At 37.6% G+C, this 72089-nt stretch overlaps 1 pseudogene; it reads right to left on the reverse strand.

Moving 5' to 3' along the window:
• Positions 1-29421: 29421 nt before the first annotated feature.
• LOC119255107 (transformer-2 protein homolog beta-like) lies at positions 29422-50012 on the reverse strand (annotated as a pseudogene).
• Positions 50013-72089: the final 22077 nt, after the last annotated feature.

A 72089-nucleotide genomic window follows, 5' to 3' on the forward strand; every position in this document is an offset into this window, starting at 1 on the left:
CTGAAAACACAATTAAGGAGTACCTACAATGAGCATGACTGAATTCTAGGTGCTGGAGACCTAGCAATAAGCAAAACAAACATCTACTCTCATAGAGTTTACATTTTGCATTTTAGTGGTGAGAGATGGTAATGGGGACAAAGCAGGAACTGAATTTGGAAGGCTGTGGGCAGTTATGAGATTTGTGTTATGGTGCCTGTGGAGTGTCACACCAAGATAGCAACTGAAAAAATATCAAAGGATGTGAGGGATCAAGTCTAGTAATTATCTGGAGAGAGAACATTCCATTTGGCAAGTGATAGGCTAGTGCTTGGAATGTTTGAAGAATCCTAAAAGGATCATAATGGCTAGAGGAAGTGAAATAAGAATCAAAGAGCAGGGCCTCCCTAGTGGTGCAGCAGGTTGACCGCAGCGCTGTGAAGCTGGCCGCAGCCTCTGCAGTGTGGAGTCAATCCCAGCGAGCCTGGGAGATAACCACATGGCACGGTAGACCTCTCCTGTCTTGCCTGCTGCGCCTCTCAGCAGTGCATTTCAGTCAGTCTGCCTGTTCTGTTCCCTGCTCTGTCTCTGGTGAATCCTCTCACCCTCCTGCACATCTGGCCTGTACCCTGGTTCTTGTATAAATAAAATAAAAAAATCTTAAAAAACAAAAAGAAAAAACCAAAAAGATGACGCCTAAGGATCAACATCTCCAACAGAGAATAAAGGTTTTATTTTTGGATACTTTCCCCTAAATCTTAAGATAACAGTGCCTCATAATTCCTTATGATATGTGCTATGTTAAGGTAATATGAGAACTAATCTGAAGGGGCCTGTGAATGATGTGGAAATATGTTTTGGGTATGTTACCTTTTGTGATGGTGACCGCCTGTGAACTGGGCTTGATATGCAGTCTGACTTGCTCCTGTGATATCAGGGTGCATGGGGAAGTTAAAAGTTATGCTGGTCTCCCTCCATTACATCCTCGGTGGGAACCTAGGATTTCTCCTACATGCAGGCAAATGGGTAAGAATGGTGTCAGTTATTTGGCAAATCAGGATTCAATGTTTAATTTGAAATTTTCCCCGAACATTTTTGCAGTCTGCAGTTCTAATTTGTAATACATTTCTAGATTTCTGATATAAATTTAATTTTGAAGCAATACTTTCTATTACTCAGTGAATAATGAGCAACAAAATTAAACACATTGAGTATATTTTGGGTTTCCCATGACTTTTTCTACTCCACTATTCCCAAATACATCTATGAAAATATGGATACAGGGAGAATTGAAATATGTCATTTTGTGTACTGGTTAGTATTTCTATATCTTTTTAAAATCTTCTACATGTTGAGCCATGCCTACATTATCCATGTTACAGTGTAAATTCCATCTAATCAGAATGAGACTCTGCTGTCTAAATCTTTCTGTAGCAGCATTAGTTAGTGATCATAGTTATCAAAAGTTATCTCTGTGTGTACAGAAAACCATGTCATTTCATCAGTTCAGTAGACCACAGAGCTTTCCACAAATAGCTTTGAGCCCCAAGGCCAGTCTCACTATTGGTTAATGCAAATAAGCATAGCAAATGTTTCTGCTCTGCCTCAGTAACCACAATCTCATTTGAAACAGAGTTATGTATTATGGCATTGCCAGGCAGACCCTTTCAAGCAAGGCAGGATCTGCGTGCAGTTATAGAATGTTCAAATTGGTTTCTCTTTAAATAGAGGCAGGTTTGGGTTTGTTGATCAAATCAATTAGAGTAGGTTTTTTTCCCCCAGTTCACTGTCAGAATAGGAAATTACCTTTCCAAAACATTGGAAAATAACAAGGACTCCATACAAAAGAACCAATGAGTTGAACTGTGCACATCTGGAAACCAACCTGGGGACTATTAATGGGAAGAATATTTATATCTACTTGTGACTCTCTCTCTCTCAACCTGCCATGCCATTATTTTTAATCACTTTATGAAGTATAATTTACGTACAATAAAAATACTTATATTGTCATAGCTTAGTGACAATTGTCGTAGCTTAGTGTCGTAGCTAGTGATGATTTTTGACAAACGTTACCAGCAACAAAAACCTAATATTCCACTATCCCAAAATGTCCCTTCTACTCTTTTTGCAGGCAATTCACATTTTGTTGTTTTGAGCCTACCTGATTTCTATCACCATAGCTTAATTTTGACTCTTCTACATCTTTACAAAAATTAATCATACCGTATGTATTCGTGTGTTAAACTTTATTTATTCTACATAAGGCTTTTGAGATATAGCCTTGCTGTTACGTGTATTGATAGGTTAGTTTCTCTTTATTACTGGTAACTTTTGTTTTGCCATTCACCATCTGACGGGCATTTAGGTTGCTCCCAGTTTAGAGCTGTTAGAAAAGAAGCGGCTTTGAACATTCATGTACAAGTCTGTGTGTGAAATGCACTTTCATTTCTCTGGAATAAATTCCTAGTGGTTCCATCATGTTGGAAATGTATGTTTAACTTTCTAAGAAAATGAATAACTGTTTCCCAAAGGGTTTGTACCATTTTACTTTTTTTTTTTTTTTAAAGATTTATTTATTTATTATTTATACAAGCACTGGGTACAGTCAGAAGCGCGGGAGGGTGAGAGAATTCACCAGAGCCAGAGCAGGGAGCAGAGCAGGTAGAAGGACCGAAGTACACTGCTGAGGGGAGCAGCGGGCGGCAGGAGAAGTCTGCGCGCCATGTGGGACCCTCCTCTGGTGGTCGGGGAGCAGCTGGGGATTGAACCAGCGCTGCAGAGGCTGCGGGCAGCTTCGCAACCCAGCACTCAACCGCTGCGCCACCGGGGAGGCCCCATTTTACATATTTAACAGAAACATGTAAGCATTCTAGTTAGTTCACATCTGCTCCAGCACTTCATATCGCCAGTCTTAAAATTTCAGTCATTTTAGTATGTATGTAGTTTTTTGCCATTGTTGTTTAAATTTGCATAACCCCAAGATTAATGAGTTTGAACGTCTTTTAATAGGTTTATTGGCTATTACAATATTTTTATGCAGTATCTCTTCAAATCTTTTGCTCATTTTTTAATGGGTTGCTCATTTTTCACTGTTGAATTATAGGAGGTCTTTAAAAAATGTATTTTGGATACAAGTTTTTTGTCATACATATGTAATGAGAATTTTTTATCCCAAACTGCAGTTTGCCTTTTTAAGAGCAAAAATTTTAAATTTTGATGTATATTTTATCAATTTAGTTGATTTTTGTCTTAAGAAATCTTTGTAATTTCATAGCAAAGATAAATTCCAGTGTTTTCTTTTAGTTGCTTTATGTTATTAAGTTTCCATATTTAGATCTTTGTTCCATTTGGAATTTATGTATATGTGTTTGGTGTATAGAGTGAGGTAAGGGCATTTTTTTGTATAGGAATATCCAGCTTTAGCAATATCTGTTGAAAAGGCCTTTTCTAATATTTTAGAAGTTTTGTTGAAATCAATTAACTATATGTATGTAAGACTGCTCTACTTCTAGAGTCTGTCTTACCTATTGATCTATTTTTCTATTCAAATGGCTATATCACATATTTTGATTACTGAAGCTTTAGAGCAAGCCTTAAAACCAGCTGATAGATTTCCATGAACTTTTTTCAGATAATTTTTAATTTATGAACTCTTTGAATATCCATGAAATTATTAGAAGCAGCTCATCATTTTATACAAAGCTTCATGGTAGGATTTTGCCTGGAATTATTTTCAGTGTCTAGATCAATTTGGAGAAAATAAAATCTTAACAATAATGAGAGTTTCAAATTGATTATTTAGGTCTTTAAAAATTCAGTACACTTGCAGTTTTGGTGTAGTTGTTACAGACTTTTCTATTAATCAATTCTGTTGATGTTATAATATATAATACATAATCCTATTTAAATAGGATTTTATGTTTCTGTGTGATAGGTATATTTTAAAATAAATTTTTACAACATTTTGTTCTTAGTAATTGATGTATAATTTTGTACTTTGCAGCCTATGATCTTACAAATTTATTTAGGAAAAGAACAAAAGAAAAAAGACAAAAAAGACAAATAACAAATAATAAATAAATGAAAATATGAAGGAATGAAGTTATATGAAAATGAAGGATATATTGTTTCTTCATTTCCAGTCATTACAACTTTCCCTTCCCTGCCTAACTGCTCCAGTACAATGTTGAGAAGAAATGGTGAGGGTAGGGCCTCCCCAGTGGCACAGTGGGTTGAGTGCAGCGCTGTGAAGCTGTCCGCTGCCTCTACAGCACAGATTCGATTCCTGGCCGGCCAGGGAGATACCCACATGGTGTGGCAGACCTCTCCTGTCTCGCCCGCTGCTCCCCCTCAGCAGTGTTTTAGGTTGTCTGTCTGTTCTGCTCCCCACTCTGTATCTGGTGAATTCTCTTACCCTCCTGAACCTCCGGCCTGTATCCCAGTTCTTGTACAAATAAATAAATCTTTAAAAAAAAAAGAGAAATGGTGAGGGTAGTAGATAGGCTCATTTGCCCACCTGATCCTAGTGGGAAAGAGTTCATCATTTCCACATTAAGCGTAATGTGGATTTTCGTAGATGTCCTTTAACACATTGAATTGTTATGTGATGAGAGTTTTTAATCATACTTGTGAAATATTGTCAAATGCTTTTTTCTCTGCCAATTGAATGATTTATATGCTTTTTCTGAAGTGTTGCTGTTGTAGAGAAACCCAATGATAGCTTCATTGTTAAAACAACTTTGCATCTTGAGATAAATCCCACTTGGTTATTATGAATTATTCTCTTTATATATTAATGGATTTGAATTTTTATTATTTTTTTAAAGATTTTCCATTATAAGTATTATTGGTCTGTGATTTTTTTTTTTGTAATGTTCTTTTCAAGTAATTATCAGGATAATTTTCCTAGTTTATTATTACTATTATTATTATCATCAGGTTTATGTTAGTCTTTTTTTTAAAGATTTATTTTATTTATACAGGAACTGGGGTACCGGCCAGAGGCACAGGAGGATGAGACAATTCACCAGAGATAGAGTGGGGGGCAGCACAGGCAGATGGACCAAAAACACTGCTGAGGGGAGCAGCAGGCGAGACCTAGAGAGGTCTGCTGTGCCATGTGGGTATCTCCCTGGCCTGCAGAGGCTGTGGACAGCTTCACAGTGCTGTGCTTAACCCACTATGCCATTAGGGAGGCCCAGGTTTATGTTAGTCTTACAAAATGAAATGTAACGTATTTCTTGCTCCCTTTTTTTCTTACATGTTTATAACATTGTATCATTGTATGCAGATTTGATACATATTATATTGAAGTCATCTATTTTTTGGCATGGAAATATAAAATGTTAAAATATATATAAAATGTTATATATGTATAACATTATTGTTCAGTTTTGTACAATGTATGCTTTCTCCTCTTAGGTGTAATTCCCATAAAATTACTACTACCAATTCACCCTTAAACCATCACCATAGTCCCTTCTGCTCTTCCCTCCCCTGTTTTGATCCTTTTGCCTCCCCCTCCCTTCCAGAATACCTCTGATTTATAGTTGCCTGCTATTTTTTAATTATTATTGTTATTTTTTTTCCTTATCCCATTTGTTCCCCTATTTTCCTCCTATAAGTGAAGGCATTCAATATTTTTCTTTTTCCTTCTGGCTTATTTTGCTGAGCATAATCCCTTCTAGCTCCATCCATGTTGCTGTGAATGGCATGAATTTATCTTTTTGATTGCTGAATAGTATTCCATGTGCATATATACCACGTCTTCTTGATTCCAGTCATCTATTTTTGGGCATTTGGGTTGTTTCCATATCTTGCCTATTGTAAATAGTGCTGAGGTAAACATAAGGTGCAGGTATCCTTTTGAATTGTTTTTGTGTTTTGGGTATGTTTCTAGGAGTGGAATTGCTGGGTATATGGTAGCTCCATTTTTTATAGTTTGTGGAACATATACACAGCTTTCCATCATGGTTGGACTAGTTTGAATTCCTACCAGCAGTGTGGGAGAGTTCCTTTTTTCCACTTCCTTGCCAACATTTAATGTTGCCTGTTTTATTTAATATGTGCCATTCTCACTGGTGCAGGTGGTATCTCATAATGGTTTTTATTTTTATTTTCGTAATCATAAGCGATGTTAAACATTTTTTCATATACCTGTCAACCATTTGTATTTCCTCTTTGGAGAAGTGTCTTTTTAGCTCTTCTGCCCATTTTTTTGACTGGATTCTTTTTTTTTTTTACCATAATTTTTTTTTAATTTCTTATTTATTTTAATTTTAATTTTATTTTTCTATTTCCCATACAATTGCAACACCCTTATTTTGACCCTAATCCCTCCTTTCCCCGCCCCCCCCCCATAGAGTGTCTCTGGTTCATAGTTGTTTGTTGATTTTGATTTTTACTTTCTTATAGTTATTCTTTTTCCTGGTCTCTTATTTAAGTTAAGTTTTCTAGATTCCTGCTATGAGTGAGACCATCCGGTATTTTTCTTTTTCTTTCTGGCTTATTTCGCTGAGCATGATCCCTTCCAGCTCCATCCATGTTGCTGCAAATTGCATGTTTCTCTTTTTTGAATGCTGAGTAATATTCCATGGTGTATATGTACCACATCTTCTTGATTCATTCATCTATTTTTGGGCATTTGGGTTGTTTCCAAAGCTTAGCTATTGTAAATAGTGCTGCTATAAACATAGGGGTGCAGGTGCTCTTTGGAATTGATGTTGCTGTGTCCTCTGGGTAAATACCTAGGAGTGGAATTGCTGGATCATATGGAAGCTCTATGTTTAGTAGGTCAAGAAATCTCCACACAGCTCTCCATAGTGGTTGGACCAGTTTGCATTCCCACCAACAGTGCAGGAGAGTTCCTTTTTCTCCACAACCTTGCCAACATTTGTTGTTGCTAGTTTTTTTAATATGTGCCATTCTCATTGGTATAAGATGGTACCTCATTGTAGTTTTGATTTGCATTTCCCTGATTACAAGTGATGTTGAACATTTTTTCATATGCCTGTTGGCCATTTGCATTTCCTCTTCAGAGAAGTTTCTTTTTAGCTCTTCTGCCCATTTTTTGACTGGATTATTTTCTTTGTTGTTGTTGAGTGTCATCAGCTCTTTGCAGATTTTTGTGATCAGTCCTTTATCATTAGTGTTGTGTGCAAAAATGTTCTCGCAGTTGATGGGGTTTCTCTTTGTTTTGTTTATTGTCTCTTTCGCTGTGCAGAAGCTCTTTAATTTGATGTAGTCCCAGCTGTTTATCTTTGCCTTCACTATCACTGCTTTGGGTGATGTCTCTGTAAAGATGTCTTTGATGTGCAAATCATGTAGTGTTTCACCTATATTTCCTTCTGTGTATTTTATGGTTTCATGTCTTATGTCTAGTTCTTTAATCCATTTTGAGGTGGTTTTTGTGTATGGTGTGAGGTAGTAGTCAAGTTTCATTCTTTTGCATGTAGCGACCCATTGACTGGATTATTTACTTTGTTTTTGTTGAGTCATGTGAGCTTTTTGAAGATCTTTGTGATCAGCCCTTTATCAGTTGTATTGTCTGCAAAAATTTTCTCCCAATCAGTAGGGTGTCTGATTGTTTTGGTTGATGTCTCTTTTGCTGTACAGAAGCTTTTTGGTTTGATGTAATCCCAGCTGTTCATTTTTTCCTTTGCTTTCTCTGCTTTGGGGGATGTGTCTTTAAAGACATTACTGAGATATATGTCATGTAATGTTTTGCCTGTATCTTCTTTTATGTATTTTATGGTTTCTGGTCTTATGTTCAGTTCTTTTGTCCATTTTGAGTTAGTTTTTGTGCATGTTATAAGGTAAATCTAGCTTCATTCTTTTGCATGTAAGCAGTCCAGTTTTCCCAGCACCATTTATTAAACAAACTGTCCTTGCTCTCTTGCATATTCTTTGCTCCTTTGTCTTGTCAGAGATTAGTTATCCATAAATATGTGAGTTTATTTATGGGTTTTCTATTCAATTCTGTTGGTCTGTGTGTCTGTTTTTGTTCCAGTACCATACTGTTTTAATTATTATGGCTTTGTAGTATAGTTTGAAGACCAGGAGTGTGATACCTCCATTCTCTTTCTTTTTACACATGAGAGCTTTGGCTGTTTGAGTTTTTTTGTGGTCCCATATGAATTTCATCAATATTTATTCTATTTCTTTGAAAAATGTCATTGAAAATTTTATTGGAATAACATTGAATCTGTAAATTGCTTTTGGTAGGATTGCCATTTGATAGTGTTAATTCTTCCAATCCATGAGCAGGGGATGTCTTTCCATTTCTTGTGTTTTCTTCTATTTCTTTTGATAATGTTTTATCATTTTCTGTGTATAGGTCCTTCACCTCTTTGTTAGGTTTATTCCTAAGTATTTGATTTTTTGTTTCAATTATAAAAGCTATGGTTTTCTTGATTTCTTCTTCTTCAGATTGATTGTGTATAGGAAGGAAACTGATTTTTGTGTGTTGATTTTGTATCCTGCTACTTTACTAAACTGGTTGATTAGTTTGATTAGTTTTTCTGTGGGGTTTTTAGAGTTCTTTCTATATATTATCATATCATCCTCAAGTAGTGATAGCTTTACTTCTTCTTTCCATATCTGGATTCCTTGTATGTCTTTCTCTTGTCTTATTGCTCTGGCCAGGACTTCCAGTATTATATTGAAAAGCCGTGGTGAAAGTGCACATCCTTTTCTTCTTCCAGATCTTACGAGAAAAGCTTTCAGCTTTTCTCCATTGAGAATGATATTGGCTAATGGTTTGTCATGTATAACTTTTATTATATTAAGGTATGTTCCTTCTACCCAAAATTTTGAGGGCCTTCATCATAAATGGATGTTGAACTGTGTAGAATGCTTTCTCAGCATGTATTGATAGGATCATATCATTTTTATTTTTATTTTTGTTGATATGTTGGATTACATTGATTGATTTTTGGATATTGAACCATGGCTTTGACCTTCATTTATCTTATTAAAAACAATGAATAGTTTTCTCATTTATCTATTATCCTTGTATGTGTGAATTGTGTTTTTTTTAGTGAATTGTCTGTTCATGTTTCCTGCCAACTTATTAAATTTTTTTGTTCAGTTCTGTAAGTTTTTTATGTATGTTAGATATTAACCCCTTGTTGGTTTTGTAATTTGTAAATATTTTCTCCCATTCACTAAGATGTCTTTTAATCTACTTATATTTCTTTTGCTTATAAAACTTTTTAATTTGAGGTAATTCCAATTGCTTATTTTGGCTTTTATTTCCCTTACCCTGGGGGTCAGTTTCCCAAAAAAGTCTTTATCGTTGATGTCAAGGAACGTAGCATCAACATTCTCGTCTCTATATTGTTGCTGGTCTTATATCAAAATATATCTTTAATCCATTTTGAATTTATTTTTGTGCTGATTGCAGCTTCATTCATTTACCTGTGACCATTCAGTTTTCCCAACACCATTTGTTAAAGAGGTTTTCTTTTCCCTACTGTATGGTTGTGACTCCTTTATTATGAATTAAGTAGTAGTACATATGTTTATCTGTTTTCAGGCTTTCAATTCTGTTACATTGATCTCTGTATCTATATTTATTTCAATGCCAAATTGTTTTAATATTGTTTTATAGTATAGATTAAAGTCAAGTAAGGCAATGCATCTTTTTTCCTCCATAATGTCACTATGAATTTATTGTATTTTCTTGCCCTTGTGACCTAGTAGTATAAAACTTATAGATCCTGGAAGAAAACCTAGCTCTTGTGATCACAGACATAGGAACTCTTTGTAGTGTTTTTGACCAAGCAACTTTTAGAACAAATAATCAAAACTGCCTCGAGGCATCTTTTGTTTTATTTAGGAAAAGATTTAATCATATTTCCCTGGAGGATAAGAAAGGAATGAATTGTTGCAGTAGTAAATAGCATTATTTGTAGAAAACCAGAGAATGGTGTTCAAAGTGGATCACAAAGCCAATGCTCCAAATATTAATAAAATATTGATTATCTTAATGTGAAGAAACAAATAGAAGCTAAACAACTTGGGATTATGAGAAGTATGCCATGAACAACTAAGAAACATTGAGCATAGATGTTTTATCATTTATTTATCTTTGCACCATCCTTAAACTTTAAGGAATTTAATGTAATTTCTGTGAGGAATACTGGACTGCTGGATGTGTCCATGATTATTTTCTGAGGAGGTAGCAAAATGAAGGGATTGATATCTGTAGGTGGGTTACTTCTCTGCCTTGTATCTCATAATAAAGATACCTTCTTTGCATTCTATTGGTATGATTGAGACAGAGTTGAGGAGGGTAGCAGAAAGTGAGCCCCCTTTGATACTATGTATTAACTTCCCATTATTTCCCCTGAGGTGAATACAGAAATATTGCAAATAAATTCAAACATATTTTTTTGATTCATTTCTCTTGTGTTATCTTTAATTTGTAGAGATGATGGGCCTCCCTGGTAGCACAGGGGTTAAAGTCTTAGCACTATCAAGCTATCCCCAGCCACTGGGGCCTGAGTTCAATCCCCAGGCAGGGAGCTAACCCACATAGTGCAGCAGACCTCTCCTGTCTCCCCCTGTTGCTCCCCTTAGCAGTGTATTTCAGTAGATCTTACTGTTCTGCTCCCTACTTTGTTTCTAATGAATTCTCTCAACCACCCCCCACCACCCCCTCACACCGCTGGCCTATACCCCAGTTCTTCTGTACATAGATAAATAAATAAATCTTTAAAAAAATTATTTGTGAAGGGCCTCCCCTGGTGGCGCAGGTGGTTGAGCGCTGCTCTGTGAAGCTGTCTGCAGCCTCTGCATTGCCAGTTCGATCACGGCCGGCCATCTGGCTAGGGTCCCACATGGCGCGGCAGACCTCTCCTGTTGCACCTGCTGCTCCCCTCAGCAGTGTATTTTGTCAGTCTGCCTGTTCTGTTCCCTGCTCACCCCCTCTCGCATCTGGCCTATACCCTGGTTCTTGAATAAATAAATAAATAAATAAATAAATAAATAAATAAATAAATAAATAAATAAATCTTTAAAAAAAAATTATTTGTAGAGATGGAGGTGATGGAATATGATATGGTCCTGAATGCTTTGTAACACAGTTCTCTTATCCCATTTGCATTGTAAAACCTCATTGCTCTGACCTGTGGGATGTCCCCCATTGTCATTTCATAAGCTAATCTCTTCTAGTCATTGACTTCCAGGTGATTGTTTGCAGAACAAAATCTCTCTCTTTTTTATTTTTTAACTTGACGTACTTGGTGCCATGATTAATACTCTATCTCCAGAGAGCTAACCCACATAGTGCAGATTTCTTCCCCTGGCATGAGGAAAGCAAGTTTAGTCCTTTCATACATGCCAGTTTCTTCCTATGGCCTATAATCTTTGGTACCATCTTAACCTTTATTTTCTTTAGTCCAGACTTAATAAACTCAGTTGTATTGCTTATATTTTTGGTAACTTCTAGAAGAGTTATGTGTATTATATGACCTAGGACAAAAGACATGTTCCCACAGTTATTTTCCTATTTATTAACGGTGAAGACAAACCAGCGCTTATCCTTTCCTACTTTCTTGCTTAGGGACTAAAGCATCTATGTAATGGAATTCAAATAATATTTGGAGAAATTATTTTTAATATATAATTGGTTTTGTTCCTTTGCAATATGAATAAACTACTGTTAATTAGAATTTATTTAACCTGCTAATTTAGTACTTCTTGCATTGTGTTCATATCTCTTATCTCAAGCTGTTTAGGACTCCCCTTATATATGGCCCTTATTGAAAGGAATATTAAATATTTTAAAAACTTGTTTATTCTGGATACCTGAGCACTCAGTAAGTGAATACTTAACCCATTTTGCAATACTAATTAAAGAATTTGTATAGCGATCTTACTTGCGCTGTGTTTAGAATCAGGACAAAAGCAATAATGGTTCAAGTTTATGAATGATGCTAAAATGTTTAAGATGAAAGTCAATCACATAGCCAGACTTGAGGCTGGAAATAGGACTAATGTGAAAATGAGAGGTGGAATTAAAAGAATATTGCATTTTTTGCTGTTAATTGTCCTAATGTAACAGAAAGGACATAACCAGTATAATAGCCTACTGAGAGGGTGGACTACATTACAATTATCTCAGAAAGATTATCATGGGCCATTTTCTTTAGATTCTTTATAACAGAAAAATTACTACCTCAGCTACAAAACTCCTAAGTGTCTACAAGTCCTTACATTATCCAGTCAAAATCCCTCTTGTGGAAGTTTAACATAACATATTTAAGAAGTTTAATCAGGATGACAAAGTCACACTGCCTTGTTTCAAATCCTGGCTCTGTCACTTCTTTATATGGGTGACCCAGCTTTGTGACTTTTCTGCTTTACTCATTTTCCTCACCTTTAAAAATGTCATTTTAAAGAGTTTTAATAAAAAGGAAATTACTAGACATATGAAATTAGATCAGCCCCTAGCATGTACTGGGAGCTTTACCAGTGCTTATCTTCACGCCACTTTCCCCTGGTGAAAGAATTCAACATTTGATTCCTAATTTCCATATAATGTCACCTTAAAGTAAACACTAGCTTCTACTAAATGGTCAAACCTTGATAAGTCTAAGAGAATAACATCATAATTTTTAGACACTGTGTGCCTCTCCTCACTTTTATTCTATTAAACTGCTGATAAGCTATCTGTCTGAGAGAGAATCAAGTGGTCTTCCTCTTGTGCACAAGAGGGTTTTGTTAGTCAAACAAGTATAGTTCAATTCTTGAATCAAATGGAATAGAAAGAAAGGGAGAATTTATTTATAATTCTAAAATAAGGACAAATGATGAGATATTTATGGAAAAGCAGAAAAAATGGTCACACACATACACACACACAAATACATACCCTATTATGTTAATAATCTATACGCGGCTTTGTTTTTCTCTAGAAAATAATTTCCCAATCATATGCATTTTCAGTATATTGGGGTTTTGCAGGGTATTTTCACATATAGAGAAAAACTGCTTTGTCGTTTGTTCTAACTTACCATAACCAAAGTTTTATTCTGCATGATAAGAATAGAGGATATTCGTGGGGCTTTCCTGTGTTACAGATCCATTCCAGCCAGTGGGTCATAATTTTTTCTCTTCCATTTGAGCTGTGATTCCCTTGTGTCTCAGGAAGGCAGTGTTTGAAATGTATCACCTTGATAGTATACTCCATCACCCTGCAGCAAAACTTTTCACCCACAAGCTAGACACTTAATTCATATGTTCTTTCCAATCGGTTTAAACTTTCAAAAAAATCAAATATTGTTTGCATGACACAGGTGATACTCGTGAACTTATTACCTCTCTCAAAGGCCATTTCTCTTGGCAGCTGCTTCACGCTGACTGAATAAAGATGAGACTTCTTCACTCCATCAATTGAGATGAACATCAGTGCAGCTGTGTCCTATTGAGGCTGAACGAAGTGAAAATGAGATTAATTTTTCAGTGAGGTAGATTACTCTATAGAGAACTTCGGGACAATTCCAGGCAGACAACTTTGGAAGGCTTCACACCTCTAGATGATAAACAATGTTGCGTCAAGCCTTAACTTCCAATTTTGACTAAGATTTAAGATTTAGACATTTTTGCTTTTTAATATAATTGATGCTCTGTGTTGCCCTAGGTGGGGGGACTCAGTTGGTTTTTATTTAGTGTCAGTGAAGGCCATGCTTCTCACCCTGGCTGTGTGTCAGAATCACCAGGATGTTGGAAGGATATAAGCACACTTAGAAAACATCATCAATATGTTTATTCTTTCATACACAGTTTACCTAATGTATATTTGTACTATACAGTTATTGATTGACACCCAGATTTTTGTCAGACATGTTCAAAAAAAGGACAGATCTTTTTCAGTTCATCGACAGGGAAATTAGAACAAAGACAATTTCTATACATGGTTCGTCCCAATTATGTATGTAAGAGCAGGGGCTTCTCTAACTTAGGAGTGCAAGGGATGGGATAGGGGGTGTTTGCTAGAGAAACTGGCTGATAAACTGCTTACTGTAGAGAGACAAGGGTAGCAGGATGAAGGGCATTTTATGAACAATGACTGTATAGGGAAGTATGAATAAAAGAACTATTATGCCAGAGATAGAAACACTGTTTGGTGTTGCAGGAGCATCAAGTAGGAGATCAGTAAACAGAGATGAGACCGGTGCACAGAATTCCAATCCCAATGACTTACATTTCAAGCCAGGGAGGTCAGATATTTCCCACATGTGATAGCGAGCTATGGAAAGATTCTGGGTTTTCACTCTCTATAGCTCTTTCTGAAAACTCCATGGAGTGCTCACCAAATGCCTGATCAAACTGGGTGATATAAATAGATATATATTAGATCTGGTAGACTATTCTGAAGTAAAGAATACTTATCATAACCCAGCAATGCAAATTAAGTGCAGTGTCACGGTATCAAACTTTATATGCCAGAGAAGGCCCAGACTCTCATTCTGTCAGGGTTGAGGTAAAAGAGAAGTCATCTGTTCAGACATGGTTAGTAGGGTACAGTGGCCCAAGCTTGGTCTTAATGAAGGGGCGAAGTTCTGATAGGCAGAATTCTAAAAGGAAGGAAAAAATGAGGTGAGCAAGGCCTCCCTGGTGGCACAATGGGTTAAGCACAGCACTATGAAGCAATCTGCAGGGCGCTACCCATAGGGCACAGCAGACTTTTCTGTCTTGCCCACCGCTCCCCTCAGCAGTGTATTTCAGTCAGTCTGCCTGTTCTGTTCCCCACTCTCTGTCTGGTGAATCCTCTCACCCCCGGCACCTCTGCCCAGTACCCTAGCTCTTGTGTACATAAATAAATAAATCCTTAAAAAAAAAGAAAAAAAAAGAATAAAATGAACAAACAATAGAAAGTGTGAATTTCTGGTGGCTGACAGTAAAGGTCAGTAGAGGGATATTCTTAAGGAAATAGGATGAGACTATAAAGTCATGTAGGATCCCAGTCATATACAACAGGGTTTTTTTGAACATTAAAACAAAGTTTGGATAATAATATGTAAACCTGGGAAAGTTTCAAATATGGCAGACATATTTTCAATACAGGTACAATGAAGATTGTCTTGGAAACAGGATTCCTGATAAATTTCAAAAGTAAAAATAAATAGATATAATAAGAATTTGAACCACTATAGTGCAAGTGGAAATAAAATAAATCCATAGGATGGGACCTCCTGCTCACTCTCTGGTCTATTAATCAGAAACCTTTTTTTGTGAAGGCCTTCATGTGTTCTGAACTGCATCCAGGATTGGAATATTTTTGGTGATATCCTCAGTACCCTTGGTCATGAAGGCAAAGTGGAGCTGTCTAGATCAATGTGGAGAAGGGAGATCTGTAGTTGTTAACCTATGGCTCTAATTAAAGCCTTCTATAGAACTTGTTAAACAGATTTCTGGACTCCACCAAGGCAAGAGTGAGAAACTCCAGGGGAGGACCCAGACGGTGCACCCTACAAGTTCCCAATGATTCTCACTTATCAATTACTAAGATCAGGAAACCAGTACTAGGGCATGTGTTACTTTGAAGTAGCAAAGTAATTGATGGAATAAAAGACCTGTTTTGAGATCGTTTATGTAACAGTTTTTAAAGTAAAAGGGTTCTGTCAGCTTTCTCAGGTATTCAGAAATTGAAGTTATAATCCAAATTCTACTACTACTACTACATCTCTATTTTTCTCTGCCATCATCACCTTTGAGGGCTACAAAATAGTGTCCTGACTGCTTTCTGTTTCCATTCTTTCTGAGATTACAGTCTGGTTTTCACAGAGGGGATGGAATAATCTTGTAAAAATAATGATCAGATCATGCTACTTCCTGCTCTCCTGCTCCACACCCTCCAATAATTTCCAATTTTGCACTTAAGAAAAAATCCAAACTTCTTGCTACAGCTTTCAAAGCCCCACTTGGGCTGCCCATCTGTCTCATTTTAACACCTGTCTCTCGCTTTACTCATTCTGGCTTGTACTTTCCTTGAGCATCCCACATATGTCACATTCTCTGAGCTTGACCATGAGTATTCTTACTTGCTGGCACTATCTTTGGCCAGTTATCCACTGGGTTTGCTGTGCGGTGCCATTCTGAAGGACCTTTCCTAATCCCTAGGTACAAGAGCTGCCACTTACCAGTCATTTGTTCATACTCTGTCTAATCCTTACCCTGATTCAGTTTATCTCAAAAATACTATCACAATCTGTTCTTTTTTTTTTTTTTAAAGATTTATTTATTTATTTATACAAGCACTGGGTACAGTCAGAAGCGCGGGAGGGTGAGAGGATTCACCAGAGCCAGAGCGGGGAACAGAACAGGCCGACTGAAGAAACAAACTGCTGAGGGGAGCAGCGGGCGTGGCAGGAGAGGTCTGCGTGCCATGTGGGATCCTCGCTGGTGGCCAGGGATCGAACCGGTGCTGCAGAGGCTGTGGGCATCTTCGCAGCCCAGTCCTCAACCGCTGTGCCACCAGGGGAGGCCCCACAATCTGTTCTTATTTTTACCAGTTTGTATGTTTTCTCTGTCTCCATTACTAGAATATACATGCCTCAAGACAGTGAATTCTGTCTTATTCATTGTATTCCTCAGGGCTGAGAATGGTTTCTTATTTGATCAGTAAACATTTCTTGGATGGAAGGACAAATGCGTGATGTGCTAGGAATGTGATAGGGATATTTAGTGTGTATGTCTTGAATCAGTGCCATTTTCTATGCTACTAATTTTTATAATCCAACTTTTAGTTATCTGGACAATATACCTGTGTAATGTTCTCATGATTTCATCTAAAACAGCCAAATGATCTGGTTTTCTTATAGGATAACACTGCTTGGTGGTATAGTACTTTGTTATGTAGATTGGGAGAAGTTGCTACTAAGCATAGAAGAAATTTCCCATCTGTGTTGATATTTTATATTTCTCTCATCTCATACTTGGTTTTCTCCTGGTGTTGACTTGACTTAGACTCACATAACTAAGGAGGAGGCCTTTCCCAGCTCTGTGCAGGGACTGTTAGATCACAGACTCCTTGGTTTTTCTGAACTTTATCCTCTGCTTTCTATATATATTTTTTACATCATTTTTCATTTTTGTACAATGTATGCATTTTCATCTTGGTGATAGGCCCCGTAAAATTCCCACCCCCCCCTTGTTTTGATCCTACTCTCTTCTCCCGCCCTGTAGTATTTCTCTGGTTTATAGTGTAGGGTAAGGTAAATAGTATCAGGCTTTTTCTGCCCTCCCGCCATTAGGCATAATGATAGATCCCTGCTGTCCTGAATGCATGCCTAATGGCGGGCACCTGGAGTAGGGTTTGGGCATATGTAGATGGGATTCACCTGAGCCAAGGCTGGGGCTTATAAGGGTGGTGCAGCGGAGTGCAGTGTGGTGGTGCGGTGCAGAGGATGGAGGAGTGTGGTGGAGAGCGGCGGAGCGCGAGGGGATACGGCAACGAGGAACAGCGGAGAGCATGAAGACATCATGGCTGCTAGAACCGGTAAGGAACCTACCCATATGGGTTGGTTGCATTACAGTAGTTGCCTGCTGATTGTGATTTTTACTTTATTATAATTAGTTTTTTTCCTGATCCCTTATTTGGGTCTTCTACATTCCTGCTATGAGTGAGACCATCCGGTATTTTTCTTTTTCTTTCTGGCTTATTTCACTGAGCATGATCCCTACTAGCTCCATGCAGATAGCTGCAAATGGCATGAGTTTATCTGTTTTGATTGCTGAGTAATATTCCATGGTGTATATGTACCACATCTTCTTGATCCAGTCATCTATTTTGGGGCATTTGGGTTGTTTCCATAGCTTAGCTATTGTAAATAGTGCTGCAATAAACATAGGGGTGCAGGTGTCCTTTTGAATTTATGTTTTTGTGTCCTTTGGATAGATACCTAGGAGTGAAATTGCTGGATCATATAGAAGCTCCCTTTGTTATAGAGCAGCCCCGATATTAAACGGGTTCCTGGCTGTGGGTCCTCACCCGTGCGCTTTAAAGGGACTTATGAATACTCTACTACAGACACACACAAAAGGGTTAATAAAAGGTTTATTTACAAGAGAAAAGGAAATAAGGAAAATGTACAACTCAGGGTGAAAATAGGGAAATAAAGTCTTTAATACGTCCTACCCAATCTGCCGACCTGGAAACCCAAAGTCACTCTCCGAGCTGGCCGGACCCTGCGAGCTGGCGGAGAGCCAAAAATGGGGGATCCTCCAAAGCCCACATGTCTGCCTTTTATATCCACCTGGCTGCTTAACCCCACCCTCAGGTCCCAGCCACCTCCCCTTTGGTGGTGATGGGATTTGGAGTTCCCAGAGTCTTTGACTTTGACCTAGGGTGGGGGTGGAGTCCACAAAGCCTATATGGAATTAGCTTTGGGACATCCTTTTCCCCCTAACACCTTTTTAGCAGATTGCTCCTCTGCTTTCCTGTTGGAAGCAGTCACCTCCAGGACTGATAGTCACACAAAAGCTCTAAAAGTTGGTTTTTAGGGTCAGTGAAAGAGGAGATAGATCCAGATCTGGGACATTATTAATCATTAGAGGCATGGATTTTATTAGTCTCAGGAAAGTCTGGGTAACAAAAACTCCCCAAATATTCACTGCAAATTTTACCTTCCCTAATTTGTTTTGAAGATAAGAGATTTAGAAAAACATGATACCAAGGCATTGATTTAGTTTCCCCTGCATCTTTATCACTGGACATCACAGTGAGTTGAGCAGCTCTTTCAAGATCTGTTTGAGACTTCCAAATTTCTAAATTGACATCATAGAAAAAGCTAAGCAATGGTCAGTCCCAAATGGGATTTACAAGAGAGTTTTAGGATCTCTTATCACTTATCTGTTGCCTGTGAAAATGCAGGAATGTTAAATGGTTAACAGTTGTGGGTGTTCTAAATAATTTGTCAGAGCTATGTTTCCTTTTCCATGCTTGATTTCTGTGTTCTCCTAAAAAAGAAATTCTCCCGAAATTATAGCTTGTGAATTCAAGATAAGATGATAAAAATCATTAACTGTGTTGCATATAGATGATACCACCCTGTGTAAACAGAAAACTCATAAATACAAGCACAGATATATCAGCTACATTTATATCCTACCAGCAAACACACACAAACACTTACACTCTCCCTTTTATCTTTTCAGAGCAAGACAGCTCAGCTTCACTTTGTGTCTTAAGTATTTTATTCGAAGACATTGTTTTTCTTCTAGAAATATCCTTGCATTGAAAGACAGAATGTTGAAGGGCGCCTAAGGGTGGATTTCTGTAGTTCCATGCCCACTGGCCCTGCCTGCCTCATGCTGACCTGCCTTCCGGGACTTGCAGAGGTAGTTTCCAGACTTGGAGCCCCAATTCCCCCCCCACCCACCATGGCTTCCAGCTTATTTTCCAGGCAGTCACGAACTGTTGCCTGTCTGGTAAGGCTTCCTCTAGTTGAGGACCTGCCTGGAGGCAGATCTGTCTAGTTATCTGCCTGCCTTTTGAAGTTACATTGCACACAGCTGCTTTTGCTGCATCTGAACTCCTACTTGCCTGGAAGGAACTCCAGCTGATAAGTCCTGGCCAGGGGGCCTAAAGAGTTATTTACCTAGGATGGGAATCTCTCCACAGGCACCCAGAGAGTCGATTTGCACACCATGCTTTTCATCACTTAAGGTGATTTTTCTGGTTCAGATGTCTAGAGCTGAAACTGAAAAATATTTTCGAAGTTGGAGGAACATCCCTTTTACAATTTGACTAAAGTAAGACTTTTATGATAGGTAATTGCCATGAAAACTACTAGTGGCATAAAAAAGGAAAACAACCACTGTACTTTAAAGGGACTGTAAACTCAGGTAATGAAGGACAAATTTGGGGTGCGGGAAGGTGAGCAAAAGATGCATAGATTTAAAAAATGAGTAAACAGATTAATGTTAGAGAGTTCCCATTTTTCTAGGCTATTTGTAATCACACTTTAACTCTGCTCAGTATGAAATGTTCAGTGAATGTCCAACAGCAGGACATCCAAGCAGTACTTAGATGTTGTAATAAGTGGGATAAAATAAGTAGCATTAGCAGAAGGAATGCTCTAAAAATACTGAAGTGGTGGCACAAGGGGTTAAGTCTCAGCACTATGAAGCTATCGGCAGCCACTGCAATACCAGTTCAATCCCTGGCCAGGGAGCTAACCCACATGTCTCAGCAGACCTCTCCTGCCTCAACTGCTGTTCCCCTCAGCGGTGTATTTCAGTCATTTCACCTATTCTGCTCCCCACTCCATCTCTGGTGAATCCTCTCAACTCTCCCCCTACCTCTGCCCCACACTTGTGGCCTACACCCCAGCTCTTGTATGCATAAAATAAATCTTAAAAAAAAATACTGAAGTGCCATCCTAAATGAGTCACCCAGCTGTGGACTGCTTAGAAACAGCAGATTGAGCCAGACAAGAGTGGCTTTCAGCCTGTAGGTCAGGGGATAATGTATTCTACCTCACGTGCACCCAGGAATAAATGTCACTGGCTTAGCCACATGGCCAGGGTCTGTCTTTGTGGGGCCAGGAGGCCACTGGCCTCACAATCAGCAGGCTCAAATGTAGACATGCAACATTACTTCCATGTGAGCTTATGCATACTATCTCAGAAATTCCTGGTAGTGATGGAGGACAAGAATGGAAAAAATAACTGAAAAGGAGGTGTGAGGCAAGACCAGAAACCTGGCTCACAAGGAGGTAGGGGTAGAAGAGATTAACATAGCCATCGACACAACTATGGACACCAAGATCCTTAGGCACAGATAACACAGTTGTGGAAACTGGTATCTTTAGGCAGACTAGTATCCTTAGGCAGATGCCTAGGTTACAAAACTTAAAATCCAAGGAGGTATCAGACTGCTGTCTAGAGCACAGGCCAGAGGGTAAAGATATGGAGATTGAGCCCCACAGACCCCAAAGGTAAAGATATGGAGATGGAGCCCATTGTAGAATCTCTGGTCCCTTTCAAATTGTATGTAGTTATCCAAAATTAGCAACCAGCTTACAGCTCACAGGGAGTGACCCCTCCCAAACAAGACTTTATCAGTGCAGTCTCGGCACTGGCACAGGGCAGCACACCCGCCGCCCACCTGTGACTATGCAGGTGCCTCTTTTCACCAACTCTCTCCTGCAGGGCAGCAGCCTCTTGCCTGCCCGTGACCTGTCAAGGCTGCCCGCCTGCAACCATGCAGGCCTCTCTCAGCAAACCTGTCCCTTCTGGGGCAGCTCTTTTTGCCTGCTTGTGTCTCTGCAAGTGTCTTTCACTGTTTTATCCTTTCCCTAATAAACCTGCCCTTTAAATATAACTAATGTCTCTGTCTCATGGAGAAACTCGCCACGTGTCGCCGAAACAGGAGCTCTGGTGAAACCTTTCCCAGAGTAAGCCCAAGGACCCCGCACTCCTAACCCACAGACCCCAAAAACAACAACAGTATGACTGAAAAAAAGTCTTGTAAAATATGAAACATGTTCTATTACCATGCAGCAGTGCTTCTAGGGCATGGCAAATTCATATTTTCAATCAGTTTGGCTAAAAATATTGTGATTCTGGTAGTGGAGTATTTATTAACTTATTTCATTCCTGTAACTTCTGGACTATCCAGGCTCTTAGATATGTACTTGTCAGAGTGGTCCTTTAAAAATCCAAAGATAGGGGCCTCCCTGGTGGCGCAAAGGGTTGGGATGCAGCCTGTGATGCTGTCCTCAGCCTCTGCAGCACAGCTGGGGAGCAACTCACATGGCATAGCAGACCTCTCCTGTCCCTCCCGCTGCTCCCCTCAGCAGTGTGTTTCAGTCAGTCTGCCTGTTCTGCTCCCCACTCTGTCTCTGGTGGATCCTCTTGTGATAGGGCAGCCCCGATATTGAACAGGTTGCTGGCTGTGGGTCCTCACCCGCGCCCTTAAAAGGGACTTATTAATACTCCACTACAGGCATACACAAAAGGTTAATAAAAGGTTTATTTACAAGGGAAAAGGAAATAAGGAAAATGTACAACTCAGGGAGAAAATAGGGAAATAAAGTCTTTAATGCGTCCTACCCACTCCGCCTACCTGGAAACCCAAAGGCACTCTCTGAGCTGGCTGGATGGACGCTGCAAGCTGGCAGAGAGCCAAAATGGGGGAACCCTCCAAAGCCCGCATGTCTGGCTTTATACCAACCTGGCTGCTTAACCCCACTCTCAGGTCCCAGGCACCTTCCCTTTGGTGGTGATGGGATTTGGAGTTCCTAGTGTCTTTGGCTTTGGCCTGGGGTGGGGGTGGAGTCCACAAAGCCTGTATGGAATTAGCTTTAGGACATCCTTTTCCCCCTAGCAATTCCCCCCTTTCACTTTATGTAGCTTTAGGACATCCTTTTCCCTCTAATACTCTCATGACCCCCCACACCTCTGGCCTGTACCCCAGTTCTTCTATGTATAAATAAATCTTAAAAAAACCCACCCAAATATAACCTTCCCTTTAAAAGCCTCTGTAGCAGCTTCCCATTGCTCCTAGAAGAACATCTAACACCCAGAAACTTCTTCTGTTCAGAATCAATTCATGTCAGGCTCCCTCTTCTTTATTTTCATTCTAGCCACATTGTTTGTCTTTTAGTTAGTTTTCATGCCATACTCTCTCCCTTGGGCTTTGTACCTCAAGGACCTCCTTGGAACCTTAATCACTGGATAGCTGCTGTTGTCCATTAGGTCTCAGCATAAAGGCTGTTATAATCCCCTAAACATTCCACCTCCTACAGTAGCTCCCAACTTCTGTTACCCATTATGTGTCCCCCTCTATCATAACTACCATCCCATTATAGGAATTAACAATTTAATTGCATATCTCCCCATGTAGACTGTAAGTTCTACAGGGAGGGAATTGTTCTGTCTTGTTCAAGTCTGTGCTATCGCCTTGCACATGATTCAATAAATATTTGGTTTTCTTTCCAGCAGCACATGACAAGTTTATTAAGAGAAAGAGAAAAAGGAAAAGAGACACCTGCAGAGACAGATGGGTAGTCTTAAAGGACAAGCTATGTGTTTTGCCAGAGCAAGGTTTATCTTTGTATAGTGTTCTTTGATGAAATGACTGTGTAATCTGTAAAAATTTTGTTGCATGAGAAACCCTAATCTATGACCAGAGATTTAAGTTTTTCTCTAAAAAAGACAATGATGTAGTTTCTACTTGTTTTTCACTAATGGTTAACTTCAGATATGAAGGGAATCGAATTCCCTCTTGTTTATACATGTGAAAGTAGACTAAGATAGGTAAATAAGAAAATAAGAGATAGGTAAATAAGTAAATAGGTAAATAGTAAACAAGAAATAAGACTTGCTAATTCTTAATTTAGTATTGTGAACACTAAACAGTCATGAAAATGAACTTTGCTATGTTAAGAGTACTAATACCATAAAGAAATACTCATTCAGCTCTGAAGATTAGTGTTTATTTTTTATTTTAAATACACTGCTGAGGGGGGCAATGAGCAAGACAGGAGAGGTCTGCCGTGCCATGTGGGTAGTTCCCTGGCCAGCCAGGGCTCGAACTTGTGCCGCAGTGGCTGATGACAGCCCAATCTTTAACCCCTGTGCCACCAGGGAGGCCCCCTCTGAAGATTAGTGTTTATGAAGGAGCACAAATTTTCATTTAGACTACTGCAACTTTTGGACATGCTAAAAGACTTGATTGAGACCACAGTTTAAGCCAGAGGATATTGACCACCAGCTGCACAGGGTCCAGGCATTTATGGAAATAAGTAGGACTGGGTGGGGCCTGGGGCAAATGAGCTCCAACCATAGATAATTATTTCCATGTGGAAATGTGAACTCAATATTGCTAGATCTGATTTTTTTTTTTTTTTGGAGAAAACAGAAAATTAAAGGGTTGAGGTTTAATCTTATAATTTTAAAAAATGTTGGTAAATAATTCCAAAACTTAAAAACACCTTGTTTACTTAGAGAAAATAAAAATTGTTTACAGACTATAAATTTAAAATCGAATCATTATGTTGAGATCAGAATTATTGAAGTAAACTATCAATTTGCTGATGTATGAATTTATAACCAAATGAAGAAATGATGCATAAAAATAAATCAAAGGATTTTAGAGAGACAAAGGACGTTAGAATCATCTTCTAAACTCCTTCTTCCACATTATGATGGCAAATCGCAGGTCCCCATAAATTAAATTGCTTGGGTTTGAACTCATGTGAAAAAATAAACAACATGGATTTGAACGCAGGTGTTCTGATGCTTGGTTTTTCTCACAGCACCAGGCAGCCCTGTGTGTGTATATGTGTGCATGTGTATTCTCAAGTGGAATGACATATGAGGGCTTGTATCAGTGCTTTTTGAATTTTTTACGGTACATGTGAATCTTATGGTGTAGCGGCAGGAAGGGCCCAGTGCAGGATCTCTATGATCTGAGCAGATGGGTGAAGTAGGAGAGTCCTGGAGCTCTCAGTTGCTTTTTCAGGCCTTTATTGAGTTTACCAGGTACCAGGCAGGCAGGGGTGCCAGGGTGTGGTGCCAGGAGGCTGGCAGGCCTCCCAGCCCCTGGCAAATCTTCACTCTTTCTGGGCTTTCTGGCGTTCTCTCGTGGTCTCTGCTTCTCTGATGGTTCCATTCCTCTTCTTGCTTTTTTTTTCATTCTAGTTCTGTTCCCTATGATGCCACCCTTATAAGCCCAGTCTCAGCCCATGTGTGCCGACCTACATATGCCCACACCCTGTTCCAGGTGCCTGCCATCAGGGATGCATTCAGGACTGCAGGGATCCATCATCAGTCCTAATGGCGGGAGGGCAGAGAAGCCTGACAATCATTTTACCCTACATATGGGAATCTCATAAAAAACATTCTGATTCAGCATTTTAGGAGTGGGGCTCAAGTTTCTATATTGCTAAAAGTTCCCAGGTGATGTCAATCCCAGGACCAAATTGTGTATAGTAAGGATGATCCTAAACTTCCCAGAATAGAATGTGTTTCTTTGTGCATTTCTTCACCAGTTAACATTCTGCTAACAATGCTTCTCTTCCATTCTGAATCCCTGACAAGTGAAACAGACTAAATTAAATGCTAAATCCACTTTGCAGGGAAAGTAGATAAGTGAATGACTGGAAACAAGCTTGTGATGAAAGCAGCAAATCTTCAACTCGACATATCAAAAATCTCCAAGATATAAAATGCATAAATTTTCTCATGTCTTGTAGATTGATATTAGTTCTGGTTAGTTGCTGGGGGACTCGTGTCATTTTGTAACTAATAGTAATAAAAAATGACAGTCTAGGAAATAAAAGAGAAAAAGGTATTCAGTATAAAATAACACTCATCCCACAAGATGGCAGTAAATCCCTATGCTTTGCCTTTTTCTTAACTTTAACCTTTTGCCAAGTGTACATTTATCAGTGGAAATTTTCTGAGAATTACATTTTTTTCTGTTAATGACAGAAGTAAACTGAAGAGAAGTTACATGTTTTTATCTCCGCCCAGGACTTATGACTATATTTTGTCAAACTTACTTCTTTGTAGAGGTATCCCCTGCTTTTTGAAAGTTCTCTTTAGGCCACTTAGCTTTTACAAAAGACCCACATTAATACCTGTTTTTGCTAACCAACGAAACCTGAAGAGGTTTCACTTTAAGAACTTTCACTTTTATGACAAAAGTTGAAAAGCCAAACTAGTGGTGGTCAGTGTTGGCTGCAGTTTGGACTGCTTGCCCACCTGAGCCCAGCTGAGCATAGTGGCAACCCCAAAGTCTGTTCCTGGGAACTGCTTTCCACAGGTTGTGTATGTACCATTATCATTTCTGCTTTTATCTAAGAGTGATTTTAGGTTTTTATGTGTTCCGTGATAAGATTCTGTTCATTATTTTTTGGGTCTGGGAATGATAAAATATTTGCATATAAGTAATTGGTAATTTCTTTGCTTTGTGCCATAATGGTCATGAAAAGTTAGTTGGAACTGCTCTATTTTTTTTTTCCTAAAGATTTCTTTATTTATTTATACAGCACTGGGTACAGTCAGAAGTGCGGGAGGGTGAGAGAATTCACCAAAGCCAGAGCGGGGAACACAAAAGGCAGACTGACGAAATACACTGCTGAGGGGAGCAGCGGGCACGGCAGGAGAGGTCTGTGCGCCATGTGGGACCCTCGCCCAGAGGACAGGGATCAGCTGGGGCTGCAAAGGCTGCGGGCAGCTTTGCAACCCAGCGCTCAACCGCTGCACCACCAGGGAGGCCCCTGGAACTGCTCTACTTTTGAATAGATGGGGATTCCTTTTGTTTACGAATCCAGCTAGAACCAGGTGAAAGCTGTAAAAAAAGACATAGAAATAATTTACCCTAATAGAAATTAATGCTTTCAGAGAGGCAAAATGGGAGAGCCATAGGAGATTCATTTTGTCATATGAAAGATTGACAGGATCATTTCCTCTTTAGATAGTGGGGGAAACCTTTACTAATGAGTATTATATGCCAATGTCATCTTTTTAGCTTTTAATTAGTCTTTCAGGTTCCACTTAGATTTTCTAAGCAAAATACATTTTTGTTGAATCTTACAAAATTTATAAAACAATAAATTGAAAATTCAAAGTTTGCAGTGGGTTCTAACTCTTAACTTTAGTCATTTACTTAATTTCATGTAAGAAATTGCTTGGAAGATCAACCTACTGATAAAGTCAGAAATAATCATAAAAGTGAATTTTTCACTGTTATCAGCTTAAGACAAATGGCAATTACATTTCAGTACACACTGTATTATAAGACTATAAATGTGTAAAAAAAAATCACAGTTCTAAGGGTTGTTGATAAGATCTTTATTCTTTATAAGTCAGTCTCAGGAGATGGGAGAAACATGGATAAGGAAAAAGAAAATATATTAACAGTTTTTAAGCTTTTATATCATGTGAATAGGAAAAAAATGGGTAGTTTACTGGCCCACAGATACTTATATGTAGGTGTAGGTAGCTACTTAATACTATGGCTATACTGGTGAAATTGAGTGTTAATCCCATTTTTATCACTAGAATTGCTGTGCCTTAGAACAGCTCATTTAATGGTTTGGGACTCAGTTTATTCTGGCATAAAATATGGTATATAGATTAGTTGATTTCATTTTCAATTCCTTAAAATAACATGTGTCTCAGGAGAAAACACAATTAAACTTAAAGTCCATGGCAACTAAAAGTTATGGGGTCTTTAGCATGCTCAGCCTCCTGTCTTTTTTCCTTTATGTATTTTAGTCTGGTCATAGAGAGAATTCCTGAGCTCTATTTGTTCTGAAATGACTTAAAGAGAGACTGGCAAGGAAAACTGCTGGATCTACACTGAGGGTGTGTGTGGCTGCTGTTGCATGTATTCCTGAAAGTACTTTATTATGAATCTCTTTATCTTCCTCCATAATTTCCATTTCATTAGGCCCTTAAGATGATAACAGGAAAAATTGATAACTGGAAAACTTGCACTCAGTAAATAGTGCAGGATTTTAATGAGAACTTGGAACTTACAAATAGTCCACTAAGTGTGATGCTAATTGTTGGTTTTGCTCCCTCCTTTGTAGTATTAGCTTCCTCCTCTTGTCTGCCTCACTCTCCAGCTTGTTCACTTTTTTCTCTACTCTTTCAGTTCTCTTCCTTCTTCACCTGCCTGGTCTCCAGGTCCATGTTTCCCAGATCATCCAGTTCCAAACACAATCCACATGCAGATCTGTCTAAACAGCACATCTGGTGTATATTACCCCTTCTGGCCAGGGTGGTGTGCTACTGCACAGGTCACTCCCTTTCCTAGCTTAGCTGAGGCTGGAAATACTGTATTCTTTTGTCCCTAATCAAATACAGTTTCCTCCCTCTCTTCCAAATGAGTTTTGTTAGATATTGGCTAAAAGCAGCCTTGCTCTAGATGAAGCTACTTAAAATCATTAAGTTTATGAGCACTTGCCTCTTGGTAAGTAGCATAAATGCTGAATGCTTCCTTGGGCTTCAATTGAATGCCTGCTGACCCAGCTCCAATGCTAAAATTTCCTTCATATAACTTTCATACATATACTTACCTTTATGGAACCAGGTTGTTAAAACATATCGAGGATATCCTGTAATAAAAACAAACTTAGCTTTCTCAGGATCTCATTTTTTAGACTGATAAGCACTTCCTAATGTTTGCTTGATGATCTACGACGTGATCTAAATATGGCACTCATTTAGAATTGGTTTAAAGAATTTTTCTAAAAAAGGTAGCAGGTCAAAGTAAGGCAGATAAAAAAGATTTGGACTATAGCTCTCAATTTGTCCCTCAACCAACTGTTTGTGAACCTGTCTCTCTTCCCATGATCTTACTAAGGATTCTGGTTCAAAGGTAAAATCAAACTTAATGAGTTGAACTAGCCCTTGGAAAAATGTAAAATGATTAAAGATTGCCTTTAGGGCTTCCACATCTGTTTTTGGTATCTAGCTTTTTTCTGTCATGGTGGCCAGGTTTCCCTAGGACCCTATTAACAATTTAAATAGGTGTATGTCCTCTGAATTATTTCTCCTAGTCTACTGGTGATTTTCTTCTTTGAACTCTTGTCAGGTTCAAGTAATGGGGGTCTACAAGTTGGACCCAGAGTATGAGAGGAGGTAGAGGTGAGTAGACGGTGATGGAGTGGACCAGTCTATCATCAGGGTACGTTGGGGTGTGGATCTTGTTGATTCATATTTTTATTATTTTTTAAATTTTTGTTATTTTTTTCAAAGTTAAATATCAGGCTTTTTTGTTGCTTTTTGCCACTTGGTAGCATATAACACACAGGTTTTGATCCTCAGAATACCCTTAATTGTGTAGAAAAAAACCTTTGTTTTAAGATTTAATTTATTTAAAAAAATTCATGCATATAAGAACTGGGGTATAGGCCAGAGGTGTGTGTGTGTGTGTGTGTGTGTGTGTGTGTGTGTGAGAGCATTCAACAGCGACAGAGTGGGGAGCAGAACAGACGGATCTACTGAAATACACTGCTGAGGGGAGCAATGGGTGAAACAGGAGAGGTCTGATGCTCTCTATGTGGATCAGCTCCCTGGCCGAGGATAGAACTCATGCAGCAGTGGCTAGCAATAGCTTCATAGTGATGAGACTTTAACCCCTGTGCCACCAGGGAGACCCTAGAAAAACCTTTTAAATGACACTTTGCTCAATAGAAACTTCTCAGTAGTCAAAATTTAGACTGTAAAAAAATATATGCAAAACATGTTTTCCTGAAAACACTTAACCTTGAACAAAGCTCCAAACTACACAAATGCAGAATGAAATGGCATTTCTTCTGCACTCAAAGTAGTCATCATACAGGCACATGAGTTACCTAACTTCACTAGGCACTGTTCACTTTTTAAATGGGAGACAAATAAGGAATACTGTCCACGAACAATACTCCAGCTCTAGAGCAGGCTTCTGAAAGTCCTCAACTTCATGCTTTAATAGTGATGAGGTGAATATATTGAGATCTGGAACGTAATTGATACCTTCCACGTCTGTAGTAAGGAGAAGGTAACTATACTGTAAATATGATCCCTGTTATGAGCTATTCTCTCATCCCCTCCTCCTCCATCTCTCTTCTGTATGATCTGCCAGTAGTCCTGATCATCATAGCCTTGATCGTATCCTCTGTACTAGTAATCCTGATAGCTTGAGCTGACATTCCCCATGTGAATTCTGGTGTTGGGATATGTGGTCTTTTTGTTATAGAGAAACCAATTATGATCCTATGTCCTTCAAGCTCCATTGCATTGACATGTTCCTTTGCTTCGTTGGCATCATCTACGTATTCAAAAATACAAAGGCAAATCCTCTTCAACATCTAGACCCCTGGTCATGTACAGTCTAATCAGCAATGAGGCAATATTTAGAGGACATTTCTTTTAGATCCCTTTTTGTAGGTTATAAACTCAGTCCAGATACTCTAAGAGAACAGGATTTGCCCAATTCCTGAGATGATGCCTAGGACGTGAGAGAATGACTGTGGCTGTGATGTATAAAATCTCAGCTGTAAGACCTGCTGCGGGAGAGTGTATGGGAGCAGAAGCAAGATGGTGACCTTCTGTGATGCCTCTGAGAACTTCTTTTGTATCTAAACCTACATTCAGAACTGGACTTGAACTTTGATTTGGAACACCTGGAATCTTCCTTGGAGCAAGAACATGTAGGGATATACCTTGCAGATTTCCCAGATCCATTTGCATTTCCACTTCTAGAAGTAGAAGGGGAATCCCCCTGGCTGTAGTTCTGCTCTCCGGTATGGCTCCTGACTCCTAGTTGCTGTTGCTACTCAGTGTGCTTCAATCAAAGCTGCTAACCTCTTATACCTTCTTTAGAGAGACTCTGCTGCAGCCTCTAAGAAAGCACTCCAATTCATTTGCTTTTGGGATAATCTCACAGCAGTGGATCATAAACATTTTTAGACAGTGTGATTTTGCAACCAAAATGGCCAGATTATTTGGACATCAAACTTTTGGTCTTCATGGGTAGGTCATTTTAGATGAACTTTTCAGCAACCATATCAATTGCCTCCTTCTCAAACAAGCTAATTTATGGCTAATTGCTAAAAGGAATGTCTGCAAAGACACATTTTCTGCCTTTCAGAAGCTGGCAAAGTCTGGGAGGCACTGACTTTACCAATAGTACTAACAGGTTGAAGTCATAGAGCACAATGGTGTTCAAAGTAGATGGCAAGAGGAAATTCAGATTGAATGGTGATTATTCTTGCATTTACATTCAACCACACCTGTAAGACGTAGTCACAAAAGAACAGTGGTGAACATTAGTAATCAATCTGATTTTTTTTGATTTCATCATTAATTAGAAAATGATACCCTATGCTTTGAACCTTTCACTCATTGTTCAAGAATAACTTGATTCACTGAACAAGTGAATATTGAGAGCTTAATATTTATGAGGCACAATGCCTTGATTAGAAAAAGGATGAATCAAAACATCTGAAGTATTTAATTGATAAAAAATGATGAGAAAGTTAAATCATGCTTTTTTTTTTTTTTTTTTTTTTGGTAACTAGAACAAACACAAAAGATCTTTAGGGTAATTTTTGTCCACTTCTTTTATTTTAATGGTTTAGGATCTAAGGGTTAAATAATTTGCCCAGAGGCATACAGTCATTCAGCCTTAGATTTGCAGCTAAAAACTATATACTTTTAGTTCCTGTCTAGTGCACTTTTTGGTATTTTACACGGACATTGCTTTTATTGATCAATGAAAAGAGGTTTTAAATCTTGGGCGTTAGGTTCTAACTCAAGCTCTTTTCATTAGGCCACCCTGAGCACCCTACCTATGCACTCAGAGCCTCTCCCAACAAGCAGTCAGTTTATACATCCTACCTGCAATCATGGCACACATGCAAACACATGGATAACTAAGGAGACAAGCACAGAAAGAAAAAGCCCACCACTTTCTTTCTTGAGAAAATAGAAAAATAACATGTAGATCCCAGGTTGGAGTCAGGAGTCTTGTGCTCAAATTCAGTTCTGAAGCCCCAGGGAACCTTGGTCAAGCATGCCAACTCTCTCTCTAAGGCCAGTGACTTACTGGTTCACTTTTCATTAATTTCATCTATTATCTTTATATTAGGGAGGTGCGGTCTAATAGATACTTAGAAAATAAACTCTGAACTTTCTCACAGCTCAAAATTTTCTGAAAGCATTTGAAGAGGGACTTACTTTCTGCCAATTGTTCTGTTATAATAAACTCTACCATCACTTTGGCATAAATACTGAATTCAAACAACTAGCATTACTACTTGGCTGACCCCAAATAAGTGGCTGATTGTGATTCTTATTTAAATCCATAGACTTAGGAGATGGCAGCTGTACCTTTATGCCTATACTTGTTATTGATCACAGCAGAAGTATTTTACTCCCTGTAACAGTCTCAGAATTAATGCATTTGGTGTTTCTCAACAAATTTCTTTTGATGTAAAATGTCATTGTCAAAATTTAAAGTTATAATAAGATTCTGCACAATGCACTCTAAATTACATTCCTCGGAAAAACTGGAGAAAGAAAGTATTATTCAGGAGCAATGCAAAGTACTAATTGCAATATTTCAAAGAAAACCATTCTTTTTTTCCCCCAAACCCTTAAGTCTATTAATCCTAGAATTATGATTCATTCTGAGAGTATTTTAGCACAAGCTCAAAAATATAATACAACGTTCCGTAATATAATTAGTAATCCAATAAAATATTTTGCTCTAAATTACTTAATAAATGTACTGTGTGAGTAATAATATTCTTAAAATGAATTTCAGGACAATGCTTCAGTTTCTTCTTTCAGAATAATTGCATATAATTCTAGAAAATATATTGGAGATCAAAAGACTGCAGCTTTTATTTTTGTGAATTAGACAGCATACAGGCTAATGATAGTCCATAATGAAACTGCTAGATGTCGACATAGAAAGTGATAAAGAACTAAATGAAAACCTTCCAGAAATTCAGCTGAGTGAAAAATCCTCAGTGTGTGTTGTTTAGCTTGTTTTTCCACAATAGAAAAACAGCGGAATCTTATTTTTTTTTCCTCTCCCACCACTATCAAACTGCTGTCAGTCTAATTCCTCATTAAATAGATAAACATGTTTCTAAGCTTATATCACAAGTCCCATCAACAACCTATATGCTACTCAATACCAGGAATTTATTAATGTTTCTAAGGATCCTCTATTTTTATGGTGATTTATTTTGTCTGTTCATCCTCTGAGCTCAATATGGGAGAGATGTAAGCATTCCTATTTGAAAATCCTCAAAGAAAGGGAAAAAAAAATCCTGTGTCATTATGATGAGAGGCAGTGGGTGTCTTCCTACAGGATAGAGAATGTAGGCACATTCATTTCCTTTCATTTCATAGCTCTAGGGAATTATCTGCTTTGTTTCATGAGGCATCACTATTTATGTAAAAAAGAGATGCAATTTGAGGAATTTAGCATAAATACTGGTCAGCTTTTTTTCTGGTGACATTTTACTGCCTGTTTCTTAGACATTCCTTTTAATGCTGTCAATTTTTACAATGGAACATCACAAGCATAATTTCACCACTGAAAATCAATTTCATGTAAATGCCATCCTCTTGTAGTGCTGGTGATGAAAGACCCTTCTCCAAAGTCTGCCTCCTTTTCTCTTATGCTGTTTTGCTCTGCGGTTTATTATCTGTGTCCTCAGCCACAAAGACATGTGGGAGAGTGAGAAGAATGATCTGATGTGCCAATTAGTCTCAAAAATCCAGTCTATAACATTCCTTTATAAAAATTGGAAATGGTTATATTTAAGAGATTCTTAACATAAACTGTGCTTTTCACTGGTGATCTTGTATGGTTATGGAAAATGCAGGGTTGTTCAAGTTCATTTGTCCCTACTGCTCCTAGTCAAACATTTTCATTTCATTTTGCATCATGTGTTCTCTGCTTAACTGACCACTCTGTACTTTGTGATAGATAATGCTCACCCCACTTTCTCCTCGTTACTCTTTCTCTTCCTCTTCAGTAAATTTTCCTTCCTTTACAACCAGTTTTCCTAAACATCACCCATCCTCCTATGGCTGGCTTGCTTTATTCTCCCTCGTGAAACCCTCCCACATTATTCTAAGAGTGACGTTTTCTAAGATTGACAACTCTAGCGCCATGTTGGTATATAGGAGACCTTCAATATATGGCGATCTCAGAGTTCTTGCTACCACCTGGAAGGTGGGACCTGATTATGTGCTGATAATCTAATGTCAGAGGACTGGCTATGAATATCAACTTATATTGAAATAGGGGAACAATATAATTATTTTTAGCTTTTATAATTAGTGAATTTCTCTTTCGTCCATCTCATTGGTGTCAACTCACAATCCTACTGAGGATTTATACTGTACCTTTCCATGGTATTGTCTAACATCAACAGGTTTTGATGCCAAAACCTTGGGAAATACTTTGTGGATGTTGGGGTCTTAGATCCTTGATTGTTCTGTATCAAAAGTCAGGTTCACTAAGATATTTGTTGCTCCATGAAGTGCCTGATCACTTGTAGGAGAAGAAAAATAATTTCCCTCTACCCTTTGGAAATCTTGATTGAGACTCCCATAATAAAAGACAGATTAACACACTGAAAACAAATTTATTAACAGAAACACCTCCTGTGTGCATAGGAGATAACCAGAGACAAATGAGTAATTTCCTAAGGTGGCTTAGAATTCAGGCTTAAATAGCAACTTTATAGGAAAAAGGAGAAAGAATATAGACCTCTTCGGGAAGAATAAATTATTTTTAGGAAGAATGAATGGGCAGTTAGAAGAATAGATGGGAGGTATGGCTGTGACAAACTTCACTTAGGTGTGGTATGCATTTCCAATCTACTTTCCTGTGTTAAAAGTTAATTTTCTCTAACTGATGAAACTCCAGGGAGGGTTTTATGACAATTGAGTTCTGTTTGGAGCATCAGTCCTTGGAGCTCCTCCCCTTTTCTTGGAGATGTGGTCTGTAACAAAAACATTCCTATCTAAATGCTAAAAAATTGAAGGCATGTTTTGTTGTAAGGAGAAACAGTGAAAAATATAAACACACAAATGCATGAAATTTTGTGACTCGGTATGCCAAAATATTCTGATGCAGTATTTTTTTATGTCTCATAAGTAATACTTGTATTATTGAAGAAGAGGGTTGTTGAATCTCCTGTATTGTTCAGGACTAGGAAGCACATATGGTGGGATTTGTAAAGTTCTTACTGAGTGATTGATGGTTAGGCATTTGAGGTCAACAAATACAGCTCATTGCTAAATTACTAGAATAATGTATACTTTACAAAAGGACTTTTAAAATCATGTTTCTTAACATAGTGAAAAATTAGGCAGAACTCGGGGCCTCCCCTGGTGGCGCAGGCTGTTGAGCACAGTGCTGTGAAGCAGTCCGCAGCCTCTGTAGCGCCGGTTCGATCCCAGCCAGTGAGGGTCCCACATGGCGTGCAGACGTCTCCTGTCTCGCCCACTGCTCCCCTCAGCAGTGTATTTCGTCAGTGTGCCTGTTCTGTTTCTCGCTCTGTCCATGGTGAATCCTCTCACCCTCTTGCGCATCAGGCATGTACCCCAGTTCTTGTATAAATCTTTAAAAAAAAAATTAGACAGAACTAAACAGCAAACTAAGTGTGCCGAACTTGTCAGCTATTTTGGGAAATTTGTAAGCTTCCGAAATAGGTATTTTGCTTGCCATGTGTAGTGAAATTTACCTTGAAGACATGGTTCCTCCATGTTCTTAACTAAGAAAATTGAGGATTCTTATAAGAAATGAAAGAAAAAACTGAATAGTCTTTAGTTGTGATAAAATAGTCAAATGTGCTTAGGTGTGACCTTTCATAAATGAATTCCCAACACTTTGAATACAGATATTAGCAATCAATTTTCCCCTAGATTTGGGAAATTTTTCCTTCACAATTATAAAAAGGAATTGGTTGCATAAAATCATCATGGAGATTTTGCTACCCAAATTATGAAATCAGTTATAGCCATACCTCAGATAATTAGGCAAGATGAAAATGGATTTTTTTTGTGCCATCAGCAATTCTGAATTTTACTTTTTTGGATAATCATGATGTAGTGTTTAGGCATACTTTAATGAGAGGAATGCCTCTGAAATTAGATAAAATCACCCCTAATGTTGCCCTGTTTAATTACTTGACAATGAACAGCATGATGGCCTATGCAAGTAGTTACATAATAAAGATGTTCAATTTTAATACACTAACATACTTTTTATAGGGTTGTTTGTGCTAGCTTCTTATTTTAGCTATATCAATGCCAGTATTCAGCAAATTCATTAACAGGTTTGATCCTTGCATTGACCATTTAAGCAAACTTTGTTCCATAGCCAGAGGGCACACCTTTTAATACCAGCAATCCCCTCACATAGGCTTGCTATTAGCAATCAGCAGCACAGAGGAGAAGATCATAGATAGCTGCAGGCACATCTACTTTTCCTACCGCTGAAACAATCCTAGATGAGTGTTTAGGGGTGTTGGGCCTCAGTACCTTCAGATGGGAAGGATAATCTATAATTATAGTTAATGATTTTCAGTTTGGTGCATGAATGCAACAGCTCAAAATCTTTGCTACAGGACACTCAGGAATCCATCTCATTTGCCCCAAACCATAAATTTCCAAAAGTGAACACTGAGAGCTTAATGCATAGAGAGATTCTTATATTTTGTTATTTTATACAAGATACTGATATTTTGTTACTTCCTTTGTGACATATCTCACTTTGTTCTGCATTTTGTACTTTTTATTGTTCTATTCACTATGACTTCTGCTAACTTAGTATTCTCTATGTGTCTGCAAGTAGACCCAAAATTTGAATGTGTAATAAAGCTGCTTAATATATAGTAAAAATATCAAAGGAAATACAAAAGCACTTATATAAACAGTTACAGATTTAATAAAATAAACATGAGTAAACATATGAATGTTTTATGAATGCTACTGCATTTAATCCCTAGCCTTGTGCTAGGAGTTTGGGAGTTTAGGTAGCTAGTATTGTGACAGGGCAACCATGAAATGGGTTGCCTTGACTGTGGGTCCTCACCTGTGCACCTAAATGAGACTTATAATAAGACTCAACACACAAAATGGTTAATAAAGTGTTTATTTACAAAATAAGGGGAAATGAAGAAATGAATAACTCAGGGAGAAAGAGAAGGACATAAATTGGTAAATGTGTCCTACCTGTTCCACTGAGCTAGAACCCCAATAGCTCACTAAAAGCTGGTAAAAAGCCAAGAGACCCCCAATGCCCACATGTCTGGTTATACACCAAGCCTGGCTGCTTAACTCTACCCTCAGTTCCCAGCAATCCTCCCTTCAGTGATGATGACATTATGGGATTTTTAGTCCTTGGTGTCTTGGATATCTTTGGTTTGGGGTGGGGGTGGAGTCCATAAAACCTATTAGTGTTGTTTGTTCAGGACATCCTTTCGCCCTAATAGTATCTTTATATGTCTTCAGGAATTTTTTTTAAAGATTTATTTATTTATGCATACAAGAGCTGAGGTACAGGCCAGAGGTGTGGGGGGGTGAGAGGATTCACCAGAGACTGAATGGGGAACAGAACAGGAAGATTGACTGAAATACACTGCTGAGGGGAGCAGTGGGTGAGTCAGGAGAGGTCTGCTATGCCATGTAGGTAGCTCCCTGGCCAGCCGGGGATTGAACTCGTGCTGCAGAGACTGTGGACAGCTTCATAGGTTGTGTCTTAACCCCTTGCGCCACCAGGGAGGCCCTTCTTCAGGAATTCTTGAATGAGTTTATGAAGAAGATACCTGGAAGAGGAAATTTGGTTATCATAGATAACAAATCCTACTTTTTCATCTTGCCTTTTAGATTAATTAAAAGAGTTTGTAGGAAGGGTTGAGATTGTATTCTATCCCCAACTGGTATCCCCCAATGGCTAGTGTTTGGTCTTTTCTTCCTTTTACCCCTTCTATGGACAGCAGTTCTCCGCCCCTCCCCCCCACTAGTTTGTGTGACAGTTCTTCTTTTGTCATTCATATTTTAATGACTCTATTTTTATCCCCAGAAATTTTTGTCTGTTTCTTCAGTTACCATCAAAAGTGATTTGGTTAATAGTCCAAGAGGGAGGAGGTCTGTTTTTGTTTCTGCAGATTACCTGCCCCACCCTAGGAATGACTTGACCTCCAAGTGTTTGTAGCTATTTGCACCATAGAAGATGGTGTTAGCTCTCACAATTTATCCAATGAGAGATTATAAACCAAGAATGTTTTTATACTCTGTATTGCCCTTTGCTATGCTGGTAACCATCCTGTTCTCTATTTGCTTTTCTTGCAATAAGATATAGACGCACTGATCCCTTCTATGGGCAGTGATTCTCAAACTATTTGGTTTTAGGGCCTATTCTACTCTTAAAAGTTATTGAGGACTACAGAGTGTTGGATTTTTTTTTTTGTTTGTTTGTTTTTGGTAAGAAAATATAGGTTAAATATATTTAGCTCTACTGATACGTAATTTCAATTTTTCAGGCCTAGTCTCCCAGCCTGGATCCCAGGCTGAAGGCCGCGCTGAGTCCCAGCCATTAGGCCACCCTGGGTAGGTGTCTCACGAAGCCTCAGCAGGAACTTTGCTGAGGCTCAGGCAAGCAAGTGAGAAGAGGCAAATTTGATGAGAGAAAGAAGACGTTTATTAAGGGGAAAAGGAGTAGAAATAAAGTGGGACTCCCAGACCAGTGGAACCAGGCCAGGGAGGGGCCAGGGAGCTGTGCCTCAGGGAATCTATACCTTTTCCCCCTAATTATTCTAAATCTCCATCAGTCTCTCTGTGATTGGTTAGTTCTCAGAGGTCTCATTCACTCTGCCTTAATATTTCTGTGCCCAGAATTAAGACTCTGTGTCCCAGCCCTTACCTTAGCATATTTTTCTTTATCATCCTTGTTCTGGAATGTCCCGATACTCCTAATTCTGGGATTTTTGATTAGTGCCCTTTGGAATTTGTTGCCCTTATCTCTGGAGCCCTCCTTATTCCCCCAAGGCTTTTCCAATTCTATTCTGACCTGAGAGTGCTCTGCTTGTCCTATGACTCATTACCATTTTAGAAATTAAAACTAAGAAGGACTTAAAAACAATTCTTTTAAAACAAACCTATTACATATTAGTATAAATACTATATTTTAGTGAAAAAATTAACTTTTCTAAAACAAACAAGTGAGAAGGACATATTTTGCACTTTGTAAATCTTTTTAATAACTGACTTAATAGAAGACAACTGGATTCTCATATATATCTGCTTCCTCATTCAGTCTGTCCCAGTGATTTTTGGGGAAAGTATAGGAAGAAAGTTTGGTCTAAAACAGATGTGTATTTGGAAAGGAGGACTTTTAATATCCTTTCAGATAATTGTAGATACTCTTCCTTGACAGACTACTGAAACTTGACGAGTGGTAATTTCTTATAGACTGCAATGTGGAATCCAAAACGCTAAAAATGAACTCTTTCATCCTCTTTTATCTAATGATACACTAGCTTGTCTTGCACTTTGAGTAGATCATGGATCTATGTATGATTACATAGGCTCATGCAATGATCACCTTCTAAACCTTGACACATTTCACTTTATGATAGCCATATTAATAACACCACTGATCTCATCAGAAATGTCATTAAGTACGGGAAAGCTGTCAAGTACATAGTGTGGTTACAGATTTTCCAAAATTTAATATACACTTGAAAATGTTCTTATTGGAAACACATATTGTCAGTTGTTTTCTTTGATGAGAAAAGCTGATTTTTTTGTAATTTTCATTAACAAATCTGAATAACCACAGTTGTCATTTCAAGTAGAAATTCTTTCCCCCTAACAGAAATAGTTGTACATGATATAATCAACTAGAACATATCATCAGTCATACCAGTTTTTGACTTAAGCTAAGCATTGTGCTTTGATAAGTTACGTAAGTGCTTTATTTCATAGGACTAAATGTGGAAAATAGATGAATTTAAGAGTCAGAATTTAATGAAATTAACTGTTTGATCAAGAAAATTTTTAAGTGAAGCTAGTATTTTGTCTTTATCATCTATCAATCATTTCTTCAACCATCTTACTGGGAAGAATGCAATGACTACTAGTATAGCTTGGTACTACTGACCTGATTCTAAAGCTGTGGCAGTTTTACCCACTGTTGTACCATCAACACAATGTAAACAAAAATGAAATGGCAAATAACTTGTTCATGGACCAGGTTTTGATTTCTCACTTCAGACTACTTTAGTTCCCAGATTCTTTCATAAAAGTGGTAGCATCTTTTATCTCATAGAAAAGGCAATGAGATATTAGACTGTTTGACTTTAAATGCTCTTGGAATTCAGAGAAATGGCAGGCAAGGAAAGTATACTTGTGTGAACTGGACCTTCAATTTATTTAAGATATGGATTGTATAAAGAGCTATGTGTTGTAGAAATAAATTCTAGCCTTTTACCCAGGCAGAGGAAGAACAAGCAGTACTTCAGGAATGGGGAGGTCAGGAGAAGCTTTATTACTCATGCATGAGGTCTCAGACCTGGGTAGCCCTGTAAGCTCTGAGCACCGGTTTGAAGACCAAGGGTTCCTTTTATACACCACTGTGTCCATATCTGTTACATGGATAACATCGTTTTTCAGCAGGCACAACCATTGCTGTATAGTCCCCAGACAAGGGGAGCAAAACAAGTGGGGAAAGATGCAGGCATTCGGGGATGGCCTTGGAGAGAGGGACCAGGTTGGCCCGCTGCCTGACCTTGTAGATAAGAGTGCTGAGGCCCTGGCCATGAATCTTGAAAGGGAAGGAGCTGTAAGTAAGCAAACTTGTTGATTATGCCTGCATTGGAGTGTTCATTGCACCTGGGCTGGAAGTTCTAGAATCTCTATTATATTCATTTTCTCAATAATATATTTTCGCTTCATATGGACATACCTATTAAAGTCTCCCCACTCTGTGCTGCTTTCTGTTTATTATGCAAGCTAATTAGAAAATGCAAGACTAGTAGTAGTTTCAGTAGCATGCTTCTGATCATCTTCTGGAAAAGATTTGTGCTCCTAGCTGCAGTGATTGCTATTGAATCCACTGTACAGAGTGGGGAGGAATATTCCCCATGCTCTTGAAGAGGGGGTTCCCCAGCAGGGTGCAGTCCTTTTTCATTTTCTTCCTCTCCCTCCTAGTACTTACCAGTTCCATCAGAATCAGTCACATTATCCACTTTTTGCTTATGTTGTTGATCTGTTTATTTGAAAATATTCATATTTACATTTCATATTTTTGCAGGCATAGTTCAAAATATCCCCTTCTTACAGAATTGCTGCCTCATCTCCCATAGCTAATGACACATGAGGCAGGAGCTTAACTCAGTAAGGAACTGCTCTGACAGGGACAGATAGAGCTCATGCCAGCATGTTATGCTGCCCCTGAAGCTCCCACTGCTTTCTGCAATCCAAGCTGAGGCTTCTATTCTCTAATCTGTAGATACAAAAACCCATGCAAGGGAGTACAGACCTACATTGACTGCTGTGTTAGTTACAGAAAGCTGAATCAGATACATGCCTTAACATTTATTGACACCCCCTTAAAAAAATCCATGCACCCGGGTTATTACCCATAGCTACTTTCCCATGTCCCAAAAAGAAGGAGTTTATTTTTTTTCCTCTTTCTGAGCTAAATGATCAAGTCTCTGGGAAAACAACTGCCTGTTATTAATTTTGGGTAAGGTGTTCCTGAAATCTAGTCTGCAGAAAGTCAGCTGGACATTCAGAATGTTCACATGGACACGATCACTGTCCAGGTGCTCACCCTCTTATATTTGCCCCTGACTATGTGTCTGTGGTTCAGGTTTCATGCTTCTGTCTTGGAGTCTGTTTCTCTTGTCATTAAGTGGGTTTTATGACTTTGCTAGCAGAACTCAAGTTATCTCACTTGTTGCCTCTAGTGCTGGTGCTCGCTGCAGAGCTCTTCTCACGGCAGCACTCTCTAAACAGGGAATGATAGCACACGAGTGACAGTGATTTCAATTTAGTGAATTATTCTTTTGATAAAAAATCTTGGCAAGTTTCTAGCAGTGTCAAAAACCACTTGGCCTGCCAAGAAGTTAGAGAAGGAGCATGTGGAATTATCATCATTCAACTGGAATTTGAGGTGAAAGATCAGAGACATTGCTCCAGTGAAAAATCTTGGTGGAGGCATGTGGAGCATGTGCACAGGGTGGAGTGTGAAGTTGTACTCCCCCAAGTATGTAGTTTTATAAATGAATAGCAGATCAATAAGATTTGATTAAACAGGAAAATTTTGCAACAGAGCTCCCCAAATATATTAAAGGACATAAAAGGGGAAGTGTTTTCTCTTGTGATTTTCCTTTCATTGTTAACTGAACACTTGTAAAATTGATGATGATGTATCTTACCAGAATGCACTGTATGGCTGGAGAAAACAAAATTACTTTAATACTTTCGAAGATTTCTTTACTTGTTAAGATGTATCTGGGGAGCTTATTAAGTTCATTAGAAAACTAAAAGAAATTTAAAAGTACTTCTAAGGGCCTTTTTCTTTCTCAGACTACTTTTGCTTTTTTGGTAAGAGCATTCGTCACTAAATGGAGAACTTAGCAAAGACAAATATAGGTTGATATGTATTTTTGAGGTGCATATTGAGGAAATGAATCCATTAATTATCTTATAGCTGGGCCTACCATTCTCTCATTCCCAGAATCTATCATGGCTCAGAGTAGGAGGTTCTTAAGGAAAAAATCAATCATCTATATTGAGATGTGTTCTCTCATTTTCTCTTTTGTATTGCTAGAATATCCTTATTTCAATATCATTCCAATGGTAACAGTATACTATGAATGCTTACCTTTGATAACTTTCATTGGGTCATATACTGGGCAGGGCATACAGGCATTTGCTCATTGAATTCTCACAAAATTCTTATAAAGTTAGCACTAACAATCTCACATATTATAATTAAGAATATTAAGAGGACATTTAGGTAGTATTGAAGCAGGTGGCCTAAGGAAGGGTCCTTCTCTGCTCTGCATCTGGGCTTGGAGACTTTGGTAAGGTCAAGGTTGGGTGCTTGGAATTTTAGAAACGAGTTCTAGAACCTTTTTCCCATTAAACTGGGCTAGTGGTGGGAATGGGGGAGGTAAGAGCTTGTAAAGACCTTGTTCTTACTGAGCTTTCTATGACCACGTGGCACTGTGTGTTTTCATACCTCTGCATCTGCCCTAACTTGGCAGACTAATTTCCATTTTTGCCCTTTCCTGGTTATTCCTAATACTAAGAAAGGTGGCATTTCCTGGCTGAAAACCAAACTATCTCTTTTGGGTAATGGAAATTAAACCACAGGTTTGAGTGATAAAATTAAACCTCAGACTGGACCTCTGAAATCAGATTCTTCTTTGAGATTTCTGGTCGGCCTCAGATTGGGTTCCAGTCATAGAACTTGCATCCTGCAGTGGGAAAACTGGAAAATGTGTGCTCAGCTGGCAAGATCCTATGATTGTTTCTGGCAGCAGAGGATATAGAGATCAGCAGGGAGATGAGATAAGTATCACTTACCCTTCAGATGCACCTTATACTTGACCTGGAGGAGATGTGTCTCTCAACTGACGTTTAAATGAATATGCAGGCATTTTGAAGGGCTTTCTTCCTTGAGGTTGCTTCCAGAGAATCAAAATCTTGTTAGAATTATTCTGGGCACTGATTCAAAGTGTGAAAGGCTAAAATATTGCCAACATGGTAATTTACACAATATAATAGTAGAGGAAAATAAATTATCCACAACTTACAGCAATGCCCCGTGAGCAGAAAGCCTTTTGGAGCACACAAAAATTATATCTATAATATATCAGCAACATAAAGCCCAGGATTATCAGAATCAGATTCAAGTTCTTGAAAAATTAGTAGAAATTCCATTTTGCTATCACTTTAGAAATTGAAAAGTAATAATAAATGGGCACAGCCAGTGTCAGGCATAATTGATTGAATTCCATATTCCATTCTGTTTGTTATTTAGCAACTTACATCCTCAGAGGGCTTTGTCCTCGTGCTTCCAGTCAGGTACAGAAACTTGGTATCATGCCCATTTTATCTGTAAGGAAACCAAAGTGCTGAAAAGTGGGTTTATTTCAAGGTCACCTCAGTGATCTGGGTTGAATGGCATTGGGATTTACCAAAACCCTGTGCTGGTCCAAGGCTGTGGTTTAGACCAGATTTTTGGAACCTCAGAAGATCAAAGAATAAAGGTAATTATAGGTTCTGGGCATTTAGACCTCTGAGGAACTTTTAAATGAAACCACTTGGGTCTTTTAATGACACTTTAGTTTTCTGCATTTTGAATAAAATTTCCCTTTGCTGTGATGCTCTTTGGCCATGACTGTTGTTCCTTTGCTGAGGTCTATATTATGTGACTGTTAATTCCTGAAAAGATTTTACTTCAGAGCATAGCTTGGAGTGATTAAACAATATGATCATCCGCTGAATAATATGTGGAAAGGTCAGTTGTCTGAGATTTTTCTGTAGGATCCAGAACAGTGAAAGGAAAGGTAACAGAATAAGGGGGCAAAGAAGAAAGACCAAGTTATGAAATTTTAGAAATAGAGTGGACAATATTTTGGTGCAGGGAAGATTTCATAATTGCCAGTTGTAGAGGAATTTGTTAAATTCTGCCTTTCCCTGCTGCCCATGTCCAGTCGTCAGATCTAACATTCACACCTAGTTCTCTCTTTTTGTAACTTCCGGCTCAGTGATAAGAAATAACAGACACCGTTTCAAGCATCAAAGGGTAGTTGGCCAAAGAACTGAATAAACAACTCTTTTTCCTTCCATTTAACTTGATACAGCAGCTTCCTCAATTTCTTTCTATTGGTGGTCTCCTGTCATTCTAATTCTACCATTTCCACATTAATCATTTTTACTGAAATTCTGATCATGTTATTGCCTTGCTGAAAACCTTCATTTATCTTCTTTGCCCACACCCCTAATCTAAAGTCAACTTATGAAGCTTAAATTCCCACATCCTTTTGCTTCCTGGTACCTTTTTATGTTAAGCTAGTCTTAGTTGTTTCATAATTTTTGCTTATAATTCGAGGTATTGTAAAAAACATTAGTTGCTTTCTGAGCATATCTCAAAATTTCTATATTCATTTCACAATTCTTTCTCCCTTTTTTCCACAGAGAATATCACCAACTTCCTTATTGTTCTAACTCTGCATCCGTTACATACTGCTTGCACCTCAAGGTTCATATTTCATGGTGCCTCTTCACTGTATTTCTAATTCTATTCTTTTTTTTTTTTAAGATTTATTTATTTATTTATACAAGCACTGGGTATAGTCAGAAGTGCGGGAGGGTGAGAGAATTCACCAGAGTCAGAGCGGGGAGCAGAACAGGCAGACTGATGAAGTACACTGCTGAGGGGAGCAGCGGGCAGCAGGAGAGGTCTGCACGCCTTCTGGAACCCTCGCTGGTGGCCGGGGATCGAACCGGTGCTGCAGAGGCTGCGAGCAGCTTCGCAACCCAGAGCTCAACCGCTGTGCCACTGGGAAGGCCCTCTAATTCTATTCTTAAAGATTGTCTTATATTACAGTTACTGTCTGATCCATCTTCTGTGCTGAATTCAAAGTCATTATGACTAGGGACTGTAGCTTCTTCCTGCCTCCTGTTTAATACCTGGCATGATTCTGTCCTCATAGCAACAGCAGTATAAGTCAATGATATCTGAATTAATAAGTAAATTAAGAAATGGATGACATGAATTATTGAGATGAAGAAATATACAATGAAAGATAAAATTTAGCTGAGATGTACAGCCATTATTTATAAAATAAGAAAATTTATGTTTGTGTACACTATTACATGAGCTTTTAAGAACAAATGCCTACAAAATACAGAAAAGATCACTCTAAAATGAGAAGATTAGTGACTTAATCAGAGAGCCTGGATGTTGAGCTGATTCAGATGGTACATAGAGCTAAAGTTAATTTACAGAAAATTGTTTATTCAACTATAATGTCATTTATTACTTTTTATAATTAGTTGCATATGTGCATGCTTCTGCATCTGAATTGTTGGAACTTTAAAGAACGATTTTTTTTTTTTCATAGATAGGTGCCTTTCTGTGGTGGCTGTGTATGTGAGAATGTAGATGGGACATACATTTGCTTGACTATCCCAAAAGCCACTGCCCTACTACATTTATTTGAGGATTGTTCAGAAACTCTTTGATTCTATAACTCAAAATGTATTTCCAGACCTAACTCCAGGTTCAGTAGTAAGCATATAATATAGTTGTAGCAAGGAGACACTAACGGAAAGTTTGCCAAGGATTCCTGAGAAAGCATTTCTCTCCTAGCCACAAATAATTGCCTACCATGGGCCTCCCTGGGGGCACAAGGGTTAAGTCTCTTCACCATGAAGCTATCAGCAGCCACTGCAGCACAAGTTCTGTCCTGGCCAGGGTGCTGACTTATATGGTGCAGCAGACCTCTCCTGTCTCACCTGCTGCTCCCCTCAGCAGTGGATTTCAGTCAGTCCACCTGTTCTGTTCCCCACTCTGTCTCTGGTGAATCTTCTCATCCTCCCCCCCACCTCTGGCCTGTGCCCCAGCTCTTGTATGCATAATAAAATAAATCTTAAAAAAAATAATTGCCTACCGTGATGAAAAAGAATATTTTTTTTTATTTTAGAGATTTAGTTATACAAGAACCAGTGTACAGGCCAGATGCGCAGGAGGGTGAGAGGATTCACCAGAGACAGAGCAGGGAACAGAACAGGCAGACTGACGAAATACACTGCCAAGGGGAGCAGCGGGCGAGACAGGAGAGGTCTGCTCGCCATGTGAGTTGCTCCGAGGCCAGAGGGGATCGAACTGGCACTGCAGAGACTGCGGACAGCTTAACAGCACTGCGCTTAACGGCCTGCGCCACCAGGGAGGCCCTAAATATGGTTTTATATATTTTTAATCTGGAGTTCTGCTTCTCATTACAAGACCATTCCTGTCTTTGTTTCTATCTCTTTCTCTCCCTCTTATGTTCATATGTGTGTGCACACACGCACACACACACATTAATACTGATTTAGCAGTATTGGGGAGTATAAATATTAGGGGGAAAGGATGTACTGATCAAACTCCATACAGGCTTTGTGGATGCCATTTTGTGGACGCCACCCCATGACACTGGGAACTACAAATCCCATGATTACCAAAGGGAGGGTTGCAAGGACCTGAGGGCAGAGTTAACCAGCTAGACTTTCGGTTTGGGTATTTAACTGGCCATTTGGCCGGGGGTGGTGGGCTTGGCCACCAGTCGTGCTAGGTTTTTTTGCCAGCTCGATGGGTCATTGGGATTCCAGGTCAGCGGAATGGGAATGGGTAGGACGCATTTACGAACTTATCTCCCTCTTTTTCTCCCTGAGTTATTCATTTCCCCATTCCCCTTCCCTTGTAAATAAACCTTTTATCAACCTTTGTATATGTCTGCAGGTTAGCATTAATAAGTCCCCTTTAAGCGTGTGGGTGAAGACCCACAGTTAGGCAACCCCATTTTATATCTGGGTTTGCCCTGTAACATAAATATATTGGAGGAGGAGACAATCAGAATCTCTGAGAAGTGCCTTAGAGCTAATGAGGTTTTGCACTCTATTTTCATAGAAGTGCAAAGCATAGTGCCTGGAAAAAAAAAGTGCACAGTCAAGGTTAGCTCTTAGTTACATTTATTCTTACTGGATCTGACACCTTTGGCCCAGGCCACTGCAGATGACACTTACTCACCTATAGTCTAGTGATCAGAAGCATTATGAATAAAATGTCAGGGAAATATGGCATCATTTTCCCAATATATGATGCATTGACTGTTATTAGAAATACTGTGAGGATATAGTCTGTTAAGACATGGGTTGATGAATGGAAAGCAATATGAAAAATGAATAAAAGCACTGGGAAGAATAGTATTTTTTCAAAATCAGTTAAATCAGGATTATAATTTCAATGCAATTTGATGAGTGCTTGGATGAAAGTTGTTAGTAAATGAAAAGAAAAGAGCAGATTCAAGAGGAATAATGATGAAATAGATGACTGAATCCTGCAACACATTTTGTGTTGTGAAGGTTGGTGGGGGTAATGAAACAAAAGAAATGTCAAGTTATAGCTAATCAATAATTTCTGCTTCTATCAGCGATGATGAACTTTTCCTGCTGTGAGAGGTACTGTGCAACTTGTGTGTTGATATTGTTTTGGAGAGGTGTTAGGTGTAGGGAGTGGGGTCCTTGGGTTACCTCTTAGAAAAATTGCACCAGAGTTCTCTTTTAGGTGGCACTTGGAGTTTCCCTATGAGCTCCAGATGTTTAGTTATATCCAAAAGGGCATGTTTATCATATTGATATTAAAAAAAGGAGAATAAGAAAAGGATTCTTGCACAGACACAAGAGGACAGAAAGCTGCTACTACTGCTTTGCAAAGGGAAAAGGTTTGTGAAAAGAAATACCTGCATGGTCACAGGAGGGCAGGAGAGTTGTATTTTGCCAGTGTGGAAATTGTACTAATATAGTGGGGTTTTGGCGGGGAGGAATTCATTCCTTTGTGGAATTGATATCTGTTGTTAAATTATTTACTTACAGGATGTGAATGGTTGATTAGTAAGGACCTAGTATTTTCTACAATGGCCCTCAATCTCCATATCCCACCTGTGGTCTGCGCCTCCAGGTACTTTCTGTAGAAGTCTGGTACTTGCTACAGCCGTTGGCACCTAAGGATTTTTCATTTCTATAGCTGGCTTACAATTATGTTAATCATTTCTACCCCACCTCCAGTTTCTGATCTTGTGAGGCCTTCACCATGCCCACAGGACATGATGATTATCTTTGTCCTAATGTAATTTAGGGTGAGTTTAAAAGGTTATTATTGGGCCTCCCTTATGGCTCAAGGGGTTAAGTCTCAGTGCTGTGAAGCTATCAGCAGCCACTGCAGCGAGTTCTATCCCAGGCTAGGGAGCTGACCCACACAGTATGGCTGACCTCTCCTCTCTTGCCCTCTGATCCCCACAGTCTTTGGTGAATTCTCTCACTGACACCCCCCGCCCCTGCCACCTCTGGCCTACACCACAGCTCTTGTATGCATAAATAAATGAAATAAATCCTTTTTTTTAAAAAAAAAATGATTATTGTCCCTTTAAAGCAAGAATGGCTCTTTCTCAGCATTTAAAACCAAAGCAAGTTAGGTTAATTTTGGAAGATGATTTCTTGAAACTCTTTGTAGTCAAAGTTAAGTTTTCCCAGTGATTTTCATCATGGAAGTTAAGCAGTTTGAGTCAGGGATGCTAACATTTCTATCAAGGTTTTAAGTAAAGTTCAAATAAAGGAGCCTTGGCAGGGGCCTGAGGAGGACCTGCATGTTTGTACTGTGTCCATTTTAGTTGCTCTGGATTTCTTTCATAGGCAGTTTACAGCCCTTGGTGTTTTTCAAACTAGGAGTGTTTTTGAATGGAGAACTCAGATTGAATTTACTGTATAATTTCCCTTTAAAGTCACTACTGAGAGGAAAGTGACCAGAGATTATTATGATTACGATTTATTTCTGTGATGTAGAAAATGAGCTACTCAAAGCCCATGAAACTTCAAGTTTATACAAATTGTTCCTCTGAATTGCCAAGGTTTCTTAGGTCCAAATGATAACCTTGAATGCCTTAACAAATGGGACGCAGCTTATTTATGTTTTATAATAAGACTCAAAATATTTGACTCTCAGATTCTGTATTTCTCTAGATTTCAATCAAGTCTTGTATAGTTGCTAGGATTGCCATAATAAAGTACTACCAACTGGACTTAAACAACAGAACTTTATTTTCTCTTAGTTCTATAAGCTAAGAGGCCAACATCAAGAACTTAGCAGTTTTCCCTTCTTCTGAGATCTCTCTCCTTGACTAGCAGATTGTCAATTTCGGCCTATCCTCACCTGGTCATTCTTCTCTGTGTGTGGCCCTTAGGGGTTTTTCTGTATATATAAATCTGCCTGCTCTAAATGGTTTCTACCACCCACCACATCAAGATAAAACATACTCTGGTGCATAAGTCCGAAAAGCTGGCCACGAGTCCGAGGCACCCCCAAGGTGCAGAAGGGAACAGGCAAGTCTGGAAGGGAAATAGCAAGTCAAAATACAAGTCAAGACAAACCCTGCCATTGTCAGCCTTCCCACAGGTCTCTCACCCATGTCTCTTTCAAGTGTCTCCTTCCATGTCCCCCCAGTTCTTTGGTACAAGTCCAAGTTCGAAAAGCAAGCACAGCTTCTTCACATGTGTCTGCTGCCATGTGCCTCCACCAATTCTTCCCTCTTACCTTTTTCTCCCAAGTTCTTTCCAGTCTTTTCTGGCTTATCCTCACTTCTCTTGGCTCTACCCTTCCTTGGGTAGAGCAGGGAATATGGAAGCTCCCTTTCTGTGGGTATTAGATTATTATATTCCCAGAAATTACACATGGTGTTCCGAAATTGTGACTTCTTCTCAATCATAGTATATTGTTTTGAGAATATAACTGCCATTTTGTTTGTATTTCATGATAATCTTAACTTTTCTGGGGATTTAATTTTAAGAATAAAAACTTCAACTCTATAGTTTACTTATACGTGTTTTTGAATAGTGCCTAAAGGGAGTCAGATAGTGTGTGTTCTTTAGTGTCTAATTTCTTTTACTCAAAATTTTATGTTGGGATTTTTTCCCACCTTGTTGTGTATTTCTGAACTTATTTAATGCAATTTTGCATTCAAAATTAGGACTGTAGGGCTCCCTGGTGGTGCAGGGGTTAAAGAAAGCACTACCAAGCTATTGCCAGTCACTGCAGTAAGAGTTTGATCCCCCACTAGCCAGCCAGCAACCCACATGGCACAGAAGCAGAATCCTTTCCTGTCTCGTCCTCTACTCCCCTCAGCAGTGTATTTCAGTGGATCTACCTGTTCTGCACCCCACTCTGTCTCTGGTGAGTCCTCTCACCCCCACACCTCTGGTCTATACCCCAGTTCTTGTATGCATAAATAAATAAATCTCCAAAAAAAGCAACCAAAAAAGCAAAATTAGGATGATAAGTAGAATTTATCTAGTCTGTAATTGATGTATATTTTCCCCCCAATGCAGGGCTATTATGACTAATACTAGTATTCTTATATTTATGGATGTCTCTTGGGGCACAGGTACCCCCAATTCTTTAGGGTGTATCCCTATGAGTTGGTATGCATATGAGGTACCCCCAAATACTTTAGGGTATATCCCTAGGAGTTGGTGTGTATATGATGAACATATCTAGATAATCCTTAAATATTTTCAAGATGGTTTTAACACTTGGTACACTGGCAGTGTGGGAGATTCTTGTTCCATGTCCTCAGACAATTTCCTTTCCCACACACAAAAAAAAGCTTTTGATTAGCAAACTGATTTCTTCATATTGAAAACAAAACAAAACGAAACAAAACAAGAGATGGAGAGACTAGGGAAACAATAGTCACTTAAGGAAAACCAAAACAGTGTCATTTCACTGAAACGAATTTAAGAAATGAGACATAATAGCTGCTGGTGTTATAGAAAGATAATCACCCCTGTCCCTATCCTTCTCCCTGAGGTTCGAGGAGACCCAGTGTACCTGATTACCTTCAATACCCCAGGGCAGTAATTATTTCATGTAACAGCAGTGAGGCACCCAGAGTGTTGTTATCAAATTCCTCTTAGCACTATAGCTAAACACATTAAATGAGGACTTTGTCAACTGTGAGGTCCATGGAGATTAATCTGCCCTTTCTCAGTACATAACTGACAGTCAAAATGTTTTTAGAATCTGTTTTACATTTTTTTTCCCCCTCAAGGGTCCAGGAAGAATTTCTTATAATAGGAAGAGTGAAAATATAGAATAGAATAGAGGATTTCATTAGCTGACAAGTGAAACTGAAATCCATAAACATGTCTCTAAAAGGATGAATAAGAAGGTTTTAAAAAAGATAACAAGAATTTCTATATTTACAAACATAGAATTTAAATGCTTCTCATACTAAAGTAAAGACCTTTATCAATGTTTTTCTCTCAATGATGCTGGTTGAGAGATGACTTGAAGGCAGAGAATTTAATATATATTCAAATATTTCTGCTTATGTCTCTCTTACTATTACAATATGTAATCTTGTATTTCTCTGTGCTTTCTAATTAACAAGCTTTTTTCCTGCCTTCTAATTTTTCTCAGCTGAGAAAATATCCACTTAAATAGACTGTTTTCTCCATAGTTTGTTATACACTACTTTGATTGTGAAAATATTAGCATTTATTGAGTCTTATGTAATTAGCAATATTTTGCAAAATATTTGACATATATTGTCTTATTAATTCCTTCCGTCAACCCTAGGGGGTAGGCATAATTATTTCCAATCTGCAAATCTTGAGACAGAACTCAAAGAGGGTCAAATAACTTGGCCTAGATCACACAGTGAAATGTACTTTTACACTTGTCTGAATCTGATGGCAGTGTTTCTTCATTACACTCTTGGCTCACTGAAATCTTTGCTTTCTTGATATCCTGCAAAAGAAGTACCACTGACATTCAAGGTGGCTTATTCTTGCTTCTTCAGAAATGTGCCAAACGTTGTAAAGTGTTTAGTATCAGGACTCCAATCACTCTTCTGACTCTTGCAGGGGGTGACATTGTTGGTATCCCTTGTCCACCAGGGCTCATAGTGGACTAATTGGCCAAAAACCTATTATCTGTGGACCTGTTTTCCCTCTAAGCTTGTGAACCTTTCAGAGGTGATTACTATGTATTATGCATATTGTCCCTTTTTAAAATTTGCTACACACAAAGACATTTCAAAAAATAATGAAATGTTATTGAATATTAATATAAAAACTCACCAATGTCTAAGTAAAAGACTACCTTAAAGTTATTTAACTAGTATTGAACTAGTTAAAAATTGTTGGAGAAAACTTCTCTATATGAGGTGTTATTTTGGCAGTAATGAATGACGTTTATATTGATGCAGCCCTGCTTCAGAGGGTTAGGGTCTTAATTCTGTTTCTTTCTAGCTTTCTCTTCTGTTTATTTTTATTTTCACCTTTCATTTATTGAACACCTACAATATACTGAGTATTGTTTGAATGGTGAATTGTGTTATACATATATATATATTTTCTTATTTAACAGTTCATTGACCTTATTATTTTTAGATTTCATCAACATTACAGAAATTTATAAACTTAACCATAGTTATACAACTGCTAAGTGGCTGAGTTAGGATTTGCGTTCAAGTCTTTCTGACATTCAAACTCATGTTCTTAAAAATTTAGTATACTATAGTTCCAATATTGTCTTGGGATCCTGGAAGAACTGAAGCAATTCAAATGGGTACCCATTGGTAACTTGGATGTTTTTCTACTGCCCTTGATTCAGATGGGTGAACCCCAACTAGTTCAGCTAAGTTTCTCCTAACAGACAATGGTGGAATTCCAAATCACAAGCTCTCCTCCAGGTTTAGAGAACTCAACTCCAAATCTGGAGACAATCTTCATAAATTCCGAGAAGTGTCTAACTGGGATAGGTTGGCTGCTAGCCAAGCAGAAGCTTAAGACACACAAATCTTGGTAGCCTGTTGGCCTGATGAACAGTGACTGTCAAATGTAGTTATGAGAAGAAAAGCTTTGCTAGCTCTTTGGTGCAGGAGATATACTCTACTTATGGCAGAGTTCAATCAGTCTGTAAGCATCATCGCCTCCCACAAGCCTGCGTGCCTGTAGGAGGCATGACATCCAGGAAGTCCCTTGGTTCTGAATTTTCTCTTCCTTGGAATCTACTTAGGTCTTTTCATTCTGGACTTATCAACTAACTTCTTACTTTCCCATCCATCTGTCCCCATTATCTCAAACAGGAAGGATTCCTTCCTTCCTTCCTTCCTTCCTTCCTTCCTTCCTTCCTTCCTTCCTTCCTTCCTTCCTTCCTTCCTTCCTTCCTTCCTTCCTTCCTTCCTTCCTTCCTTCCTTCCTTCCTTCCTTCCTTCCTTCCTTCCTTCCTTCCTTCCTCCCTCCCTCCCTCCCTCCCTCCCTCCCTCCCTCCCTCCCTCCCTTCCTCCCTCCCTTCCTCCCTCTCTTCTTTCCTCCCTTCCTTCCTCTCTTCCTTCCTCTCTTCCTTCCTCTCTTCCTTCCTCTCTTCCTTCCTCTCTTCCTTCCTCTCTTCCTTCCTCTTTCTTTCTCTCTTTCTTTCTCTCTTTCTTTCTCTCTCTCTGTCTCTTTCTCTCTTTCTCTCTCTCTTTCTCTCTTTCTTTCTTTCTTTCTGTCTCTCTCTCTGTCTCTCTCTGTCTCTCTGTCTCTTTCTCTCTTTCTCTGTCTCTCTCTCTCTCTCGACTTTCAGGGGAAGAGAATTTTTCTTTTTCTAATCACATCTCATCAGTCTTTGTCTTTATATTGTATCTCTTTCTGCTCATTGGAGTGCCGGTTTTTCCCTCAACATTTCTGCTATAATCTTGCTGTAAGGAGTGCCCAAGACACTGAGTGGAGAAGGGTATAGGGGTAGAGGGAAATAAAACTTGGAAACAAGATTACGACTACAGCAGCAATATATTGACACACACTCAGTGTGGAAGTTGACTCCATCTTGAATACATTAAATCATCCGCTGAGTGATTGCAGAGAGAAACTGCCACTGCTATTGTTCTGACATAAGCAACATTATAATGCATGGTCTTTGAGATGTAGTAGGCTTCAACCTGAGCATCATCTAGAATGATGTCAAGTTAAGGTTGCCAGATAAAAGGTCAGCATGCTCAGTTAAATTTGAATTTCAGGTGAACAGTTAATTTTTTTTGTTATAAGTATTTCTCATGCAGTATTTGAGACATACTTATGGGTTTTTTTTTTAATCGTTGTTTATCTAAAAGTTGAGTTAAATTTGACAAACTGGATTTTATTGGACAAGCCTATCCTGGTTTATTTGGTTAAAAATGCATTTATTACTCTAGCCTATTACAGGTATAACTAGTTACTACCAGCAATAGGTCATACTACTTATAGGTATAACATGTTTCCCCTTGTTTTATTTATTATGCTGTCTTTGACTAGAATTTCTCAGCATTTGCTTGGCATTAGTCTGAGCATATTCCAAGTTGATTCTGGGTCTTGAGTGTGCTTGCCTACTGATCCCCTGTAATTATCAATTAGAAGCCATTTCAGAACTAATTACACCTGCCATCTGAGTCCCACAATTATTCACAACCTAAGTATGTGTTCATCTTGTTTTCTACGCTACTCTTATATCTCATGGCCCTAGACTTCTTTGACTGCCCCACAATAGGATTCAACTAAAGGTAGTCACAGATGGAGTATTTGGGGGATTAGGAAGTGAATGTAATTATCTATTTACACAGTAATTGTGAGTAACAGATAAACCACAAAATCCCAGTGGTGTGCAACAATAAAAAACAAAACAAAATCCATTTAACTCCCGAATGTGTAGGTTTCCTCCCATTTAATCTGCTCATTGGGATCTCATCTGTGTATGTAAGATCTGCTGTGTCTCTGCAAGGCAGGGATGTTAAGATTGGTTCGACTTGTTCTCAAGTCAGCTGATTAAGAGTTAAATCAGATTTCCATGGGAAAACTGAAGTTTCTTGTGTCTTTCACCTTTTTAAGTAAGAGAGTCTGCAAAGTGACAAAACAAAGTGTGTAGATGGAGGATGAGGTGCAAAATCTGTACTGTCAATGCAATGGGATTACCATTGAAAACATCCATGTAATTAAAAAAAAAGATTATCACCTAATAGAGACAGCATTGACAATGGCCTGAAGGCATGGATACAATGTGGAATTGGAATAAGGCTAGGGTGGCCAAAGTGAGATTAGGGGCAAGAAGTTTGAGTTTGAAAGTCCTCAGGTAATTTTTAAATTCTGTTTCAGTTATATTAGGGGAGCATGGGTGTAACTTTGGTGGCACTAATTAGAGATTTAAAATGCTATTGAAACCATTTTATATAATCCCTCTGATCAACAACAATCACAATTTGGCAATGAACCAATCAAAATAAGGTGCTTAATTAAAGGAGCCAACACTGTTGGATCCAAGATGACAAAATAATGTTCTCTATTTGTCCCATGAGAAAATAATAATCATATATGAGATGATAAGTGAATAAGCTTGTAGAAATGATAACTAGCTGAAAACATTTTGGGTGTAGGATGAGAGAATATTCTTTACTGCACTATCTTTCTCTTAATTTAAATTTAACTCTACATTTCTAAAAGTTCTCTATTGTAATTGCTTTGAAATAAATGCCATCATATGTTTGAAAAGGAAACTATATGCAGACATGAAGCAAAGGATCTTCCCATCTCTATAAGTGAGAACATATGCTTTAGGTGTAACAGATTTCAGAGAATTATCTTCGGCATAGTGTGCTAGAGGCACATGGACTGAAATTCATAAAAGATGCAAACTTGCTCGTCTACATGTTGTCTGCTAGACAAGAAAATTTATTTCCAACCTTTGGTTTCATAATCTCCTCCAATGGAGTATCCACATCTGTTGTATGAAATGGACAGAAAAAGTTTCAATTCAGGGATTTCAGTTTATAGCATGTATGGTTTAAAGTACAGGTTAGAAAATGTGTTTATATTTGCTTGTTTTTGAAAGATTATAGATCCACTGACTTTTTTTTTTTGAAAACTGGGAAGTAGCTGAGACCTATTTGGAACCAGGGAGAATAATGTTGCCATCACATTTTGAGAACCTGGAAGAAGCACTGAAAAGCTTGATCCTTGTGCACACATACCATAATTGTAATCCTCGAGGCATTTTTTTTTTAAAGATTTATTTATGCATACAAGAACTGGGGCACACGCCAGAGGTGTGAGGGTTAAGAGGATTCACCAGAGACAGAGTGGGAAACACAGCAGGCAGATCGAGTGAAATACACTGCTGAGGGGAGCAGCAGGTGAACAAGGAGAGGTCTGCTGCGCCATGTGGGGATCGATTCCCTGTCTGGGGATCGAACTTGTGCTGCAGCAGCTGCAGACAGCTTCATAGGTTGTGTCTTAACCCCTTGCGCCACCAGAGAGGTCTGAGGCATTTTTTGAGTTCAGTTTTTAATTCCAATTGGGAACTAGAGCAAGTAAGATGGTCCTATAAAGTGTCTGTCAAAAGGAGGACCATTCAAAGACATAACTGGAATGCCAGGCAGGGGCAAGTAGGACAAATTGAACAATCAACTTGCTAGACCTCAGGGTTATGTTTTACAGATGGAATGGCTCACATGAACTTTTATTTATTCATTTACTGCTTAACATTAACAAAGTAATCATTTGCTTGATATCTATGTGATTGTTATATAGCAGACAAACAAAGTAAAATTTTTGATTGTAGAAAATATAGAGAAGCTAAAACAGGGCAAAAATAACTATTGCTAATATTTGGTTTTAAAATGAGTCATACTATTCATGTTTACTAATTTTTTCATGAATCTGTTTCCATGCCACTAAATTAGTTGCTTGTAGCAACTAATTTTTATCCACTGAATAGTAATTTCATTTTGTTTCTCGAAAGCTATTTATAGATTGCCCATAAAAATCTCACAGCTATTTACCTATTTATTTTACAGTTTTGGTATTTCATCCTGTGTGTTTCTAAATTCTAATCTTATTCTGATTAAGCAAAGAATATCTGCTCATTGACAAAATTTCAAATGTACATACTAAAATGTATAAATGTATATTATTTTCTCAATACTATTATAATATCAATTGAAATCCATTAAAATTATTTATTTATTTATTTATTTTTTTTGTGGGACACTTGCCGGCAGCCGGGGAACGAACCGGCGCCGCAGAGGCTGTGGGCAGCCTTGCAGCCCAGCGCTCAACTGCTGTGCCACCACAGGAGGCCCCATTTAATAACATTTCTCAGGGAAAAAGATTTTCTTACATTGCCAGTTAATTGTAAGATACAGTCTACTTGTGTTTTTTATGTTTTGTGTAATTTATATTTTAAAGGAAAAAATGGAGCTAAGCAATATGACCCATTCAAGATTAAACAGGAAGCAGTAGAAGGAAAATCTAAACCCACAGTAACCTGAAATGAAAAATTACTTTCTATAATTACAGCAAAATAATATAGCAAATACATTTTGGTCTATATTAGATATAACACAAGTGTTATTTATTTAATGTATAACAAATGTGCTATATTTTTATAATATAAAATGCTTATTATAAAATATATGCTATATAAGCCTTATTTATATGCTATATAAAACAAATGCATCATGTATTTAGCATAGTATATGTAAAAATATATACATCAAGTTTCCCATTTTAACCATTTTAAGTGTAAAATTTAGTTATGTTAATTACATTCCAATGTTGTACAAGTATCATCATTATGTATTTCTAAAACTTTGACATTATCTTAAAAACTCTGTAACCATTAAGCAATATCCTGGCATTTCCCTCTCCTGAGTCCTTGCTTATTACTAATCTATTTTCTGTTGCTTTGATATTACCTATCCTACATGTTTCATAAAAGGGTCTCGTCCAATATTTGTTCTTTTGTGTCTGGCATATTTAGCCTATTTTTCTTCTTGTTCTGCATATATTTTTATTTTGTTTACTGAGTTAGTGTTGGTTTACAACACTGTGTGTGTTTTAGGGGTACAGGTTCACACCTCTACAAATGTATGCTATCATACTATGTCCACCACCAAAGCCCCAATAATCCTCCACCGTAGTTCATGGGGACCTCTCTCTAGTCTGTTCTCACCCCCCAACCCCACTCATTTTCTGGTAGCTCAGTTCTGCAGTTATATTTCAAGGATTTGTTTGTATCTGTTCCTTTGCTTTATTTATTCCTTTATATTCTACACTTGAATGAAATCATCTGGTATTATCTTTCTCCTTCTGACTGTTTTTGCTTAGAAAATAGATTAGCGATAACCAAGGACTCAGGGAAGGGAAATACCAGGGTATTGCTTATTCCCCTCCACTTCTATCCATGTTGTTCCAGATGACAAGATTTTATCTTTTTAAAAATATCTGAGTAGTATCCCACATCTTCTTTATCCACTCATCTATCCTTGGGTTATTTTCATAACTTACATATTATAAAGAGTGCTGCAATAAATATAGGAGTGCATATATCCTTTTGAATTACTGTTTTTGTATTCATCAGGTGGATACCTGAGTGTAATTGCTGGATCATAGAGTAGATTTATTTTTAAATTTTGAGAAGTTCCTTACTGTTTTCCATAGAGACTGGGTCAGTTACATTCCTACCTCTAGTGTTTGATGGTTCCTTTTAAAAAAAAGGTTTATTTATTTATGCATAGAAGAATTGGGATGCAGGCCAGGGATATGGGAGGTGAGAGGATTCACCAGAGACAGAGTGGGGAACAGAACAGACTGATATTCACTGAAATACACTGTTGAGGAGAGCAGTGGGCTAGACAGGAGAGATCTGCAGTGTTGTATTTGGGTTAGCTCCTTTGCTGGGTACCAAACTCAGGCCACCGGGTGAGAGCACTGAGACTTAGCCTCTACACCACCAGAAAGGCCTCGTAGGGTTCCTTTCACACCCATGCCAACATTTGTTATTTCTCAACTTTTTGATATGGGTCATTCTCACAAGTGTGAGATGTTTTTCATTGTGGTTTTATCTGCTTTACTCTGATGATAGCTGATGATGAATGTTTTTTTCATGTGCCTGTTGCCATGTTTGTTTTCTTTGTAGAAGTGTTTATTTAGCACTCTGGCCCATTTTTGATTGAGTTGTTTACTTTTTTTGAGTTGTATGAGTTTTCTGTAGATCTTGGATAGACATCCCCATTTATTTATGTTCTCCTTTGTTTTCCTTGCTACTGGAGATGAATCTCCAAAGATGTTCCTGAAGAATATGTCATGAAGTGTTTTGTCTGCTTTCTTCTCTTTATTTTATGATTTCAAATCGTATGTCCATTTTTTTTCCATTTTGAATTGATTTTTGTTTATGGTATTAAACAGTGATCTTATTTCATTCTTTTGCCTGTGACTGTGTTTTCCCAATACTATTTCCTTTATCCACTGTCCATATGAGTGTGGGTTTATTTCTGGGCCCTCAATTGTTTTCCATTGGTCTATGTGTTTATTTTTATACTAATATGATACTGTTTTGTTTACTACTGAATTGTAGTATAATTTGAATTTGGAGTCTAATTCCGTAATTTTTCTCCTTTTGTTTTCAGGATTGTTTTGGGTATTCAGGGTTTTTTGTGTTCTATATAAATTTCAATAATGCTTACTCTATTTCCTTGAGGAATGTCATTGAAATGTTGATAGGGAATGATTTAAATCTGAATATTGCTTTGGGTAAGATGACCATTTTAACAATATGAATTTAGATATTGAGATATCTCTCTCTCTCTCTCTCTCTATCTAATAATGTCATCTGCAAATAGTGATAGTTTTTTTCCCCCCAGTTTTGCTGTATTTTATTTCTTTCTTTTCCTTAATTGCTCTAGTTTAGACTTCCAATGCTATGTTGATAGTGATGATATTGAGCATCCTTGTCTTATACCTGATCTAAAAGAAAAAGCTTTCAATTTTTCTCCATCAAGTTTGATGTTAGCTGAGGATTTGCTTTATATTACTTTTGTTATGTTGAAGTATGTTCCTTTTATTCCCATTTTATTCAGAGTTTTTATCATAAATGGATTTTGTTCAGGCTACTAAGCTCAAAGCGGTACTTCATTGTGGTTTTGTTTTGATCTATGTTTTCCTAATGATTAATAATGTTCAACATCTTTTCATGTGCTTATTGTTACTTGTATATCTTCACTGGGAAAATATCTATTCATGTTCTTTGCCCATTTTTAATTAGTTGTTTGTATTTTTATTGTCAAATTGTAGAGTTCTTTCTATACTTTTGAAAGCAAATTAAATATACAATTTTCATGTGTTGTCTTTCATTGTAAAAGTTTTATTTTTACTATTTTGATCAATACTTTGATGCACAAAATTTTTAATTGTGATGAAGTTCAATACATTTGTATATTTAGCATTATATCTAAGTATTGGCATTACATCTAAGTATCTTCATTTCCCAGTGAAAACATACAGATGTCAACAAACACATGAGAAGGTAAATCCAATTTAGTCTGGATGTCTGTTAGGATTCTTCAGAGATAAGGAAGATCAAAAAGAGAATTGTTGAAAGAAGAATTAAACTGTAACCATGTTTTCCAAATAGTAGATTTTATGCATGCTTTGAGAGTTAATATTGGTTAGGTGTCTCTGAATTGGATGAAAATTAGGTCTTATCCACCCTGAGAGTCTTTGAAAGTCCTGAAAGTAAGAGTGTGTCCCTTAGAGAGTTTGAGCATTTAGCTTCATGAACTAAAGAGTGCAGCACTAGAAAGGATTGTAAGCAACTCTGAATGAATGTTCTCCCTCCCCAATTCTAAGCATGGCCCTGCTTCAATATGCTTGCTAAGAGTCAGCCAACTTATGCTGAGAAAATGAATTACTTTATTTTTCTTAAATAAAAATAACTGGGAGGAAAACATTGTTAAAAACAAACAGGAAATCATCCAACAAAAATCCAGCATAGACTACGTGTCAGAGCCAAGGAGAAATGCTTAGGGGATTATCCCCCACAGTGCTGTTTCTCTCCAATAAAGCAGGTAATTGAGAGTTAACCATATTGGTTTTGGATTTAGTTCTAGTAAGCCACACTAATTAATGCAGTTGATTTGATATTTCATACTTGGACTTAGGGGCTTATCAACACATTATGCAGATTTATGGAAAATTGGACACAAATGAATACATGAAAAAAAATAGCCCTGTTGATTTTTAAAATAAATCTGTAATATTTTACCACTATTTTGGATTGATGATTTTTTTCTTGCATATCAGATCTTTTCTAGATGCCCTTTCACTTGTCTTCCTTGGGTTATTTGAAGAACCCTCCTATACTCCTTTCATTTCCGGGAATTGGATCAGTTTTGTCACATTTCTGCCAGACTTCTCTTCATCAATAAATTCCCTCTTTACCCTAATTCTCTTTTGTTTTCATGACTTGGGATTCATCGAGATTTTCAGGGGTGAAGATAACCATTTGCAAAAGAGTAGAGTTTATTTATGATCAGAAAAATAAATAAAACTCTTCTCTCCATAGGGGTATGGCAAGTCTGTACTTTAAACAGATATTAACAAGACAGAAATTTTAATTATTTCAAGTTTGATTATTTTAACAAAGTCTTGAAAACATTGAATGGTAATCATGTTAAAAATGTATCTAAGAGATATACATTGAAGGTGTAGGGATGAATGAAGCTAAATTGAAAGCAAATGAGCTGAATTCTGTTTGTAGGTCAAACAAGTTCTTGCTTAGAGGGACAGGAGTAATTGTCAGGCCAGTTGAGGGTGAAGGAGGCTTGAGAAACAGGCTGACTTTGACATAAAATTATATGGCTTCTCTTTAACCTGTCTGTCACACATATCAGTCTTTCCTATTCCTTCTGGGCAACTTGAGCTTCACTTGGCTTGATAATACTTCTGGCTCTTATCAGCCGGATAACCCCAATTTCAGGATGAATGATGTGTCCTCTATTCGAGAAAAAATGTACATTCAGATTGGCATTCATTGGGGGCACCTACCTTAGATTTTTGAAATTCATTCTTGCCTTGATTTTTCCTTTTACATCAACAAGAGAGCCAGGATAGAGAGCGGCTACAGAATGGGAAATTTTTTCTTTTTCTCTCCTTCATCTCATTTGTCAGTCAGTACATTGCACTTTTGGCTTTCAATTCTGCCTTCATTTATTTCCATTACCCACCTTTTCTATGCTTTTTTTCTTTCTCTGGTTGTTCCCTTACCCTTGCTGTTTACTTGATTGAGATGTAGTTACACTCAAGGGTATAGAAGATAGAGGTAATTGTATAAAGGGGAAAAAAGGGATTAATTGAACAGAAATTCACAAGTTTAATTGATTGATTTAATTGTCTTGCCAGGACCCGGTGAGAAGCATACTTGTAGCAGTTGGACCAACTGCAACTGAGGTAAAGGAATTCAGTCATTGCAAACCAGTCTTTAAGGAATGAGTAGGCATAAGTACCTTGTCCTCTGTTACCACATCCTCTTGTCTACTCCAAGGACCTCCACTGGCTGAGTTCAGCCAGAATTCAGAAGGCGTAAGCCTGGTTTGTGTTGTCCATTGACGTCAGCCTTCTGGGCTACAGAGCAGGATAAAAAGTGGAGAATGACAAGGGGGAGAAAACAGAACATACAACACAAGGGTAAGAAGAGGAAATAGGAGAATTCAGCACTTCAGCTAGGACTAAGACAGCCTCATGTAAGCAGATTTGTCATTGATTCTTTTTTTTTTTTTCTTGAAGCTTTCTTTATTCATTGTTTTTATTTTTACACTGCCCAGTCTCCGTAACACTAAATCACTGACTTAGAATGAGTTTTCAATTTCCTTCCACCAATGTTGTAAACATTTGAATACATTGGAAGTTTGTGCATGTTTGTTGATTTGGAAAAAAGTATGCAGCATTATTAGTACAGACTTAATTTAAAAAAAACTTTTGCATCTTATTTTTTAAATGACCATTGAGTCCTTTTTTTGGGATTCCTCTAAGATGATGGTTTATTAGCTTTATTGCTATTAATGAATATTTTATTGAAGCACAGATTTGTACCAAATTGGTAATGCCTCTCTTTCCCCATATTTTTATACATATTCCCCACTGTTCTCTATTTGTCTCTTTTGTACATTCTTCATATTTAATGCATAGTCAGTTTCTTCCACTGCCAAGCCTCACTTTGGTCTCTGAATCTTAAGTTTTTATTGTCCTTACTCTAACACATCACTATATTTTTCTTACACTTAAATATTGTATGCATATATGTTCTTTTTTGTTCCTCTCTATATTATATTGCCCTTAAAATGTAGTTTTTAATAAATGCAGTTAAAAAATTTTGTTGTCTTATATAATCTTGCTATCAGCTTTTTAAACTAGAGTTTTGAATCCTATCTGGTACTACCAGGCAATCTTAGTCCTGTTCCTTTGTAACTATGTGACCCAGGTAACCAATTCTCAGCTACTTTAGTTAAAATTGGAATAATGATATCAATCTCATAAAACTTTTTGTTTGAAGAATTGAATAGCATACACTAAGTAAAGCATACTTATCAATTCTTGCTATTGTACATATCCCCCAATTTTTAGTCCACATGAAAGCAAGGGTTCTATCTTGTTCTTTGTAAGAATCATAGTCAAAATGAAATTCAAATTGTATTCCAAAAATCATGAAGAATAATGTATTTCTTTAGGGCTTCTTAAACGGTTATATTTTTCTGTATCCTGTATTCATTTTTTCAGTGTAACGTGCTGAAAATTTCACGGATTTTTACACTAATGACAATTCTGAAAATCTCTATCTGTACCTATCTTTTTTAATCCATATATGCTTTGTTCTTTTATAAACATGTTAGTATTCCTGGTTACTTCCTGCCATGCATTTCCCTACCCTTTTCTTGTGCCATATCACTCTTTTTCCTGTCTGGAAATTAAATTGCTTCACATGAATTTTATTTCTGTTAAAGGGTCAAAGGTATGATTTAGTTAAGGGGAATGTTATTGAAACCATCATTTCTATTATCATAGATAGCACCTGAATCTACAGAACTCCCTTGTTCTTTATTCAAACTAAAAATTTCAGATCAGCTATGTTAAAGTGCATTTAATACAAGAAATATATCACAAAAGAAAGTCTGTAGAACCAAAAAAAGACAGGCTTTCAACATCAAATTGATTGAGAATTTCCTCTTTTAGAGGATCATTATGTATATAAGCATAATAAGGACTATGAAAAGTATACAGTAAAAAAAAAAAAAACCCAAGTGATTATCTTTTCAAAAAATCTGAACCTATTATTTCCCAAATTGAATTAATCACAGAATAAATTTACTTCCCAGTTATACTTCACAACATACATTTTTGATTATTCTAGGTCTAGGTCATATTGTGGAAACTATGGAGAAAATATTTTCTTAGCAGTTGATATGACCTTTTCTCCCCTTAGGAAATGACCTTTTAGTTGAAATTGCTATATGATATAGGATGGATAATAATAAAGAAGTGCAGTGGATTAAAAAGACCTGAGAATTGGATTGAGAAAGGGTCAATTAAATAAACCAATACCAAGACTGTGATTTGCAATGAAGTTAAGACTTTATGGGGACACAAATATGTTATGATTATATTTCTTTCTTGTATGATTATAATGTCCCTTCCCTCAAAGTTTTAATTCAAACCTATAACTTTCACTAGTGGTTTGTGAAATCTATTCAATTTTGGGGAATGGTACAAAGACCGAGTCCTGCTCCATGACTGATAGAGGGAAAGCAGGAAACTGCTCAGGGGAGGATGGACATGCATGGAACAAGAAAAATATTTTATTAATGACAGTCTTACTGATATTTTAAAAGGGACCATTCTCATTTTTTAAATTAAGAACAACAAAGAAGTGTTCAGATATGGGGAGTATGCAAAGTTGATAGGAGGAACATTCAAGGCAATGTTCACTATGGTGCCAAGTTTCTTACATGGGATTGGATTTTCACATTATATCTTTATGATAGCCTGAATTGCCATGGGCAAATGACTGATTTATATCCATACCACAGCCCTTCCATAGACACGGAATTGGAAAGCCATCTGGTAACATAAAACAAAAGAAACCAACAAAACCCACCTGCTATTATATATACAGAGTTTTTTATTATTTTTTGTAACTTTTTTTTTAATTGAGGTTACACTGGATTACAACATGGTATAGGAAAATATGTTCACACCTTATCAGATGTGTGTTATCACACCCACCACCAAAACACCCATGATCTTCACAGTAGACCACTAGGTCACCTTCCCCCTATATTGCCTCAATTCTGCAGTCATATTTCTAGGGTTTGTATTGGTTTAATTTTGTCTGCTAAACTGATTTTATCAACTCACTGCAGCAATTGAAGACCACAGAGATAGTTCTGAAATGGTATTTTGTTTTGTGAAAGTGCATTACAATTTATATAGTATATTATAGATTGAGTGCAGAAGGGTTAGATAATAGGAACAGAGAGTCTTTGGATTAATCCATTTCTTAAAGTGAGGGCTGACCAAACTACGTTTCTCAGTTCTGTTATCCAAAACATTCCTCATTTATATTTGCTTAGAGAGTGATCTGGTTCTTGTGATTAAAAACCAGTAGTACCAAAGCATTCATTTCAATGACTTTATTATTCTGGCACTTGTTGATTTCTGGACTCTTCTCCCTTCCACCCACCCACAATAAATGTCTGGCTCAGTAAAGGTTTAACCACAGACTCTGATGAAACACTCAAACAAAATGCTCTGCTTTCTAGTATGTGTACCTGTGGTATAGATACTCCCATCTAATATGGTCACCTGCAAGCTACCAACATACTAAACATGGACTTGAGGAGACATGCGTGGTAGCATACCAGTATTTATTTACACTAAACACAGACAGTAAATGTAAATAGTATGACTAGAGATAATAGTAAAAATATTTAGGAAGTCTGAGTTTTATTTAATTTACTTTTAAAAATTAGTCAATTGTGAGTTTATGTAATTTTCTTTTTAATAGTGACTGTGTTTAAGAATAGGCTCACAACATTCCTGAAAATCACAAGTTGGTATGAGCTACTTCTAGCACACCACTGTCTGCATCCATAAAAAACTAATTTGCAAATTGTTAGCAGGTTTTTCCACTTCAAGTTATCTTCCAACTTACTTTGCTAGCCAGAAATCATAATTTTTCTTGTTCTTGGCATTGAAGTTTGTGGTGTCCATGACAAAATGTAACTGTGTTGTCCTGGCAAAGCAACTCAGAGATACTCGATGTGCTTTCAAGTGAATGGTATACACAGGTGGTTGATGGGGCATGCTTGTGGAAGGCATGCATTAGTAGGGAACCAAAATCAAGAAATCTTTCACGCTGTGTAGAGAGATCATATATATTCCAAACTCTGACTTCTTGAATGTTTTACTATAGAGATTAGAGACCATTTTTATTCCAGAAATTTTACTTGGACTAAACATACTTGGAATAAAACAATCAAAATTCTCCTTCAGATAGTTCCAATAAAGCAAATCAACATTAATTCTCTATAGTCCCTTTTGTTCATGAATCACATGACAGAACCAAATTAGGTTTATAAAAATAGTCATATAGATAAATTATCCTAAAGGGAATTAATTTTTTTAAGAGGAAAAACTGGAGAGTCTGTAAGGATTCCAAGATTCTAAGTCCCAGGTATATTTTTCCCTTGGCTTCTTTTACTTTGAGATTTCTTCTTTTACTTTGAGTTAAGAAGCCAAAGTTTATGCAGAATAAAGAAGTTATATCATCATAGAGTCTCCCTAAATAATCAAAGCATATTAAAAAGAGAGCATAAAAGTTCTGACTTCAAATACGAAACCAATATCTTTAAATGTGAAAACCAGATAAACAATACCAACAAACTCTCTCAAGTGCAAGTACAACAAATGAAAACAGGGTGTGTTTTGACATTGCCTTGTTTTCAATCTCCTCCTCATAGATTTTAGGCTCTGTGAGAGAAGAGATTGTTTGCTTTGTTAAAAATGGTGTTTTCCCAGTGAAACCAAAAGTTCAATGCCAAAAACGGGAAGTTGCTTGATTAAAATTTGATGGATGAATGAATATGTGTGTATTGCTTTTGACACAGTGTAATTGGCTTAACTGTCTAGATTTGGTTTTCCCATTTAGCACCTATGTTACTACTGAAAAGATATGTAGCCTCTGTGTTTAAGTTAGCTCACCTATAAAACAAAAATAATAATAGTACCTCAGATGGTTGTATTGTGGGTTAAGTGAAGTAATTAACACAAAATCTTCAGTGTAGTGTCTGACTTATGGCAAAATCTAAAGAGTTGTTGAAATCTAACAATCTACCCTTTGATGAAAAGATTGTGATTATATTTCTTGCATCATATGAATGTTATAAGTACAAAGATATTCAAGATATTTAATTGTATTAATGCACACCTCTATTAGGCAGTAATCTCCAAAATCCTGACAATAGCAAAGATGATTGGAAAAATAATCAAGGTTTCTAAAATCTTTACCAACATGAACTTGAATAATTCTGAGAATTTTATGTTAATTTTTTCATATTCTCTGAAAGGTTAGCATATAGTATAATAATATGGTGTTCAATAAATGTGCAATGAAAACATTTTATATTAGCCATCAATGGGAAATAAACTCACAGGTTAGTACCTATGAAATGTTAAGCTTGGCTTGTTAACTCAAATGTGGTGCTATTAAAATAAGGGGCAAAATTGGATTTCTTCATTATCATTTTACCAGTTCTTGTTTAAATATGCTTTTAAAATTCAGACCATCACCACTCTAGTATTTGACATAACACATTTGGTTGACTTTTATCTATAGCAATAATGATGGCTGGAAATGTCACTACCATTATGCAACAAATTGTATGTTCTTCTGATATGCCCTTAAGCAGCCTGTCTGCTAAGTAGAACAGCAAATTACTGGACTTAGATAATCTTCTTTCAGCAGCTTCGTATTTGTATGTTTTTAATTGTCAGAGCAATTATAGAGCCTTCTGCTTGAGCAGCCTCTGTTGTGCAGTGGGCAAATACAAAAGATTGTCATTATTTCTCTTTAAGTTTTGTAGGGAGACAAGATCTTTGCTGTGTAGATGAGCTACAAATATATCTCATCCAAAACATATGCAAAATTTTTCCTCTAGACTTTAAAGTCGTTCCTTGATTTAAACAGTTTTGTTTTTCAGAATGCTGAGGTTAATATTATTTTCTTGAAATTATAAATGAGATGGAATTGTATAGCAAGGAAGGGATTTTGGCGACATTGGAGTAGGTACAATGAATTTAGCACTATGGAGAGAGCCATATCTGCGTTGTAAAGGAGGTCAGTGGGAATTTCTGTGTGTCAGTGCAGTCTGCTGGTCCATTCTGCAAGGTTTCATGTATACACTTTCCGATCTCTCATAGTTCATGTCTCTCAGCTGATTTGAAAACAGTAGGGATGCAAATTTGGTGTATTACAGTCCTTGTGACTGTCATTGTATATAGATAGTTTTCTATTTATAGTTTACCTACCATTTTTACAGCTTTACATAATAGGAAATCTCATCTCATAATTTTCATTGAACTTCAGGCACAGTGTGATTTGCTTTTCTCAAGTCTCCTGTAATGTGATACTTCTTAGGTAATATTCTCTGCAGGTCAGACATCAAGGCGTCATTTTAGCACTGTCTCCATGAAAAGGCAATAAATGTGAAACAGCCTCTGAAATTATAAGCAGAGTCTCGCATAATGATGATTAAGGTTCTAATTGATGGCACCCTTGATACAATGTTCAATATTCCCTGAAAAAATATTAGCCAGCACTATGCATGAATGACAGTCAGAAGAAATATATACACCAAAACTTGTCTTTGTGGCATAATATCTGGTACATTCAGTCTGCTGTGAATGAGGCCAACTCACCCATATTGTCCATTCAATCAGACCTAGGTCACAAGAAAATCTCCTTTCTGGTGGTGGGATTCATCATTCCCCCCCTTAATGCTTCGATAATTACCCAGTTTTCCTTTGTCATCTCTGGGTTTATAGGAATGTTTGACAGTTCCCTTATCCCATCTGGATTTTGTTTATATATTGAATGTATGTTTATTTTATAGCTGTGACTGTTTATGTGATGTTATATGAAAAGAATCCAGCTGAATAGGACATAGCATGCATTCGTTAAACGCTCATTGTTCGTGGTCAAGGTGAAGCTTAAGAAATCCCACTGTGGCATTCCTGGGCTGTGTATGTTGTATCTATTGATAGTTTGAATCAACTGCTCACCTATTTCTAGGTTTTCATGGACTGGCTAAGTTTCCTTTTCTAGTGTAAATTCTGAATATAAAGCTTTGCTCTTTTTTCTCTGAATATGACTGCTTTATTCTCTCTTGAGTCTTTGCAAAAGAGGGTCTGCTGGGCCTCCTCGGTGGCACAGTAGGTTTAGCACTGCGCAGTGAAGCTGTCCACAGCCTCTGCAGCATGGGTTTGATTCCCGGCCGGCCAGGGAGAAACCCACATGACGTGGCAGATCTTTCCTGCCTCACCCGCTGCTCCCCTCAGCAGTGTCTTCAGTCTATCTGCCTGTTCTGTTCCCTGCTCTATATCTGGTGAATTCTCTCACCCTCTGTGCCTCTGACCTGTACCCCAGTTCTTGTATAAATAAATAAATCTTTAAAAAAAAGAGGGTCTGCTTATTAAGAATGCCTTTTTATCTTCTTTGCTTAAATAAAAATTCAACCTGTTTTAAAGATCTAGTTCAATTTTAACCTAGTGGATGAAAATTTTTTAATAGTTGGAAAGCCAGGGATGAATTGGTAAAAGAGTGAAGAGTTAGAAGGGATTTTCAGTCCTTCCAAATTCTGTGGTGTTTTTCATACCCATGTTGTCACAAATATAAATATTACTTTACTTTTCTTAAAAGATCATGTAAGAATCTAATATAAAGAAAATGTGCATTGTAATGTTCATATTTATGTAGAGAACATAGTACAGTTTGTAAGAAATCATCGGTTTACTCCAGTCAAAGAATTTGTTGGTTAGCATAATCATGGGCAAAGATTATCTTTTAACTGATGTTATTTTGTATGACCTTGGAAAAGATACTTGACCTTCTGGGCTTTAATTTTCTTGTTTATTAAATGAGGTCAGTGAGTAAGGTAATCTCTAAGAGACTCCTCAACTTTGAAAGTGTGATTCTATAAACAGAGGAAAAAATGTATCGGTTAGATCATATGAATAGCAATGTACTCCTAAATGTCAATAGAATTTTTACAAAAATGTTTAAATGAGTCAAATACAGGCCACTGAATGAATGAATGTGGAAGCTATGGATCCGAGGTTAGAGACTTAACAAAGGCAGAGAGACATTTACAGAGAAAATGATGCCACTACAAAATAAAGAGCTGTAGTAAAGTCAGTGAAATAAGCTATATCGATTAAGGCGATTCATATTGCAAATAAAAGGAAAAAATAAATGTGGCTTAAAAGAAATTTATCAGCTCACACAACGAAAAAGTTTTTAAGTTGGTTTAGTGTGTGAGGAGACTTAATCTTATAGACCTATAGATTTCAGAAATAAATTGGGTTCTCTTCAGCTCTTTCTTGATATTGAATGTCTCTGGCACCTCCAGGCATCCTGTTTGATGTTAACACAATGAATTTTGAATCCCAAATTTCGTTTTTCACACCATAAGAGCCAGGGAAAAATGGCAACATTATGAAAGTGATAATCCCATAATTCCTTGATGACTGACTCTTCACATTTTATTTGCTTTAGTTGTGTTTTTCTCTATGAATCAATCATTGCAAACAGGGATATGAGATACTTGATAGGCATAATTCACTCACAACCCAGCCCTAGGGCCTGGAAGTCAAGCTATATTGATTAAGGATCAGTGAGAGATATTTAAGAAATTTTAAAAGAAAGAGGAGAAAATAGATATAGGAGAGCCAATAACAGATGAACATTGCAAAAGTCTTTTTTACTTATTAATTTCTCATTAAATATTTACTAAATTTATATTACACAACAGTCACCATTAGCAAGTGGAACTCAGGCTGAAGTGACGGTAGAGAAAAAGACCTTCAGTGAGATGCAATTTGATAAATGTAGTAAGTACTCTGCCAGGCAAAGCACATGGGTCTCATCTACTAGTCAACCAGGGGCTCGACTAATTGTATCGAACTTAAATCTTAAAGAGATTGAATAACCTGCTCAAAATCACAATAATAGTGTAGTCATGTAACCATACCTTTGCTGTTCATGTATCTTAAGCAAGGATAAATGAGCAAGATCAGATAGTTCATATATTCAAATAAAGGGGTAGCGACTAGAACAGCTTTGAGGATCTCAGTATCTGATATTCATGTAAAGACTTTTGCAACTGCCGTCAGAATGGTTATGGGCAGCTCTAACACTAGAAGGTATTGAGAGAGCATGGAGGAGGATAAGGGAGCATCAGGAAATACTCGTGTGGTGAGCTTTGATTGAGCGTTGCAGAAGATACATTGTCAGAGAAGTAGGTGAGAACAGTCCACAAATCAGAACATTTGAGCCTGTAGATTAAGCTTTGGTAAGGGGCCTTCAGATAATTTTATGTGTATATTTTAGGGTATGTAATAGATATTTACCTAGCAAAGTAAGCATGTGCCTGATTAAACATGGTCTTTAGGTAATGACAAGGAGTTTGGCCTCATCCTTCAAAAAGTGATCCACTGAAAGATTTTAGTGTAGGAAGTGGTATGTTTCATATTACTTGATTTCCATTATGAAGATAATTAATTGGCAAAGGGACAGAAACAAAAGAGAAGTAGAAAATAAATTGGTATTAATGGATAAAAAAGTGGATATGAGGAAAATGGAGAACCTATAATAATGCCTAAATTTCTTTTTTGAGAGAGTCCATGGTGGTAGTATACCATCACAACCCCCACAAACAGTGAAA

The sequence above is a fragment of the Talpa occidentalis genome, unplaced genomic scaffold (genome assembly GCF_014898055.3).
Source record: "Talpa occidentalis isolate TD23 unplaced genomic scaffold, MPIMG_talOcc4v2.1 talOcc4.3, whole genome shotgun sequence".
Classification (NCBI taxonomy): domain Eukaryota; kingdom Metazoa; phylum Chordata; class Mammalia; order Eulipotyphla; family Talpidae; genus Talpa; species Talpa occidentalis.